Consider the following 72,089-nt stretch of genomic DNA (forward strand, 5'->3'; position numbering starts at 1 on the left):
CCAACTGCGTTCAGTTTTTCTCCTTAGTCACATTCAAAAATGGAGCAAGAAAACACAAGTTTATCAATTGCCCAACACACCATAACCGATTTAAAGGTATAACTCGATTTCAAATATCGACGGCTTTGCAACTAAGGCAAGCTGAATATTTTCGATAATAAATATAGCAAAGTTTCTTGTGAAGTCATTTTATAACAAACTAGGCTAAGAATATCCTCTACCTAGTTGCAAAAGTAATTATGTTCATAACCAGTATCATATTTTTGAAAAGGAAGAGAAGACACCCTGATTGCGGCTCATGGGTCGTTCTGCCATGTTACCACGAGACTCTAGACTATCATTTAAAACATAATAATGGTAATGTTTATGTAATAGTTCGGCTAGCAAGAGTAAAAGAAGAATTAGAGTTTCGAAATATAATGAATTTTTCAGAAAATTTTAAATCACGCCTCTTGTACGTAAAATCTAATCTCTTTTGATATATTAAATATTTATGTATTATTTTAAACAATATTAGTTGATATAAATTGAGTATACTTGTGATACATGTTGAAATTAGTTCAATTTCTTGATTTAGTTAACTTCTTATAACACAAAACTTTTTTGTTATTGAGAACAATTTTTAAACCATTTGATCTTGCAGAGAGATTTTTAAAAGGATAAAGGACATACATGTTGACAACCACACTTATGACAATATCAATGGGTAGATAATGATATTAGGTGTTCTTTGTGATAATCAAGTTTTATGTAAAGTCATCTACCTCTACTACTTCTCCAACCGCATTCAGTTTTTCTCCTTAGTCACATTCGAAGATGGAACAAGAAAACACAAGTTTATCAATTGTCCAACACACCATAACTAACTTGAAGGTATTACCCGGTTTCAAATATAGACGGCTTTGCTACCAGGGCAAGCTAAATATTTTCGATAATAAATAAAACGAAGTTTATTGTGAAGTCATTTTACAACAAACTAGGCCTCGAAATATCGTCTATTTAGTTGCAGAAGTAATTATGTTCATAACCCGTATCATATTTCTAAAAAAGAAGATAAGACCCATCCTGATTGTGGCCCATGAATCATTCTTTCATGTTACCACGAAACTCTAGACTAATATTTGAAACATAATAATGGTAATGTCTATGTAATAGTTCAGTTTGCAGGAGTAAAAGAAAAATTAGGTCTCCGAAATATCATGAGTTTTTCAGAAAATTTTAAATCAAGCCTCTTGTACGTAAAATCTAATCTCTTTTGATATACTAAATATTTATGTATTATTTTAGAATATATTATTTTTAATAAATTGAACATACTTGTGATACATCTTGAAATTATTTCAATTTGTTGGTTTAATTAACTTCTTACAACAGTAAACTTTTTATTATTGAGAACCATTTCATCTTACAAAGAGATTTTTAAAGTGATATATGACATACATGTTGATAACCACACTCATGTTAATATCAATGAGAAGACAATGATATTATGTGTTCTTTGTGACAATGAAGTTGTAGGTAAAGTCATCGGCACATTCACAGTACAATTTTGTTTAAGCCGTCATCTACCTCCGCTACTTCTCTGACCGTGTTTCATTTTTCTCCTTAGTCACATTCCAAAATGGAGCAAGAAAATACAAGTTTACCAATTGTCCAACACACCATAATCGATTTGAAGACATTACCCAGTTTCAAATATGGACGGCTTTGACCCACATTAATTGCGACTTACGGGTTGTTCTTCCATGTTACCATAAGACTCTAGACTATCATTTAAAATATAATAATGGTAATGTCTATGTAATAGTTCGGCTTGCAAGAGTAAGAGAATAATTAGGTCTCCGAAATATCATGAGCTTTTCAGAAAATTTTAAATCACGCCTGTTGTATGTAAAATCTAATCTCTTTTGATATACTAAATATTTATGTATTATTTTAGACAATATTAATTGATATAAATTGAACATACTTGTGATATATCTTGATATTATTTCAATTTGTTGATTTAATTAACTTCTTACAACAGTAAATTTTTTATTATTCAGAACCATTTCATCTTACAGAGAGATTTTTAAAGAGATAAAAGACATAAATGTTGATAACCACACTCATGTCAATATCAATGAGAAGACAATGATATTATGTGTTTTTTGTAACAATGAAGTTGTAGGTAAAGTCATCGGCACATTCACAGTACAATTTCGTTAAAGCCGTCATCTACCTTCGCTACTTCTCCGACCGTGTTTCATTTTCCTCCTTAGTCACATTCCAAAATGGAGCAAGAAAATACAAGTTTACCAATTGTCTAACACAGCATAACCGATTTGAAAGTATTAGCCGGTTTCAAATATGGACGGCTTTGCTACCAGAGCATGCTGAATATTTTCGATAATAAATCAAGTGAAATTTCTTGTGAAGTCATTTTACAACAAACTAGGCTCGGAATATCGTTTATTTAGTTACAAAAGCAATTATGTACATAACACGTATCATATTTCTGAAAAGGAAGATGAGATCCTCCCTGATTGCGACTCATGGGTTGTTCTTCCATGTTACCACGAGACTTTAGACTATTATTTAAAACATAATAATGGTAATGTCTATGTAATAGTACAGTTTGCAAGAGTAAAAGAAGAATTAGGTCTCCGAAATATCATGAACTTTTCAGAAAATATTAAATAAAACCTCTTGTACGTAAAATCTAATCTCTTTTGATATACTAAATATTTATGTATTATTTTAGACAATATTAGTTGATATAAATTGAGCATACTTGTGATACATGTTGAAATTAGTTCAATTTTTTTATTTAATTAACTTTTTATAACAGTAAACTTTTTTGTTATTGAGAACCATTTCATCTTGCAGAGAGATTTTTAAAGTGATAAATGACATACATGTTGACAACCACACCATGACAATATCAATGGGGAGACAATAATATTATGTGTGCTTTATGACAATGAAGTTGTAGGTAAAGTCATCGGCACATCCACAGTAGAATTTCGTTTAGGCCGTCATCTACGTCCGTTACTTCTGCGTTCGCATTCTGTTTTCCTCCTTAGTCACATTCAAAAATAGAGCAAAAAAATACAAGTTTACCAATTGTCCAACACAACATAACCGATTTGAATGTATTACCCAGTTTGAAAATATAGACGACTTTCTACCAGGGCAAGCTGAATATTTTTTATAATAAATCAAGTGAAGTTTCTTGTGAAGTCATTTTACAACAAACTAGGTTCGGAATATCGTCTATTTAGTTGCAAAACCAATTATATTCATAACACGTATCATATTTCTGAAAAGGAAGAGAAGATTCTCCCTGATTGCGGCCCATTGGTCGTTCTTCTATGTTACCACGAGACTTTAGACTAACATTTAAAACATAATAATGGTAATGTCTATGTAATAGTTCGGTTTGCAAGAGTAAAAGAAGAATTAGGTCTCCGAAATATCATGAACTTTTCAGAAAATTTTAAATAAAACATCTTGTACGTAAAATCTAATCTCTTTTGATATACTAAATATTTGTGTATTATTTTAGACAATATGAGTTGATATAAATTGAGCATACTTGTGGTACATTTTGAAATTAGTTCAATTTCTTAATTTAATTAACTTCTTATAACAATAAAAAAATTTGTTATTGAGAACCATTTCATTTTGCAGAGGTTTTTAAAGGAAAAAATGACATACATGTTGACAACCGCACTCATGGCAATATCAATGGGGAGACAATGATATTATGTGTTTTTTGTAACAGTGAAGTTGTAGGTAAAATCATCGGCACATCCATAGTAGAATTTCATTTAGGACGTCATCTACCTCCGTTACTTCTGCGTCCGCGTTCCGTTTTTCTCCTTATTCACATTCAAAAATAGAGCAAGAAAACACAAGTTTACCAATTGTCCAACACAGCATAACCGATTTGAAGGAATTACCCGGTTTCAAATATGAACGGCTTTGCTACCAGGGCTAGCAGAATATTTTTCATAATAAATCAAGTGAAGATTGTTGTGAAGTCATTTTAAACAAATTAGGCTCGAAATATCGTTTATTTAGTTACAAAAGCAATTATGTGCATAACCCGTGTCATATTTATGAAAAGGGAGAGGAGACCCACCCTGATTGCGGCCCATGGGTCATTCTTTCATGTTACCACGAGACTTTAGACTATCATTTAAAACATAATAATGGTAATGTCTATGTACTAGTTTGGCTTATGGGAGTAAAAGATGAATTTGGTCTCCGAAATATCATGAGTTTTCAGAAAATTTTAAATCGCGTCTCTTGTACGTAAAATCTAATATATATATACTAAATATTTATGTATTATTTTAGACAATATTAGTTGATATAAATTTAGCATACTTGTGATACATGTTGAAATTAGTTCAATTTCTTGATTTAATTAACTTCTTATAACAGTAAACTTTTTGTTATTAAGAACCATTTCATCTTGCATAAAGATTTTTAAAGAGATAAATGACATACATGTTGGCAACCACACTCATGGCAATATCAATGAAAAGACAATGATATTATGTGTGTTTTATGACAATGAAGTTGTAGGTAAAGTAATCGGCACATCCATAGCAGAGTTTTGTTCAGGCCGTCATTTACCTTTACTACTTCTCCTACCGCGTTCTGTTTTTGTCATTAGTCACATTCGAAAATGGAGCAAGAAAACACAAGTTTACCAATTGTCCAACACACCATAATCGATTTGAATGTATTACCCGATTTCAAATATGGACGGCTTTGCTACCAGGGCAAGCTGAATATTTTTTATAATAAATCAAGTGAAGTTTCTTGTGAAGTCATTTTACAACAAACTAGGTTCAGAATATCGTCTATTTAGTTGTAAAAGCAATTATGTTCATAACCCGTATCATATTTCTGAAAAGCAAGAGGAGACCCACCTTGATTGTGGCTTACGAGTTGTTATTCCATGTTACCATAAGACTCTAAAATATCATTTAAAATATAATAATGGTAATGTCTTTGTACTAGTTCGGCTTGCAGGAGTAAGAGAAGAATTAGGTCTCCGAAATATCATGAGTTTTCAGAAAATTTTAAATCACACCTATTGTATGTAAAATCTAATCTCTTTTGATATACTAAATATTTATGTATTATTTTAGACAATATTAGTTGATATAAATTGAGCATACTTGTGATACATGTTGAAATTAGTTCAATTTCTTTATTTAATTAAATTTTTATAACAGTAAATTTTTTTGTTATTGAGAACCATTTCATCTTGCATAGAGATTTTTAAAGAGATAAATGACATACATGTTGACAACCACACTCACAGCAATATCAATGGAAAGACAATGATATTATGTGTGTTTTGTGACAATGAAGTTGTAGGTAAAGTAATCGGCACATCCATAGTAGAGTTTCGTTCAGGCCATCATCTACCTTTACTACTTCTCCGACCGCGTTCTGTTTTTCTCCTTAGTCACATTCCAAAATAGAGCAAGAAAACACAAGTTTACCAATTGTCCAACACACCATAATCAATTTGAAGGTATTACACGGTTTCAAATATGGACTGCTTTGCTACCAGGGCAAACTGAATATTTTTTATAATAAATCAAGTGAAATTTCTTGTGAAGTCATTTTACAACAAACTAGGTTCAGAATATCGTATATTTAGTTGTAAAAGCAATTATGTTCATAACCCGTATCATATTTCTGAAAAAGAAGATGAGACCCACCTTGATTGCGGCCTACGGGTTGGTCTTCCATGTTACCATAAGACTCTAGAATATCATTTAAAATATAATAATGGTAATGTCTTTGTACTAGTTCGGCTTGCAGGAGTAAGAGAAGAATTAGGTCTCCGAAATATCACGAGTTTTTAGAAAATTTTAAATCACGCCTCTTGTATGTAAAATCTAATCTCTTTTGATATACTAAATATTTATGTATTATTTTAGACAATATTAGTTGATATAAATTGAGCATACTTGTGATACATGTTAAAATTAGTTAAATTTCTTTATTTAATTAACTTTTTATAACAATAAACTTTTTTGTTATTGAGAACTATTTCATCTTGCATAGAGATTTTTAATGAGATAAATGACATATATGTTGACAACCACACTCATGGCAATATAAATGGGGAGACAATGATATTATGTGTGCTTTGTGACAATGAAGTTGTAGGTAAAGTCATCAGCACATCCATAGACATTTCCGGTGATCGAAATGATGATTGGAAGGTTGTTGCAAAATTTTTGAGAAGTCTTCTTATTCCTAAATTTATAGCATTTGGCTCCAAATTCGACTCTGAAATTGCAAATTTGATTGATGTTTTAAAGAGTGACCACGTAACTGATGATGAAGTGGTTGAGCATATCGCTCTTTGGTTAGCCCCACGGTGGTTGATACGACCTATGACAATGCGAGACGATAACGCTGTGGTGAGAAATTTAGTTGGGTGTGTGTGAATCGTCCCGTCTCGAGGAGACGGTCCGAGGTGGAAAAAGTAAAGTCGGGAACACAAAGGTAGTTGTGAGATACTTAGACTCTACCCTACATGGTATCTCATTTGGAAAAAAGTGTTAGCCTCGACTTAGTGAAACTGTTCACTTTAAATAGCCTCTCTTCGTTCTGACATCTCGCGTTGTCAGAACTTTCAGAGGAGTTCACATAGAAGCAGTCATGCTTCTATAGGGAGCGGTGACACTCGTATACTTGAGATGTGGGGTCCGCATAGGATATGGTAACATCCGCATAGAAAGCGGTGATTAAATCGCACCCGTTTTGTACAACCGGTTAGCAGAGGTGACCGTAAGCCGATCTTGAGCCGGGTTTTAGCCCATCCCGACTCAAGTCCTCAGGCCGAAATGCTGTGATCTAGGACTAGGACCATATTTTATTCATGTATACAACTATTTTGATTTTCTTTTGATTTTACCGCATCAAAATTGTATCAAACTAATATATTTCTTTTGTTGTTTAAAACTTGCAAAAAATCTTATGTTCTTTATTATAAGAATATTTATATTTATCACAATAGTATTTATATATGAAGTCTAAATACTCAAATATGGTATAATCTAATTATCATTTTTGTTGAATATTTATTTTCTAAGCAATGGTTAGACCACCGTTTTCTATTAGAAACCAAAATAACTAATATTGTTATCTAAAACAGGTATCAATCACTTAGCTAGTATTAAATCTATTTAGTTAGAAAAACAACATAACCGTTGTAAAACATACACACAAAATACACAAATCAACAAAACATAACATAAAATATGACAGGAGTCTAGCAAATTTCAGTCAACAAAATCATCATCTTCACTTCAAGCGATATTAGACATTGGACTAAAGGGGTTGCCAGACCCAAAATTCTCCTGTACAATCTCCAAAAAATGATTCTTGGACGCTTCCCCTTCTGACATTAACACCATGACCTTCGTGGACAGATCCATGTTGTCCTCCTCCACTGTCGGAGCTGATCAGATATATCTTTAACATGATAAGGAAGAATGAGATTCAAACTTAAATGAGAATATCATTATGAAAACTTTGCTGAATAATTATGAACAAATTAAAATTAAAAGATTTTATTGAACAAGCAAATATTTAAATCCGGCATATAAGATAATTATCATTTTTATGAATGATTATAAAAAATAAAATTAAAAGTTTTATTGAACGAGCAAATATAGATTTTCCAAGTTTGTATATTAATAATCGCGCAAGGCGCCAATACTCGAAATCAATCATCAACCAATTCCATAAAATTGAGATTGAAATAAAAGCAACGGCTTACGAAACGGGCCAACAAGGTCTGTTAGAACGTCGGAATTGGAAGATTCCTCTCAAGTCGCAACAAACGGCCTTCTGACATTTTCTCCAGATTTAACAGACCGGACGACTCCAGGCTCCAGCTGTCCGGCACCTTTCCCTAGTACGGACTACAGACAAAACGTAACGAGGGTGAACCAAATAAAAGTTTAAAAACCTGACCTCAATTACATTTTGCCTCTCTAACGAGTGCCAATTTAAATTGTCAATGGATCCGACGGTCCGACCTGATCAATTATAGTTAGCAGAGCTAATTGCTGTTAGATCAGAGCATTGATCCTGGTTGGTTAGTTTACAAGGTGCTTGGGTCAAAATACCAAACTTGCTAGGGTTTTAGTTCAAAACTACATTCCCCATTCTACCCCCTTCCATCCTACGGCGGTGCAGCTTGCTCTTTGCTACCCCTTCGATCCATCTCTTCTCCCTTTCCACCAGAAGGGAAAGAGAGAAAAACCCTATCACGAATCTCAAAATGTCGCAAACTCAGGAGCTCTCTCCTCGCTCGGAAGAGAACACGTCGCCGGGAGCGAGCGGTGGCGCCGTGCAGAATCCTTCAACTTCGCTTTACGTCGGAGACCTGGAGGAGAGCGTGACGGACTCGCAGCTGTTTGAGGTCTTCTGCGAGGTGGGCCAGGTCGTGTCAGTGCGAGTCTGTCGTGATGTCAGCAGTCGCAAGTCTCTCGGATATGCCTACGTCAACTTCAATGAAGCTTCCGATGGTGAGTTTTTATTCCATCTTTCTCCCATCCAATGTGTTTCTCTTAATGTTTTTAAATTTCAGATTGGTCTTTTGAAAAAAAAAATAGAAGCTTTTATTTGATGTTTTATGCTTGATTCAGAGCTGGTCAGGTCAAAGATTGATATGTAGGCGTATTTTAATAGTATCTAATGACACAGCCAAGTGTAAATCAGTCTGAAGCAGTGGAGCTATCTGCTACTTGTTATTTATTCGAAGTACCAAGTGTAATGCCTAATCTGGAAAAAGTAAGTGAATGTGCAACATTTACTCATGCTTCATGAACAGATTTGGAACCAGGGAAGTTATTAATACGCATAAAAGCAAAATGATTGATATTTTTTTTAGATTAAGCCATAAAATTTTAATGTCATTTATCCGTGGAGCTTCCATCTTGATTTTCAGCTTATCCGCTCATGGTTTTGGTATAACTCATGATATTACATTGCAGAACCATGACTGATATTGGAAAAATCATTATTTTTTCTTAAAATATATATTGAATGCTGGTAAGTCCTTAATTTTTTTTACAAGTAAGATTAAACTAGGGCCGGCTGATAAGGTTCTGCTTCCTCTATTGTTCTGTAGTCATTTGCTCACCATTTATAAACAATTCCCAGAATTTGTAGTTCGGTAGTTCCTTTGTGCTAACACCATTTGCTTCTGACAGCTGCTAAAGCACTGGAGGCTCTCAACTTTACTCCCATAAATGGAAAGCCAATTCGAGTGATGCACTCTAACCGAGATCCCTCCTCCCGTCAGATCAATGAGGCCAACTTATTCGTTAAGGTATATTCTCCCTTATTTCCCTTTCGGTTTTAAGTTTTCTCTGCAAATTACTCCAATCTTTACTGTATATGCTAGCGGAACCCAGCTTATCTCATGTTCACAATTAAGATATATACTGCTGTTGGGACTATTAAAAAAATGACTCGATCATCAGAACCAAGGTTGGGTCGAGCAGAATTGACTGAACTAAACACTATTTTTGAGTCAATGCTGTTGTTCCTGACAAGTTTATGCAAAATTATAATCCAACATATAAAATTCGTTTTGCATAATGTTGTTTGCAGTGGGCTCTCGATAAAAAGTTGGATATGTACAGTTAGGTCTCAATGCCATAAAGACTAGATTTTTTGTACTGTACCAGCTTAAATAGCTCACTGGTTGGGTGCTAGTGCATATTGCTACAAAAACTTTGATTGTCGTTTCAACCATGGCAAAATGATGGATTTATACAGGCATGGGATGTTCTTTCTGAATAGTGCTTTTGCTCATTACTCTGTACCCTTGAATAAACTAGAATCAATTTTAAATAGACTTCACGTGCTTGTGCAACTCATAACTGACTAATTATTTTCTTTTTAGAATCTGGACAAGTCAGTTACCAACTTATTATTGTACAAGACCTTTTCTCCATATGGGCACATTCTCTCCTGCAAGGTTGCTACTGATTTGACTGCCCAATCAAAAGGTTATGGTTTTGTTCAGTTCGACTCTGTTGAATCAGCCAAGAATGCCATAAAGAGCCTAAACGGGACCGCCTTAGACGGGAAGAGAATCTTTGTCGGGCCCTTCGTTGCTAAGGAGGATCGAGAAAGCACCTCAAATCCTTCAGGCAGCAACAAATTTAACAATGTGTTTGTGAAGAACCTCTCAGAACCAACCACTGAAAATGATCTGATTGACATTTTTGGTAAATTTGGCAAAATCACAAGTGCAATTGTGATGAGAGAAGGTGATGGTAAATCAAAGTGTTTTGGATTTGTGAATTTTGAGAACCCTGATGATGCTGCGACCGCAGTAGAGGATTTGAACAGGAAAATATTTGATGGGAAGGAATGGTTTGTGGGAAAAGCGATGAAAAAATCAGAGAGGGAGAGGGAGAGGGAGATGAAGAGATCTGAGAGGGGCATGCCTGAGGGCAATGCGACCTACATAAATCAGAATCAAAATCACAGAAGCAACCATAACCAGTTGAACAATAATCTGTATTTGAAGAATTTGGAAGAGAATGTTACCGATGATGACTTGAAGGAGCTCTTTTCAGCTTTTGGTACTGTCATGTCTGCCAAGGTCGTTTTTTTGTCCCTGCTTGATAACTTGATTCATTTCTGTAAATGAACTTAAGATTATTAGTTCAATTCATTCCTTTAACATTTATGAAGCCTATTTATCTGCCAGGTTATGCGGGAACCAAATGGCCATAGCAGAGGAGTTGGATTTGTTGCTTTTGAATCTCAGAATAATGCCTCTAGAGCAGTAAGATCAATTTTCTTTCCAATGTAGTAGCTTTAAACTTTTTTTCCTCAAGTAGAGTTATGGGCATCACACTTCAAATTGGCTTTTTCTTTCTTGCTTGTAGCTTGGGGAGATGAATGGCAAGCTCATTAGGAACAGACCACTGTATGTTGCTTTTGCACAGAGAAAGGAAGACAGGAGAGCAAGGCTTCAGGTTACCTTTGTGTTTTCTCAAAAAGTGTTTGTTTTGGCTTAATTATCTGGTGGAATAAGCCTGTTTTATTCAGCTTATAGTTTTACTTTCATAAAAGAAATCATGTCATATGCCCACATTTAATGTGCTTCTCAGGATCAGTATGCAATGATGCCTCAAATGCCAATGGCTCCCCACCCAGTTGGCCCACGGATGCCAATGTACCCTCACAATATGGGGCAGCCAATGTTCTTTGCCCCCCCACCCCCATTTATTCCTCCGCAGGTAAACCTGGTATATTGCTATTATTTACTATTGTTTTTGTTCTTATCACTGCAATACTCTTCGTTGGTTCGTGATAATCTTATTGTTATTTATGAATTATCACTTGTGTTGTACTTAAAAGCCAGTGAATCACATCATCTCAATAAACTATCAGGACCAGCTGTCGTAGTCACTGTTTATTACTGTCACAGTGACAAGTAATTATTCTCATTGTCTACTGATATCGAAGAATTAATTTAACACAATATTTAGCTTTACAACTTGCAAATCAACATAAATAAATAAAATGGCGGAACAAATAATATCTCTTACCAGCGAACAAGTTCATATTGGTTAAGTGTTGAGCTGGTATATCGAACAACAAGTTCATGTGTGTATAATATCACAATATCGAGTAGAACTAGGGTGTTCTTAAGTTCATCGAGTTCCTTTGTGAACTTAACTCTAAAACATATTGGATTGGCTTCAAACGACAAATTCAAACCATTCAACCGATTTATCTTACGAGTGATGCCTCTACATGTGAAAATTTAAATTTTAGAATTAATTTAATATAAAGTCAAAGTGGTCAAAATTATAAGGTTTATAAATTAATTTTAATGCATTCATTTTTTGAACAATTTTTTACCACTTGACTTGTACAGAATTATTTCAAAAATTTTAAATTTTTGCATGTTGACGCATCACTTGTAAGGTAGATCGGTTTCAATGGTTTGGATTCGTCATTTGAAGCCAATTCGACAAGTGAGGCTTGGTGAAACTTAAGAACACCCTAGTTCTACTCCTCAATATCAGAGACCCTGCACTGTTTCCTGTGGTCTATTCATAAAATAATGTGTTTTTCTCTATTGGGGTCCCTTATTGTACCTATAACTGAGGATCTTTTTGGTTCTTGGAATTAACTTTACTACCTGCAGATTTACTAATTATGCGTATCAAACATTTGGTTTTTTTTTTGTATAAAGGCTGGATATGGCTTTCAGCAGCCTATTGTGCCAGGGATGAGAGGAGGTCCAATGCCTCCTTTCATGCCTATGGTCCCACAAGGCCAGAGAGGACCACGCGCCAGGCGCGTTCCACATAAAGCGGGACACCAATGGGGGCCACTCCCCATAGCGTCTTCAGCTCCTAACCAGGTTTGCTCTCCCTCTTTCCCTTTAGTTTCAGTGGTCACAGATTTTGGTAAAGCAGCAAAAAATTAGGGCATACATTAAAAGGTTTTAGCTTTTATAGTTTGCCCAAAGAGCAAATTTAACATAGCTACAATAGGTAGCAGAAAAATCTGGAAATAATTCGTAATATGTGCTGCTGAGCACTTCAGTTCAATAAGCTAGTAATAAGAACTGCTTATGTAGATGGTTGGAGGTGGCGCCAACGGGAATATGCAAGGTAGCCTTGCATCAGCACTAGCCAAGTCTACACCCGACCAGCAAAGAATTATACTTGGGGAGAGGCTCTTTCCACTGGTGGCTGAGCTGGAGCATGAGATGGCGGCGAAGATTACTGGGATGCTTCTGGAGATGGATAGAGATGAAATACTGCACCTTCTCGAGTCCCCAGATGAGCTCAAATTAAAGGTTGAAGAGGCTGTGAGGGTTTTACGCTCTGTTGTCCACTCTCACATGCCTTCTGATCAGTTCAACTCTCTTTCTCTTGACGAGCACTCTGATCGGCTGGCCTCTCTTTCTCTCAGTGAAGGGGTTGTTTAAGCTTGTCTTTTTTCTTTGCCAGTTTACTATGACTTGGCTGGTAGGTTTTGCAGTTTAGTGAGTTTTTTCTTTCTCCTGACCTTTTGCTTAATAATGGAGATCCTTGGTGGCTTAGGAGTTATTTTGCAGTGAAGGTCGCCATTGTTTGGTTTTTTTGTGGTGATGGATCGGTCTTTTTGTCTCTTTGGTTCTGCAAAATTTTGGTTGTTTGCGAGAAAGGCTTTAAATTTGAAGGCTTATATCTGTCTTTTGTGGTTATGGTTTGCATATTATGAAAGAATGATTAGCTTTATTTTATCTCTGCGGAATGTCATTTTTAATGGATTAACATCAGACTTTATTGCCACTTACTGGTACTATGACCGAGTGTGGTTTGCCCACTGGTAGCAACGACTGAATGGCTCTCGACCAGTTGACTTGTGCGAACTGTATGGCTTGAAATATTCGGAAGTATCAGTTCCAGATGTTGCGATCACCCTTCTGAGTTTAGATTGTTTCCGTTTTTCTAAGAGTTTAAAAAATCCCTAGTTTAGGATTATTTTTGCGGAGTAAATTTTTGAAGAATTCTGAAGTAGTATTCCAGTATTGTCTTGGGCCTCATAATAAAGAAAATAATAAGATAAGGTTTCAAAATAAAAAGTTCAAGAGTACCTTTAAACATGGTAAATGTTACAAGGATGTGAGTGTGGGCTCTGGATCCGCGTGGGAAAGATATAAAGTAGGCCTTATTGGATCCGTGAAATAAATTGAAGGAGAATAATCTCTTCTGGAGAAATTTCTTCTATGTTTGCTTATCCAATTATTCACGTTACAAGTGAACTATATGTAGGGGTGTATACGGAGCGGATTTGGAGCAGATAATGCTAATATCATATTCATCTTCGCGAGCGGATACGAATAGTAAATAGATATTAAAATTTAAAATAAAATCCACCTTAAACGAAATACATCCGAGCGAATAATATATGAATACGGATACAAAACGAATAATTGTCAGATAATTGAGTTATACACTTTAAGATACAAAAGAGTGTCTTGTTGTTGTCTTAAAACAATGACTAAAATCAATTTAACAGAAACTAAAAGCATACTACTACATTCATGGGCTAAAGTCTTGAATGGAAAAAAAATGGAGAGTGAAGAAATGAAAGTAAAAATAAAAGAATATAGCGCTATTATAGCACCATCACTAGTGAAAAACAGATTAAATTGGAAACAAGGCCATATTATCCCACAACCAAGACTGAAATAAATATGGAATAATTATATAACAACTTCTATTCGAAGCAATAAAGCCGGAGCCGGTTTGGAGCAATTTCGGATCCGAATAATTGCGGATACAGATACGGATATTCACTTTCATGAAATTATCTGTATCTATATCTGCCATTATTTCACCGTATGGAAAAAATATCCATATTCGTATCCGTTTAATCCGAATTTAAATACTCTCTGAATACGGAGCGAATTATCTGTATCCATTTGCACCCCTAACTATATGCAAGTATAAACTCTATATAAATTTGAATTTCTTATATGATATGCATTCTTAAAACGAAAATAATGGGGGTGCAATACTGTTGATGAACGGCTTTGGGACGAAATTTCTATAACAATTGTTAGCAGATTTCTATACTGAACCTATTGAACTAAATTTCTCAAACTTCACATAAAATTTTATGAGTGAGTCTATGGTACTATGCATATTACGATTTGACACCGTGCTACGACTCTATATTTGAGTTTTCAAATCCCAACGGTTGATCCGAACCGTTCATCTTGTTCTCCATATTAATATGTGTTTGGAGACCAAATTTTATATTTTTTGAAATTGATTGAAAATCACTGTTTTTTGATGGTCCAGAAATTTTCAGATCAAGTGATTTTCTAAATATCTAAAAAAATAGTAAAAAAATTTCAAAAAATGTAAAATTTGGTCTTCAAACACATATTAATATGGAGAACAAGATGAACGGTTCGGATCGACCGTTAGGATTTGAAAACTCGAATATAAAGCCGTAGCACGGTGCCAAATCGTAATATGCATAGTTCCATAGACTCACTCAAATTTTATTGTCCCTTGTAAAATTAAAAGGGCAACCTTCTCTCCAGTTTTCTTGCATTCGGTTCAAGACTCGCCACATGTGCTGGTCCAAGACCCCTCCTATTGCCTACGGGCTTTTTAAGGCAAAAGAAAAATATTTTCGTAGGCTTTTTAGGTAACAATGTAACACCAGCCCGCCCGCAACACGAATGGCCACGTTATTGTCACAACAAAAAACTCGTGCTTATGGAACAGCGACAGAATTGAAAAGGGAAAGTGGGTGTGCGCATGTGAGACACTGGCTGTAAGAATCGGATCCAAACTTAAAAAGGGTTGTGCAAAGAAGGGGTCATGCGGCACATCAGCACATGGCGGAGTGCAAGGCGCTCCATCATTTTCTACTTTTTGTAGCTAGGGTTCGAATGGATTGAGAGTCATGTGGAGTTGCAGCCTTGCAGGGAGCATTTGTGATGTGTGCAAGCTAACTCGCTGAGAAGAACTTGAAAAGTAGACAACCGGGAAAAGGAAACGAAATCAATGATTCTTTACCTATAGCCCTTAAATTAAATCCCTAAATTAAGGGGTCGAAGTTGAAATTTTCTTCATATACTTGATATTTTTCTTCTTCAAGGTTGGCTAGTAGCCTAGTACAATAACTATGTACAAATTTATCATGAAAATATAAGTTAACAGTATCTGCAAGAGTTGGGATATTTTTTGTTTAGAAAAAACAGGCTACAGCTATACGCCTATAGCTAATGCTATATCATCGATACAATTAATTAATAGCTCTGAGCGCAATAGCTCACCACTTTGTTATAAAAGTATTTTTATGGTCAAGTTTTGTAATCTTTAAGATTTGGTTGCATGTTAAAAATTATTATTTATACTCTCTGTGTGAGTGATTATAAATTCGAAATCTAAAGGAATATTATGCTTTGTAAATATTTAATAATTAAATAGCTTGATCTTCAAACTTTACTAAAAAAAAAAAATTGCCTTTGCAACATAAAAATCTCAACAGAGATTCTTTTAATCAAAATGCTCCAACGTAAAGGAAAAGTTGGTCTAAAACTTGACTCTAAGTTGAAACTTATTAAAATATAAAGAAATCATCGTTTTATTTTGAGCTCCAACACTTATTCTACATGTTTCTCTTCTCTAAATTAAGTCGTTGCGCTGTTAATTTTATTTTTTGGTTATCGATGTTGAACAATATCCATTCGTTTCTCTTATAATCTCTCTTTCCAGCTACTCCATCAAATGTGTTTCATTGGATTGCATTCTTTTTAGTCGATAATTAGTTGGAACTTCTGATTTTAATTAATTAGCAAATTAATTGTAGATTTCATTTTCAAATTTTGCCTTTCAATTCTTTTTTTCATATTATGTCTTTTGTAGCAGAAAGATTGTCAATTTTGTATGAGAGAACAAAAATTGTACAGATGTATTAGGACTTTGGAGTTAGTAAAGGTGAGTGAGTCTATGGTACTATGCATATTACGATTTGGCCCGTAATACGGCTCAATATTCGACTTTTCAAAATCCTAACAGTGGATCCGAACCGTTCATCTTGTTCTCCATATTAATATGTGTTTGGAGGCCAAATTTTACATTTTTTGAAATTATTTTACTATTTTTTTAGATTTATTGAAAATCACTGTTTTTGGATGGTCCAGAATTTTTAGATCAAGTGATTTTCTAAATATCTAAAAAAATAGTAAAACAATTTCAAAAAAATGTAAAATTTGGTCTCCAAACACATTAATATGGAGAACAAGATGAACGGTTTGGATCGACTATTAGGATTTTGAAAACTTGAATATTGAGCCATAGCACGGACCAACCCGTGATATGCATAGTACCATAGACTCACTCGGTAAAGGTCGCTATTTAGAAGGAAAAATAAAAAATGAACAGGAACTTGTATGAATTGAAAGCACCAATATATCGGTACAAGTTTTTATTTTTATATATTTTTATATTTGTTTTATAAAAGTGAATCAAAGTCTACTGATTTCATTTCCAGAAACCAAAAGTATTTGTTACTACAAGCAACGTGGTGCCAAACAACTGGTACACAATTGCCAATGTACATCTCATAAGCAGATACTACACCTAACAAATTCTATAATACATCATAAATGTGCCAGATTTTGAACCTGAGACGTTCAATCAGAAAAAAAAAATTTCTTTCTAATAAAACTAAGATTTGTAATTTAATCTGTTTAATAGAAATCTGACAACCATGCAGCCCCTGCTAGGATTTTCAAGCAACAAATAAAAGAAATAAATCTGACAACCACAAAAACCAGAAATTACAATAACAGGTGCATTCATTTTGTATGACAGTTTATGCCGATCTGGACTCTAATTTCTAGAGATAAAACAATTAAATATTGCTTTATTGTTTACAAGAAAATATTTTGTTTTAGTTAATTAGCAAAGCATGTAATGTTTGCTTATCCGGAAATAATAATTTGTATCGGTTTATCCTCGACAATAATCATTTTTTGTTCTCACGGATAGTGTTAAATTCTTCTAGGGATGATTGTATATCGAACTTTAGTATATTGAAATTGATTTGAAGAAGTTTGATTCTCATCTCTCATGTTTAAATAAAAATACAACTTTTAATTAATAGTTTGTCAATATACTAATTATTTTTTGAGTAAACGTTGAATATTAAGCCATTCAACTATTTAATATCTACAAAAAATTCATCCAACTAAGTTTCCAACCTGCGAATCAATATACTAATTATTGATCACGTACAATAGCAAATCCCTAACTAATGCATGAAAACTATATTAAAAATAATAATATTAATAAGTTCAATCAGCGGGCTTGACAATATCAGTTTCTTGCTTATTTTTGTTATTTTTAGTATATTAATAGATAGTAAAAAAAATTCTAAAAATGAAAATTATTTTGCCTTCAAATATATTTTCATATAGAGATCATATTAAGCAGTTCAGATCAACTGTTCAAACTTTGAAAATAAAAATATAAATTCATAGTACACACCGATGTGTACTATACACCGTAGCCCCATTTTATTTAACCGACAAATACCATACTTTCTAAACAGAAAAGTATATCTAGCTTGGTTTTGTTTTTCTTTTGAGAAACTTATCAAGAGTCGATTAAAATAAATATTAGATCCAGCTTAGTTAGTTAAGGTAAAAATCACTACGAAAGATCACAAAGTTTCAAAATTTAACATTTAAAAAAAAAAAAAATTTGGAAACTTCATGTCGATGGAGAATCTCAACGAAAAAAGATGCGGACGCGCAAAACAAAATAACAAGGTCCCACAATTTAGGTGTTATTTCAGGAGAAAAATGCTAATCAAAGCAGCAACTAAAATTTCAAAGCAATAGCAAAATCAGGACATGATGTTGCCTTTCATGACGTAACGATATAAGCTTTTCAATGTTAATTTGTAATAAATCCAGTATTAGTTGACCAATCACCTCTTTACCGACATAATCCAAGTACTTCTAAAGCAAGTTTATGGAATATATAATAGGTTAATTAATGCACATTTCATTAGAAAATAGACATAAATAATAATTATGGCAGAATCAATTGACTAGTCTCTGCCACAAATTAAATTATTCTTATTAGACCTGCATGCTAATATAATAATATTTTTAGAGATGCCTATTAATTTGTTTTCCTTAATTTCCCTTAAGTTTTTATGGGGTAAAGATTTTAACAGACTAGTTTTGGCTTTATGAAGCGCACAGACTCTAGAATCAACAGAGAGTTACATTTGGTTCTTGAGCTGCATGAAGCCAAAACTGCTCTGTTGAAATCTTTACCCTTTTTATGAGTCCTACAATCTGCTCATGATTTATTAATATTCAGAGCAAGTCTGATAGTATACCTTAAGACGGCTTGTGGCTCATTATCCATATATTTTCCATAATTGGTCACTACACAGAGATGGAATTTATGAAAATTAGAAATTTTAAAGGGAATAAAAGTGCCACTAACAGATTATTTAATTAGTATATTAATTATTAAATAATAGTGCAATACGGCCAAAAGTTGGTTTCAAAGAAGGATCTTTGAGTACCTCATTAAGATCATCATAGCCTAATATAAGACCAGATATAATTTCTATAAATATATCTGGGCCCACCAGGACCTACACATACATTTCACCTATCATTTAAGCATTCCTCTAATGATTCAACAGGAGAACCTGTCTTGTCTAATCTAAAATAATTTGGCCCCAAATATTTCAAGGGAACTAATTGTCAATCGAAGGGTTTGATTGGTTGTTTGTTGGGGTCATTTTGAGAGCAAAATAAAAGGAGTTAATTCAAAAAAAAAAAAAAATACAAATACCAACAATAGCATATGTGCAACATAAAGTACAACACTACTGTGGATTATGTCACTGATAGGTGCATAAATTGGAGCTTAATCTGTCATATTGCTTGAAAGGCGAACTAATAAGACAATAAACTAAAGTTATTCTGCTTACAGACGACAAACTTGTAAAAATAAGAGCAAACTTACAAAATAAAAGAAAGCTGTGGGTTTGGCTTAATTAAGGTATCAACGCCATCTTACATTTTTTTGAGCCTAGTTAAATTAAATTAAAAAGAGAGAAGAATTCTTCTTGTGATAGAGGGGGGTTCCATCTCAGGAATAACAATTATTGTACATTCTTGTTGTGTTAATGGGTTGGAATTAGATGGGAATTTCTAGAGCCATATAGAATCAGGGTCGGATCCGTCCGGCCTGTCAAAGAATCCGATTCGATCAGGCATAAAATATTGTTGTCTTGATTTTAAATTTTGAAATGAAAAATTAGCTTACAAGTTGCTCATAACAAAATTAAAATGAAAAAAAAAATTAAAATCTAATGTTAATTATGTCACAAATAAATTTTTCGATGTTGTAATTCGATCCAAAATGACATGAATTCCCCCCATAATCATTTGACCCACATGCAAATCTCTTGTTCATTTTTACGGACACCAAATGTGGGGTCTGGGATCATCTCATCGCAAAGTAGGAAATAAATCTGCTGCGATGCAAAGAAATTGTAGGGATTTTGTTATTTCAAATTTAATATTTCTTTTGTTTTGAGATATGTGCATGAAAGATAATTTTTATTAAAATTCGTGCATTAGAAAAATGAAAAGTTAAATTTGAAATAACAAAAACTTACAATTTCTTGGAATTGCAACAGATTTATTTTCCGCACAATAATGCAAGTCACTGTTTCATAGCTCAGAGGAGTCTGAATCATTACCTCATTGTTTTGAGTTTGAATCCGAATCATTTAATCATAATCGAGGCCAATTCACCCCAACCCATAATGCACAGTGTCCCTTTAAGATCTGTGCCAATATATAACAAATGGACCATATTCAAACTCATCGTATTATCGTAAACGATGAGGTACCTTAGAGCTTTAGAGCACTGAGGAGCCAGATCATTTGCATTACCATTACCTCATCATCTGAGTCTATATCCGAACCGTCCGATCAAAGTCGAGGCTAAATGAATCTGAATATGTAATGCAAGGGTCCTTTTATAATCCGTGCCAATATATAACAAGAGGAGGGTTCAAATGCCTTCATTTACCCTCAAATGCCTTCATTTTTTGTGCCTTGACAATGCCTCCATTTTTAAAAACTTTAATAATTCAAAATTTAAAACTTAAAAGTCAAAATAAAACCGTTGAATATGATCTACATCATTTTATTTATGCACGTGCAAAAAATTATAACATGTCAATTTTATTTTAATTGTCATCAAAAACTTGTAAAAAACGCACTAATGTGGATGATTTATAGACGTTGATTTTTGAACTTATTAATTCACATAAAAACAAAATTGGAATGTAATGATTTTTATGAGCACATAGAGAAAATAATATAGATCACATCTAACGATTTTATTTTGACTTTTAAGTTTTAAATTTTGAGTTATTAAAATTTTAAAAAATAAAAACATAACAGAAATACAATGAAGCGGTGTTCTAAATAGCGCGCTATAGCGTTTTTGGAGACCAAACACTATGCTATGGCATTAAAACACGCTATTTGCGCTACAGACGCTATAGCGGTAATAGCGGTCCGCTATAGCGTATAGCGTGTAGCGCAAATAGCGTGCGCTATGCAACATTTGTTGTTTTTTTTTCAATTTATATGAGCTTTAAAATAAATAAATGGTGAAGATATTGTTTAATTTTGATGAATATTACATTATATCAAATTCAGGTCCGCTATAATAATTTTTTCATTTTGCTCTTGGTTTTTTTTTAACTGATGATAAATCAAATAAATAATTGTTAAATTATGGAAATTTTAGGAACTAACAAGAATTTCTTCAAGGATCATCTGTTTATTTTACTAGAAGTATGATTTTTTTTTTCTTTTCAATTTCTAGGTTATTTTGAAATTTAAATAGAAAAAAGATAAACTATGTTATGATGTTGAAGATATTTTAAATAGAAAAAGATCGATAGTTTATGATATTAGTATTACTATAGATATTTTAAGTCGCAATTTGAACTTTGTATTGGTTCAATATGAATATTATAATTTTTTAATCAATTTGATATTATTTATTGTTCTATGAGACTAAATAATGTTGATATTTAGTACAAATATATAATATAATTTTTATAAAAATAAAAAATGCTATTTGGAATAGCTTTCGCTAGAGCGTCGCTATTTGCTATAGCTTTTTTTGGAGGCTCCCCACTATAACGCGATAAACACTATTTAGAACCTTGCAAAGAAGAGAGACATTTAAAACCTCCTCGCATAACAATGAACCGGATTCAAACTCATCATAAACGATGAGGTATCTTAGCCTAGGTGGTACGAATCCAGGCAATGTCATTCATATTGATATAACACTGGCAGACTGCCGAAATTGCTAGCATTGGTAAGCTTTTCTCAGAAAAAAAATAGCATTGGTAAGCTGATGTGATGTTACAAATGCCAGAATAAAGACGAAAAAGAAAAAGAAAAAGAAAAAGTAGCGTGCCAGGGACCTGGAGCTGGTAATAGTAATTTACCGATTAAGCTGGTCTTGGTCAATGGCAGACACCAAAATACAAAAACAAGGCATCTTTACTCTGTTTGACGCCGGTCAATATTTTTATAGCATTAACGCCATGACTACGTGCTTCGTTTGCATTGTACTGCCAGAGCAGCCTGAACTGGTTTTTATGGGATTCAGTGCAAGGATGAAATGAAAGCAATGATATTTTGTCGTTATTCAGTTTATTGCAGAAGCAAACAAAAAATAAGAAGTCCGATTTAATGCAGATCAATTTTGGTGTAACTTTGAAACATGAAAACACTCTCTTAGGTTACTTTCACCGTTTCGACGCTTTGATGATTGTATATTAATGGGAAATTTGATGGTAACTTCCATACCGTTTATATAACATTCACAATCTTAAGTCAGTATCGATTGCAGTGTTTAATTTCGAACGACAAAGTATTTAATATCTACAAATGGTATCTGGTATCGTACATCAGAAACCGCAGTAATCTTGCACGTCCGTGTACGGAATAATTAAAAAAAAAAGGGAAAAAGAAAATGGTTCGCTTACACATGCTGCTCCTATATTATTTATCACAAGAATAATTGAAACTTCTAATAAGAGATGCGCATATTTTTCAGAAATAGATATTGAATAATCAATTGTCGACAAATTCTTCTTCTTAATTTATATACATTATTTGCATATATATTTGGCATTAATTTAGAAAACATCATTAAAGCTAGACATAATATCATGGAATATACAAATATAGTTCCATTCCAGTTCTTTTAGATTTTTTGAAAGCTACAATACTGGCACACTAAATTAAATATTTTATCATACTTTTCACTCTATTTGTTCAGTAAAAGTAATAGAATAGTAGAATTAGGAAATGCTTATATTTTATGCTATTTAATATTTGTAAATTGTACAAATTTGATGTGGTGTCACTTTAAAACAAGCATTTTTAAAAATAGTGTGTTTTAGCATTCAGTGTAATTTTATTTGTTAGAAAAAAATTAAAAAATAACAATTACAAAAAAAAGTCAATTATACATTATTTTTTTTCCGCAAATGATATTATTATTGTTATTTATCTGAACCATTATCTAAAGACACAAATATATGTCATTTATTATTCTCAATGTTAAAATAATTATCTTTTAAAAATTAACAAAGGTACAAGAGGAGTTTTAAAAATCACAATTATTGAATTATATAAGAAAGAACTATTAAATCTAGTACAAACGGTAATTTATCTCACCTCTTTAGGATAAAAATACATGCTCAATTTTCTTGAAAAGGTAAAAAAAAAATGAACTTAAAATATCAAAGTTATTTAAAAGTAAAAAAATAAATTCATCGGATAAACACAACTGTGTAAATTATGTTACCTAATAAATAGCAAACATTGGCCAAAGAATTTGATGACGGGGGACCGATGGTGTAACAGAGCGGGGTCTCGAAAGCAGTTTCCAGCGAAGCCACGTGAGCGAAGGGAGGTGGGTCCCGCTTCCTGTCGGCTTTCTCTTTTCCGGCCATTTTCCTTTTGTGTGTGGCCTTGGCGGTGAAGTAATTCATGTGGTCTATAACTCCACGATTCCACGTGTGTTCTTTAGGGATTTCACTTGCTTTCCTCTGTTTTGCCAGGAAAGCGGATCCATGTGCACCAACTTCACATGGTCATAACGTGGAGTGTGTCTAAAAAGGAGATACGGATAGAACCAAAAGCAATTGGGTTTTGAGCTTACTAAAAAGAAAGAGGAAAGTTAGCACAGGAGATCGTTCTTCCCAGCGTGGCGGCATCGGTTGTGACTTGTGAGCTGTGGTTAACTAGCAGTTGACATGGATGGAATGGATGGATTGAGATCAAAAGCTAAACCAAATAATTGTTATGTAATTGCTCTGCATACTGCATTCCCCTCCATTACTATTAACCACCACTTTGGTTTTTTCTTCTGTGGCAGTGTCCCAGCGACTATCCGTGCTGCTTTGCAAGGATAATACAAGTATGGGCATAAGACTCTCGTGCAAAAAGGGTGCCTTACTGCCTTCATTATTTATTATTCTTTTTCTTTTTTTGGATAATACCTTCATCATTCCTCTGCATTCTATTGGTAGGTTTAGTTTAGGTTCCACTTTGGCTTTCTTTCCGACGTATATTTGTTTCCACATTGGTAGGTTTGCTCGTATGGGTGTCAATGGCACGGTACGTATTGGTTATAGCCATTTTCATATCCATACAATTGAAAATTAATTTTACTCACAACTTATCTTTACTTATTAATACTAGTTACTCATATTCCAGATTTTTTTTTATTAATATCTATGATTAAATAGAAAAATACAGAAATTTTTATGAAATTCACAAAATTTCCAAACCGTGAAAAATTATGGCTTGCTTAATATATATATTTTTTTTAGTGAAGAAGTGTCATCATATATAATACTGCATCAACTGTGATACGTAAGTGATATAAAATTGCTTTGTCACTTGAGTGCATGAGCCTTCATTATTATAAAAGACATGTTAATTATTGTTCATAACAAATTTATACGATAATTGTCTAGTCAAAGAAGACTCGATAGGTGTGTTCATATAATTTGAATTCTGTATCTTATTCACACTAACGCACTTATCGCAACAACATTTGACGGATTCAAATTCAAAGCATAAGTGTCAATGTCTTTCATTTTTTTTTCCCCTTCTCTTATCTGATATTTACACATCCATATGTAGGCAGTATTTTTATATTATACACGCTTTTTTTTTAAAAAGAAGAAGAAGTAATATTCGACTTTCTATGAGAAGATGAAAATTCCTTTATTATTGACTTCCATGTAGTGGTGAAAACGGAGCGGATACGGAACAAATAATAGTAAAATTATATTTATATATATTTTTTAAAAATTTCAGATACAGATACGGATTGGATATCAGCCGGATGCATATGCAAATATGGATTGAATAAGATATTTATTAAAATAATATAAAAATACTAAATTTTATAATATTTATCTAATTATAATGGTGAATAACATAATTTTTTTATAATATATATTAAGAGGAGGGATCCAATTACATCATTTTTTGATGACACCGAATTACACTCTCCATTTATGAAGTTTTCAAAGTTCAAATAGTCAATCCAAACCGTTCAACATGATGGATATATTAAAATGTGATTGCATATCAAATTTTACATTTTTTTCGAATTTTTTACTATTTATTAAGTATTTAACGAAATAGCTATATTCAGACCATTGAATTTTTGTACCCATCTTAATAAATATTAAAAAAAAATTCAAAAAAAAATATAAAATTTGATATGCAAGTACATTTTAATATATCTATCATGTTGAACAGTTTGGATTGACTATTTGAACTTTAAAAATGTAGAGTGTAATCCGGTGTCACCAAAAAAAGATGTAATTGGATCCCTCCTCATATAATAATATATATGATATATACTTATTATCATATATTTATTATTCAGATATGAATAATTGAAATGTAAAATCATATCACTATCCATACTCACATAAATATTCAAATATCAGATATCCACGTCTAATTTTTTGAATACGGATCAAATAAGATATTATTCATATCATTTTCCCCCTCCTTTCCATGATAACGATTTGATTAGTAAAGAGGAAATGCAGTATAATAAATACAAATGGGGAAGTTTCTAATTCCTGTTCAAAACATCCAGCTGTACAGGATATACGTCACATCGGTCTAATTAATACTTGAGATTTGTCCATTTATTTATAATATCTAGAAGCGTACGTGCTATTTATTCAAAGTTTCAATTTTTGAGGGGAGTAGAGCTGCAGAGGAGCCTGAGGAGGTCATCCGTTCAAGGAAAAATATATATATACATGAGGAGGGATCGGATAACACTCTTTTTTTTGTGATATCGAATAACATCGTGCATTTTCAAAGTTTTCAAAGTCCAAACAGTCGATCCAAACCGTTCAACTTGATGGATATGTTAAAATGTGCTTGCAGATCAAATTTTACATTTTTCTGAATTTTTTTACTATTTATTAAGTATTTAACAAAATCGCTATATTCAGACCGTTGAATTTTTGTACCCATCTTAATAAATAGTAAAAAAAATCAGAAAAATGTAAAATTTGATCTGCAAGCACATTTTAACATATCCATCAAGTTGAACGATTTGAATCGACTGCTTGAACTTTGAAAATACACGATGTCATCTGATGTCACCAAAAAAGGGTGTCATCCGATCCCTCCTCTCTCTCTCTATATATATATAAATTCAGATTTGATCTCCATGACTCCAGCAGATAAACAATTTTCAATAAATATTTTGTTATCTAATATTCAGAGAATTCATTCCAACATATTTAAATTCAACAGGAGGAATTTGTTAATCAAGCATTTAATTTATCTCTCCTTTTATATTAAGTGTTTAGATGTCCTGATCTGCTAATGGCTGTTATTTAATTCATTGAATTTTAAACGGTTAAGATTAAAAAATTATGCAATTGTGATTTTACGTGATAATGTATTGACATTTATTGTGTTGAATTATGTATTTAGTTCTTTGAACACTCGCTATATTATCTTTCTCCTTACAATATTTTTATATGAATCATTGAATATTGCCATAAAAACAATTAATTGATAATATACTTTTTTTTTATGTTACTGAGTACAACAAAATAAAAAAGTAATTAATATGTTTGCTTTCGAAATATTGACTATCTTTGTATTTGAGGAAGAGATAATTAAAGATAAGATAATTTATTTTGTTGTTGAATATATAAAGAGAAATTATAGAAAAAATATTGTTAAAGATGAAAATATTTGTCTGATTTGCTGATATTTTTTGTATTTTCTGTTTGAATTTTGATCCCGTAGCAGAGCACAAACAAGATACTAATATCACAATTTATATAACATCTTCTGCATCCATCCATAATCTATCAATCTACGTTGCCAATTGAAAAAAAGCCGAAATTTTTATAAATATCCAAATCAAATAACAAATTACGGAATTTACCCTGTTTTGCAATGAAATTCGAAAAATACCCAATCCGGTTATCCAATAACCGGATTTGATACAAATGTCCGGTTACCCACTCCCCGGACTCAAAAAAACAAATCCGGTTAATGGTTAACCGGATTTGTGAATTTTGCCTCTCTTTTTTTCTTTTTTTGAAAACAGAATTTTTTGTATTTTTTGTATTAAAATATTAGAAATGTTGAATATATTTCTTTGAAAATAGATGGAATACAATATAATTTGATTTATTAGAAAGACTGCAACAAATAACCCGGATCAATATTTTTCAGATCGGATTTTTCGCGGCTGTAAGAAAAATTAATATATTTCTTTATGTGTTATTGGAAAAAAATAAAAATAATTAGATTCTGAGTTATTGATCTCGGTTCAAAAGTCACTTCTAGGTAATTCAGAAAATATTGTGACATTTCTAGTACATTTAATTTATAAAAAGTTGTATCTATTTTGATAATTCTTTTTGAAAAACAATAATTAAATAAATTAAAGTTTTTGATTTTTTTCAAAAATAGATACAACTTTTTATAAATTAAATGTACTAGAAGGATCACAATATTTTCTGGATTACCTAGAAGCAGTGTTTTAAAATGCGGTCGCATGGGCCGCATATGCGTATGCGGTCGGCAGCCGCGCTTAGAACGGCCATGCAGTCATCCCATGCGGTTTTGAGCATGCGGCCGCATATGCGGTCCGAATATGCGACCATGCGGAAAAAAAAATGCATATGCGGATTAAAAATGCGGCCATGTGGTCCGAATATGCGGCCATGCAGTCCTCCCATACGGATCAGCAGCCACCGTTGGATCAGCAATTTTCAAAGTGGCTTAATAAATAGTAAAAAAATTCAGAAAAATGTAAAATTTGGTCTCCAAGCACATATTAATATGGAGAACAAGATGAACGGTTCGGATCGACGTTTTGGATTTTTAAATTTTAAATTTGGACCGTATGCATACGAATGCACATTAGTCACACACACACTGTCTCTCTCTCTCTCTATATATATATATATATACGTGAATTTTTATTTTAAAATCCGCATATGCGGTATGCAGTGGCCTTCCGCATGCATGAACAAAACCGCATTTTAAAACACTGCCTAGAAGTGACTTTTGAACCGGGATCAATAACTCATAATCTAATTATTTTTATTTTTTTCCAATAACACATAAAAAAATATATTAATTTTTCTTATAGCCACGAAAAATCCGATCTGAAAAATATTGATCCGGGTTATTTGTTGCAGTCTTTCTAATAAATCAAATTATATTGTATTCCATCTATTTTCAAAGAAATATATTCAACATTTCTAATATTTTAATACAAAAAATAAAAAAAATAAAAAATTCTGTTTTCAAAAAAAAAAAAAAGGCAAAATTCACAAATCCGGTTAACCATTAACCGGATTTGTTTTTTTGAGTCCGGGGAGTGGGTAACCGAACATTTGTATCAAATCCGGTTATTGGATAACCGGATTGGGTATTTTTCGAATTTCATTTCAAAACAGGGTAGATTCCGTAATTTGTTATTTGATTTGGATATTTATAAAAATTTCGGGAAAAAAAGTAACAAAAAAAAAATAGATACGAAATCCAGTAACAAGTAATTTAATGTTGCGTTTTCCTATTAATGATTTAATAAAATTATTAGAACTTCGCAAATAGAATGAACTAATTCACTTGAATGCAACAAATTCTCTCTCCGTATTTAACTCAACATAACTAATTACAAAGATCGATCTAGATTTATAATAAAAAAAAAAAAAACTTTTTGTTTCTTATATACGCCGACCTCAAGCAATGCAATTAATACACACATTATTAAAACAATTTGAATCTCCAAACTTGCTATCTCGTTATATATTCTATCAAAATATAATACTCATCAATGAAATAAATTTATAGAAAAGTTTGTTTACCTTCCGTAGTTCAGAAATCACAATTAAATTTATAAAGATTATTCAAAATTATAAAAAAAATATAATAAATCAGGTGAATATACCAGTTAAATTGTCGATCTGATTCAAAAATCTTATCAATTATTTTCTGTTTTTTTCTTTCTCCTTATTTTTTGTTAGCAGATGAAAGCGAGAGACTTATTAATATTTTGGAATGTTACGCAAATTATTTAAAATGCATTGAAGCCATATTAGGCATGTCATTTTTGTGCACTCTTTCGTATCTCTTTTCCCTTTTGTTATAATGCTTCCTTTTATACACTAATTTCAAAAAAATCAATCAAGAAAATGTTAAAGCTACTAATTGGAAAGATTAAAGAGACTACTTTCGCTCTCTTTTGAAATTGGGATAGAAGATAGAAGAGACTAAGGCCATATTTCAGAAATAACAATAAAAAAGGAGAGGGTTGAGAAAAAAAAAAGAGAGGATATTTTAAAGAAGGGAAAAATTGAAATGATATTACTTATTTCTAAAACAAAAATGAAGCCAACTTATTCGGGTGATTTCTATTTCGTACTTTTACACTCTGATTTGAAAATGAAAATTTTGAGTTTTTGAAGGATAAAAATCATACATTCAATCTTCCTTTTTTTCCTTCTATATTTTTTGCCAATAATTTGCTAAGAATACCTTCGAAAAGAATACACGATACAATTGAATCCAATGATTATTTTTCCAATAAGTATTATGTTTCATGTACACCCTCGAGAAATAGAAGGAAAAAAAAAAGTTGCAAGAACTTTCTCAAATTCTTATTTTTTATTATCGATATTGCGCTAATCAATTGTATATATTTTTTTTTAATTTTAAGGTCATGGACCAATTCACCGAACAAACATTTCACGCACGCGTGTATCTGAGTCCGCATCGTCTGCATTAACTCAAAAGAGCATCTTTTGAGTTGATGCATCTTGACCGTCTGATTTTAATTGGAGCCAATCTAGTCATAGCCTATAATTCAGGGTTCCTTCAATATTAGTGCGGATCTAGCCAGCACGAATCTTAATGCGAATTGAATGGTCGAGATGCATAAACTCAAAGTATTCTTTTTTGAGTTAATGCAGAGGATACGAGTTCCTGGTATAGAGCAAGTAACGCATTGATTTGCTCCATTTCCTTATTCTTTCGGGTGAGAATCTGCTGCTCTCTTTTAAAAAAAGCATGGATCTGCTTTTTGTCATCCGGACGTTTAAATTTTTTAAATGATTCATATTTTGAAGGAAAGAAAAAGAACAACAGATTTCATCTTCAAATCTGAATTGTTAAAAAATATTTAAACGGTTATGATGTAAACAAATATGTTTATACTTTGAGTGAGTCTATGGTACTATGCATATTACGATTTGGCACCGTGCTACGGCTCTATATTCAAGTTTTCAAATCCTAACAGTCGATCCGAACCGTTCATCTTGTTCTCCATATTAATATGTGTTTGGAGACTAAATTTTACATTTTTTGAAATTTGTTTACTATTTTTTTAGATTTATTGAAAATCACTGTTTTTGGATGGTCCAGAATTTTCAGATCAAGTGATTTTCTAAATATCTAAAAAAATAGTAAAAAAATTTCAAAAAATGTAAAATTTGGTCTCCAAACACATATTAATATGGAGAACAAGATGAACAGTTCGGATCGACCGTTAGGATTAGAAAACTCGAATATAGAACCGTAACACGGTAACAACCTGTGATATGCATAGTATCATAGACTCACCCTTATACTTTTATAAGAGAAAAGCAACATATTTTATTCCCCCTCAGTCTACCTAGTACTCTAGGAGCACATTCTAAGTCTCACTGCTAAATTTTCATTGATTCTTTATAAATATCACATATCTTGTCATTTGATATGCGCATGAAATCATACTCTTTTTCTCAGGAAATAAATCTGTTGCAATGCAAAGAAATTGCAGGATCTGTTATTCCAAATTTAACATTTTATTTGTTTTAAAATTTGTTCTATTGAAATTCGTACATTCCAAATAATAAAAAATTAGAACAAATTTATTTCCTTTTTCTCATGTTTTTTTTTTCCTGCATTTCTTGTGTCAGATTCATCTTTCGAGACTTACATCATCCTCTGAAATATAGACCCCACCAATGTGTAATTAATTCATATTAAAAGAAAATACATTCATTATTCCCTGTAACATACGAGTCCAAGATTAATATATTTTTATGACAGATCGAATATATATGCGTCCTCTTTATAAACAGGATAATAGACATAAAAATGAACTTGCTTAGTTCGACACTTTTCTTCAAGTACATGCCACATTTGATCTTCCAAAAAGAAAAGTTTGTGCTGGTTTCCTGAAAAATTTAAAACACTTTTTTTCTCTCGTTGCTTTCGGCCTAAGTTAAGCACTACTGGGATTAAGAATAATACTACAAGTCGCTGATAGGTAGAAAGGAGACAATTTAAAAATCTATGAAGCGGTTTTCAGATGATTAATGTCAATAGACCTGATAATCAACAAACTTAGAAAAGAATTATCAACAACCACCTCTATAGAGATCTACAACGTAAAATTGGTACCATTTCATGTCATATGAGTGAGACTTACGGTAAAATAAATTTAGTCATAAATGGGTGATACTTACCAGCCGTTGGATTTAACCTATAGATTGAATTCTTTTACGAAACTAACTTTAGAGTGAGGCTATGGTACTTTGCAATGCGAGGATCGTTCCGTGCATTCGATTTATATCTCTATTTTTAAAGTTCGAATAGTTGATCAGAACCGCTCAACATTATTATCATATGAAAATATATTTGGAGACCAAATTTTATATTTTTTTAAATTTTCTTTACTATTTTTTGAGACAATTAGAAAATCACTTGATCTAAAAATTCTGAACCATATGAAAGTAGTAATTTTCTATCTACAAAAAAAAAAATAGTAAAAAAAGTTCCAAAAAATATAATTGGTCTCCAAGTAAGTATACTTTATATAATAATAATATTGGGTGATTCGGATCAGCTATTTGAACTTTGAAGACGGAAATATAAATTCAATTACGGAACGATCCGCGCATTGCAAAGTACCATAGCCTCACTCCTAATTTTACATAGTAAGATTTGTTTAATATATTTTTTTATTATTGATAGTAAAAGTTATTAATTTTAAAAAAATTGAACCTTCCAATTATTTTCTAAAAAGACATAAATGTAAAATATCTAAAAGCAATTTTTTTAGATACAACTTGTTCAATCATCTATTTTTTTATTTATCTTATGTTATTGTAATATTTAAATATTTATAAAGAAATAATTAATATAATTACATGTTAAGTAATTTCGAGTAAAATACGCCTGAGTCAATACGGATTGATTTTACGAAAACAAAATTAAACAACATAATTACATTCATATATATAATCGTCATATATAAATAAAAAAAACCCAAAAAAATTTCCTTCTAGTTCATAAAATAGTTCGTGATGTCTTGTCAAAATGTCTGCAGTATAAGCTGAAACATTCGTTTGTGTCTTTGTGATGATTTGGGAGATGAAACGAGAGCCAAATTATTTGGAGCATTCTTTCGCGAAAGAAGCTTATAATTATTGTTCCCCTCAGAAATATCTAATCTGCAAAACCTAATTCGTTATTTGAATTAATTAAAGAAGCTCAAGAGCATGTTCATTTGTTCACATCCGTTCTCTTTCTTCTCCAACAGTTTAATTAGATGTTTTAATACTGCAGTGTGCCCACTTTATTTTTGCATGTGATGAGGGACCAAGAGAGCAAATGGCTTGCTCTAGCTAGCTAGGAGCATGGCCGTTGGGTTGGAGTTTGATTCTTTTGTAGGCCAAGTATGGCAAGTATGGTAGTAGTGTGTGGTGTGGTGGGACGTGACGCGGGGTGATAAATAGTAACATATCGATACATATTTTTGTCTTACAATTAGAGGCGTAGTTAGGATTTTTATAAGAGATAGGTAAAAATTTGTATTGAAATGTCCAGTGAGTTGCAGACTGTCGTGAATTAATCAATTTAGATTGTGGATTGTCTAAAAATAGACAACAACCAGATTATACATAAACATATACAAGATTTTCTAAACTCAGAGATAACAGTTGCCTATCTTTGATTCAATGTGACTCCGCCATGGCTTACAATATAAATTTTATTTATTTATTTACAATTTGTGCGTCAAATCAAAATTAGGGTCTGTTGCATGAAAAACTGAGTCCCACGGTCACCTAATTCGTGGCAAATCACGTGTTGAACGAAATATTAAAAGAAAAATTAACCTCCAAGGGAATTTAAATTTATTAGATTTATAAATTGATATTAGAGATAAAGTGCATATACTAGATAATGGCATGCTCATCATGTATCCTATTGTCAAAGGGAGCAAATGATTATATATTACCCTTTTTTATTTTGTGCTTAAAAATAGATGCCTAATTATTAGTCAAGCAACTAATAAGTAATCATACTCGGTCATACCGTCTTATTCAAATTATTAAATTTTGTACGGAAGATAAATGTTGAGAAATATATGAAGCTCGGAAAAATAAATGCACCCTCAAGCAGAAATGACGGCCGTAAGTTCTAATCCTTGTAATTCTATTAAAAATTTACAGAAAAACAAATATATTGGCAACTATTTTATCTAAACACTCGTATTGATCTATAATTTAAATATATTGACAATCTTATTGATAAAATATCAACTAATATAAAATTACCGAAAATTAATATATATATATATATATAAAGCGACTATTTTACTTCACGCTCATATTTTGTGATTTTAAAAGTTCAAAATGTCGATCCGAACCGCTCAACATGATCTCCATATTGAAATGTGCTTAGAGACCAAATTTTTTTTACTGTTCACCCGGATTTTCAGATTTTCAAAGTGGCTTAATAAATAGTAAAAAAATTCTAAAAAATATAAAATTTAGTTTCCAAGCTTATTTTAATATAGATTAAATATCTAACGGTTTGGATCGGCTATTTGAACTTTGAAAATGAAGATATTGCGTAAAGTAAAAACGTGTTTTACTTCGCAACTCACCGTAGCCTTACTCTTATATATATATATATATATATATATATATATATATATATATATAGAGGTAGTCTACGGTGAGTTGCGAAGTAAAACGCGTTTCTACTTCACGCTGTATTTTTATTTTGAAAGTCTAAATTACCGATCCGAACCGTTAGATATTTAATACATATTGAAATGTGCTTGGAGACCAAATTTTACATTTTTTGGAATTTTTTTACTATTTATTAAGCATTTTTTAAAATTGTTGTTTTGCTGTGAACAGTAAAAAACAATAAAATTTTCTGGATCATCAGATCAGCGACTTTCAAAATTGCTTAATAAATAGTAAAAAAATTTCAAAAATGTAAAATTTGGTCTCCAAGCACATTTCAATATGAAGAACAAGATGAACGGTTCGGATCGACGTTTTGAATTTTAAAATCGCAAAATATGAGCGTGAAGTAAAATAGTCGCTTTACTTCGCAACTCACCGTAGCCTAGCTCTATATATATATATATATATATATATATATATATATATATATATAGATATATATAGATATGTTGTGTCAAATTTGTTACAAGTTACTTGATCATTGATCAAAATGTCAATAAATGACCATCACAATTACTTCAAATTATAACATTTGAGACATAATATAATTAAATATTAAGAAACTATTATTTTCAAATTTTAAATTTAATAATAATTTTGCTCATTGTAAAATATTTAATTTGAGATAACACATGCAAACTTGCCTTGTAAAATTTCTAGTACGGTTCCTCTCAACGACCGGAGTCCAAATTTGCGACATGTGTGTGGTAGATGGATGCATCTCGGATAATAAAACAGAAAAAAGAACTGAGTTTGTCTACTTGATATTTATTTGTTTGTATGACTATGAAAGAAGTTTGATGGAAGGAAGTGTCACGTGCTGGACCATCTGTCACGCCATAACAAATTAACAATTTCCCAAATTTCAACACTTGGAGAGGAGAGGAGAGCTCAGAGATGCTTTGCTTGCTTCCTTGGTACTGGTAGAGACTAGAGAGACCCACGACCATTCCAGCTGTATAAAAAAGAACTGTCACTGGCACAGCTACGACTTCTCCTTTATTTGTAGGCTGTCCCATGCCAAAAACAAAACAAAAATTAATTATAAACAACCGACTTAATTAATTTCCACTGCCATCCAAGTTACATGGACCCAGAAAAGAAGAATCGAACCTTTTTTTTCTTTTTCTATGTATTTTTCGAGTTTAATTGCGTTAAATGTTAATAATAAAATCGTCTAAAAAGCATCGAACTTTATAAATGCGGTCGTAGTTGTAAAACACAGGGACACTTGAGCTCCAATCCTCTGCAAATTTTTTTTAATCTAAAACTACGATTGAAGTTTCAAGATCGCCCCTTAAAAATGTTTTTAATTTTCGAAACTATTTGCTTCAAATTTTTGTTGTCTAATTTGACCCATTAGGCTTAGAAGTTGATTCTTTGCTATAATATACAACGATACATATTGTAACTTTTTTTTTTGTTGACACTTCAGTTGGCCTAAGGTGGAATCTATCCATCCATCCATCCATCCATCCATCCATTTATATATTGCAATTCTCGTCAAAAATATTTTTCCAATCGTTTTATTTTCTCAGAACTACACACTATTTGTGTTGATTTATTGATAAGCAAAATATTTTCTACGATTTATTTGATACTGGTTGAGTGATATATGTATAAAAATTGAAACCCTTCCATTTTTAAATTTTAAAACGCAAAAAAATCTATATTTTCTGGTTGTCTGACATTAATTGGATAACACGAAAAATGCAATTGCACAGGCGGCATCTTACTTCTTTCTGAGTATGCAGATTATAAAATTTGTTGCTTGGTATTTGATAAAATGATCCTTGAAAGGGAATATTTATGAAGCCCACCCTTTCTAATTTTTTCTGAATCTGAAACCAAAGGTGCATAGCATTAATATTTTAGTTGCCTCATTCTGATTTAAAATTTTAATTATATTATAATTGCAGTCCAATATCGATCGAAATGCCTTGAAAAAACGCATTTCATATATTTTAGTTGCTTGTGATCCAATATATATTATTGTCTAATCTCGGTTAAAAACACATTTTATATTCTTTCCCATAAATAAACGATGATACAACAACGCATAGATTCCACCTTACCACCTCAGTCGATCACTTCTGGGACCAAATATATTTGGATGATTTTCTAAAATCCGGTGATAGACGACGGGTAAATTCTGACGCGCCTTAATTATTTTAGTCAAAGGAAGAAAGGTAGATGCTACCTAAAGAACAGAGGAAGTTGGTGAAGTGGGTTTATATCTCCTATTTTTTATATCCAACAAATCTATTTTTTTTTTATGTGGGAAATCTGCTTAGGTAAAATAGATCATTTGATGGTGAAATGTCTGTGCAGTAATGTTTAAGGCTTCCAAAATAAAACAAGCCCCTCATTCTGTTACAGCAAATAACGTGGCAATTGCATGCGCAACCGGATGAACGGCCTCCAACTAAATTCTTGCTACAGAGTATTGATTCACATCTCCTACTAAGGATATTGATTTAACAGAGAGTGTTTAAACTTTACACAACAATTAAATAGAATGAGACAAAGGATATGTGTACTGTTTAGTCATGCACTCATGTTTGATTCTAATCAGATATTTTGGTGAATATATAATTATAATAAAAATATTTATCGAAAAACTATAATTATAATAATATTTGTCCGGAAGTTTTCTCATTAAAAATCATTATAATGTAGACTCACTCTTTTATTATTTAATGGCATTATATGCGTTGCAGAACAAAATTGTTTAGTATTAAATACGATATGAGGAGGAATCTTTTTATGTCAGATACATAGGGGTGCACAAAAAACTTATGACCCAAAATTCAGTTTGGAATCAATTCAGATTCAACTTGTTAATAATTCGAATTGAAACTAACCTGAGTTTACTGACTCGGTTGATTTAAGAGTCGAATTCAAATAACAAAAACTCGGTTCAAAATTAACTCGGTTGGATTCACTCCAAACCCTAATTCATATATTCCTAATTTTTGTGTCCTCAAAACTTATACCTGATGAAATTAGAACATATTTTTGCTCTTTCAAGATGATGTGAATGCTGTTATATATGACTTATACTTGCCAACGATGTTATAAAATTTCCAGAGTTCTCTACAAATAGTTTTAAAAATTAGAAATATTTATCACTGTCAATATTTTATTTGTCAGTCTCATTTGACTAGTACTTGGTTTTTTTTTTAGCAATATCCAACAGATGAGAAGTAGAAAAAACAACTTTGTATTGTTTTATTAGAATATTTTTTGATAATTCTGTTTGGTAATTTGATAAATTGTGTAATGTTTTGTTAGACTTTGTAATAATTGGTAATTTGGTAAACTATGTATTATTTCTTTTGTTTTCTTAATTTATTAGACTTTGTTATGTTTTGTTATATTTTATATGTTTGGTAATTTTTAATTATGTACTAATTTGGTATTTTTGTAATATTTAATTATGTATTTGTCATTGTCTCATTATGTACTATTTTTAATTGTGTATTATTTTGATAAACAATGTACTATTTTTTTTGTCAGAATTAAATTAGATTGTCCCACTATGTACTATATTATGAGTCACGAGTCGACTCGCTTCGACTCGAGTTACTCACGAGTTGATTCCAAATTGAGATTTTTTACTCGAAACTGAATTAGCAACTCGGACTCAACTCGACTCATGAGTTTGTGAGTTGAATCCAACTTACCCTCAACTCGGATCATAAGCAGCCCTACTGCTACATCATATTTTAGGAAATAAATATGTTGTTAGGAATAACAGGAACATGTTATTTCCATTCGAATCGTTGAGTTTCACGCAAGAAAAAAAAAATCAAATTTGAACGGTTGGAATTAGAATAACATAAACATATTATTCCTTTGAAATAACAAGAATCTGCTATTCTCATCCCAAAACAGATTTATTTGGAATAACAACAGATTTATTTCCCATATTTATGCTTTTAGGTATAGTTCAATTTGCATGTTTTGTTTGTCTTGGTTTCATTAAAGATCTATATTTTGTGGATCCATCGATTTTTCATTATTTAAAAATCATAATGAAATTACATCAAAATAGAATGAAACATATAAGGCTTATAATGCATATATATTCGATTATTTGAATCACAGGATTCCTCAGTAACTATTATTTATTATAACGGTGTAGGAAAAAACTTAGTCTTATTGTAATCTAGTTCAGCAGCTTAGATATTAATATTTTTTGTGAGATTAAATGTTGAATATTTAATACCACTACTTTGAAATTAATTAATTTTTTTTTAACCTTGTCTCATGTTAAAAACAATTATAATTATCCTAATCAGTGCATTTATTGACTATATCTTTTAGCTATTTTTTTTCTTCTATATTTTGTGTTTTTATTGCAAATTAGGCACTCTGAATTTATTACTATTGTGCTAATTAAGTACGTAATCAGACTACAAATACTATAGCGAAAATAAAATATACTGTTGGGACATGGAACCTTTTAACAGTGATGCTCGTGATTGCAATAATTATGATGGTTTTGACAATGTAAAAAAGAGTGCTTGAAATGAAACAGCGATAGTTGGAAGTGTACTTAAAATCGAGATTGAAAAAACGGATGTTAGAAGAGCAACGGAAGAGTGCTATTTTGAATAGTTTTTAATGTGTGTTGGCAATGAAAAATTAAATAGTTCAGAGATTATTATTCTTTCTCTCACCTTTTTAAAAATAATTAAATAATGTCTTTAACGACAGCTTTAACTATCCGTTATATGAGATTACATGTTTAAAATTCAAATAGAAAAATAACCTTACATTCAAAATAACATGAATAACACTATCGTATTATCTGTAGCACAGTGATGTGTCATGCTACTCCTTTAAAAAATTATTGGATATGTCTATGGCGAATCTAAACTGTCGAAACCGATTTACTTCACGAGTGATGTATTTACATACAAAAATTATAAATTTTAAAAATAAATATTTACAAGTTAATTTTAATACATTCATTTTTCATTAATTTTTTACCGCTTGACTTTATACTAAATAAAGTAAATTAATTTCAACCGTTTGAATTCATCTTTTAAAATCTATTCAATAGATTTATAAAAATATAGTACGACATATCACTATTGTACAGGTAATGCACCAACCTTTCTCGAATAACATTATTATTTAAAATTATGTGAGTATAAAGATCTGTCAAACGATACTTAAAAATATTAGTTGAGGCTCATCATACATTAGATTTGTGATTATGATTATCGCCTACTAGGCAAAATGGTGGGATTCGGATCCAGATTTTACCGTTGCTAGTTGGTACCGTCAGATTTCATTTCACCAAAGAAGATAATATTTACATTACCGTGATCCGTGGGTAAAATTTTCCAGAAGGAAAACAAATAAACAATTTGTACTGGTACTGCTGAATTATTTTGTGGGGGTGGTCATGTACTGAAGCTCTGAAACCAATGAATAGAATGAATCGGTATTCACTGGGGACCGTGTCTGACTCAGCAAGCCTAACCTGGGCCTAGTTCAACCATGGTTCGTTTTCCACGGCTACACATACACTGGTACGGCAGGAAATAATACAACGGTATTTGGAAATATTGGACGGTCCGGATCCATTTCAGATGAATCGGATTAAATTATCCTGTTTTATAAATCATTAATTTTACATCAAACACAGCTAACTATGTTTTAAGGTCATATATTATTTGCTCAAGTAAAAGCACATTTGGGAGCCTGACTTCCAAATTTTTCATCAAAAAAAAGTATAATCTACTTACTGTATCTTTAGACTCTTGTTTGATTATTGAAAGCTTGTAGGAGGTCAACAAAATTAGTTCAGAGAAACAGATAAATAATTAAAAACGAAGATGAGGAATAATTGTTGAAAGTCCCGAGTCGGCGAGTCCAAGTCCCAGTATTCATAAATTATGGATATAGAATCTAACACTTGATCAAAATCGAAAGAAAATAAAAAAGAGAGAATCCAAAGCTTGTCATTTTTCTTTTCAATCATGAGTAATTATTTTTTAACAGAGGTAAAACAAGAGTCTCGTCTCGTCTCGTTTATTTCGCCAAAATCTGCAGGAGACACTGACAGTATCTCACACGAGGAGGCCCGAACAAAAATACCCACGCATTACCAACTAATTCTAAATCAGAGAAAAAGAAAGCGAGAAAAAGTAAAAGTTGGCAGAGATTAGTTAATAATAAATGACGATTAATGTATAATTCATGGAAGATGCCATGTCGCTGTACCCAGGTACAGTAATAATAAACAGAGTACTCTTAGTAGCAGCACCTCCTCAAAAAAAAAAAGTAGCAGCACCTCCTCGTTTTCACCAACTCTCTCTCTCTCTCTCTCTTTGCTATTTCTTCTCTTGTAAGCCCATCATTTCCTCTCTTTTCCTCTTTCTCTCTCATTGAAACGATAAAATATTAAGAAAAGGAGTCCGTTTTTTCCCCAGGGAGGAAGAGTAACCACCTCCACCTCCATCCACCAACACTGCCACCATCACCATCTCTCAATCTCTATCTCTTTCTCTCCCTGCAACCTCCATTTGGTATGCTGGAGCTTGAAGTGAAACCCAAGAAACCATAATTAATAGCTGTTGCTGCAGTTCCAGCCATCTCTTTCTCACCCCTTTTTATCATCCTTGTCTCTCTTTCTCTGATCTAACTATTGATTCCACTGCTCTGGGTTTGGGATTTGGGGTATTTTCCCAAGTAAATTGGTGCCTACTGGGGCTTACAATTGTGAAGTGTCTCATTTAGTGAAAGAAGAAAAATGACGATGGAGAATGGGGAGGATTGTTGTGTAAAAGTAGCTGTGCATATTAGACCTCTAGTTCCCGATGAGAAATTACAAGGATGTAAAGATTGTGTTTGTGTTCCCCCGGGACAACCACAGGTTTTGTCTCTCTCTTTTGCTCCTTTTTTTTTTCCTCTTGCTTTGATTAAGCTTCTTCTTCAATATTCGTTTAATTTTTTCCTTGTTTGGATGATCTGTTGTTTAATGATTTGGGTGAAGGAAAGTTTTCTTTTTATTGTATATTGTTTTCTGGGGTACTTGATTTGGGCAAATTCAAGTCAATTGTGATGGCATTTCAATATTGCATGTTGTTGCTAAGGTGTGGACTGTGGATATTGTGCAATTTTTGTGCCAGAAATTTGCATGAGCAAAAGAGAGTGGAAGCGAGAGGCTCTTTTGTTTTCTTTTTTTTTTTCTTCTTACCGGTTGGTAATAAACTCAATTTTAGTTAAATCTGTGTGCTTATGTTAAATATTCTTTAGTTCACTCACTCTGATTATAAACATTTTTAATTTAAATTATAATTTTGTTCTGATTCAGAGATTATATTTTGTACCTACACCCACTTTTGTGTGGTCTTTTTTGGGGCAAAGCTATTTCAATTCCTTGGGAAATAAGGCCACATGACACCATTTTGTTGTAATGCAATCATTTTTACCATGTACTTTACTGATATTGTTTATTTATCTGAGCAACTTCTCCTTCCTGTATATTTCTATGAAATTTAAACAAATTGGGAGCGCCTTCTTACTGATTCTACGAGAAAAGTTGAATACATTTTTTTTGTTCAGTTAATTATACCTTTTCTCTTTTGAAATCAACCTTCCTTCCCTGCATTCTGTTCATATCTCACAACGTTTCTTTTTTGAGAATATTGAGAAAATGGAATTTCTATAAAATATTGTAGAAATATAATTTATCTACTGAGCTTCCTTGTGCAATTTAAGTAAAATCTGTGTGCTTCTAAGAAACACTCTGTCACAAGGACTCACATGAGCCACATTAGTCAATAGATTTGGCCACTCGATTAGGAATCGTTTAGATATCTTTATCTTAATCTTTAATTAATTCCATTCACTACCTTCCAATCTGCCAACTATTTCTCCACTATCCTGCTTCCTTTCATTTGCAACTTGTGTTCAATCAGCTTAATTTGCTAATTGCAGCAACTTAATTTCCCAATAATCTAGTTGCTATTATTTAATCTCCATGCCATTTATTGATTTTGGGTTGCAAAGTGATGTTATGATAGCATCAATTGATAATAGAATGATAAGTTACCACATGAAAACATGCTGTTGCCTCCTTACCCACCCTCATGGCATTATTGCTCCCCTTCTTGTGTATCTTTTATGCATTACTTAAAAGTACTGATATGATCACATATGGTCAGAGTGGTTCCAACCAATAACCGGGTATAAGCATTTGGTTTCAATTAGCTATAGGGCCACTAAGCTGCTCAGGCCGAGGACTTGCATTATGAAATTTTTTTTTTTCAAAAAAAAAAAAAATGCTCTTTGTGCAAAAATATTCTTATGTTATTGATAAACAGAAATGATGCTTATTATTTTAGATACAATGTGCAGGTACAAATTGGTACACACTCTTTCACATTTGATCATGTGTATGGCAGCGCTGGTACACCATCCTCTGCCATGTTTGACGAATGTGTGGCCCCTCTTGTTGATGGTTTGTTTCAAGGGTACAATGCTACTGTTCTTGCATATGGTCAGGTAAACTATAAGCACTAGATTTTCTAATTCGACTTGACTTGGGCTGTTAAATTGAGACCCGACATTCAACCAAATGTTAAAAAAAAAAAATACTGATTTGTCCAAGGAGGAGAAATCATTGCCTGATGCATTCATGAATTTTTTTACCCGTTTGTCTGATATGCATTTTCCTGATTTAGTTTTTCTGAACTTGTCCTTTTTGAGCCTTAAATGAGAAAATATTATTCTTGGTAAAAACTCTGCAGACTGGATCAGGGAAAACATATACAATGGGAACTGCATGCCGAGAGGGGTCTCATGTTGGGCTGATCCAGCAGGTAATGAATGCCTTGTTCAACAAGATTGACAAGTTGAAGCACCAAGTTGATTTCCAATTACGAGTCTCATTCATTGAGGTACCAACTTAAAGGGTTTTGTTCTGTTACTGTGATCATTCTATATTTTGCATATATCAGTAAAACATCCCTATAATTCTATTTTCTGTTTTGTGAAGATTTTGAAAGAAGAGGTGAGAGACTTGCTGGATCCAGCACTAGCAGTAGGAAAAATAGAGAATGGAAATGGGAACATGGCTAAGGTTGCAAATGTCCCTGGTAAGCCTCCAGTTCAGATCCGCGAGGCATCTAATGGGGTAATAACTCTTTCTGGGTCAACTGAGATCCATGTTGCATGTCAAAAGGAGATGGCGACTTGCTTGGACCAAGGTTCGTTTAATCGTGCAACTGGAAGTACAAACATGAACAATCAATCGAGGTTACTGCCTTCATTTTCTTAATTTCAATTAAGGTAACAGACAACGTTTCTTTCTATCCTCCTGATTTTTGTATACTCTTTTACTCTTTTGTTGGGACCTGGATAGTCGTTCGCATGCAATCTTCACTATCACATTGGAGCAGATGCGCAAGATGGATCCAATAGTAAGTTGTGAGGGAATTGGACTGGAGGAATTAAATGAGGATTACCTTTGTGCGAAGCTCCACTTGGTGGATCTTGCCGGCTCTGAACGTGCTAAGCGAACCGGATCTGACGGCCTCCGCTTCAAAGAAGGTAAATTCCTGTTTCTTCTTTCTTCCTATGTTTCTTGTTGGATGAATTAGACAAATTGCCCCTGATATATCTGCATTTCCATTCTTGGTCCCTGAAATTTAAATTTTCCATTTTGATCCCTAAGCCAACTTTGTACCATTTTGTTGTGTATGTGGTAATTTTTCATTTAAAAAGATGGTCCGAGATTTTAATTCATGATTAAATGCAATTATTGATTTAGTCATTTCTACATTAATAAAGAAATATCATTCAGTGATAGATCTTGTTATATTTGTAAAAAATGGTCAGACTGAAATTATAAACACGAGAACAATAAGGGATCAAAATGGGGAGGTCACAATTAATTTGTGTAAAGAACTGGTGATACTTAAAAAATCTTTCATGTTATTAGCTCTTTTAACCCCTTTTGTGGGGATGATGCTGACAATACAATGCTTTGCATGCATTCAGGGGTTCACATTAACAAAGGACTCCTGGCACTTGGAAATGTTATAAGTGCACTAGGAGATGAGAAAAAGAGGAAAGAAGGAGCTCATGTTCCTTATCGGGATAGCAAACTCACTCGGCTTTTGCAGGTTTCATTAGGAAATTATTTCATTCAAGAGTTCACATTCCTTTTTTTATTTATTCAATAGTAATTCAAATATTATCTTATTGCAGGACTCGCTTGGAGGAAATAGCAGGACTGTCATGATAGGTAAGATAAGATACTTTTTGTAAATAATTAATTTAGTACTGTCATGTCAAACGTACCTGATCTCTTGTTCTTCTTTTCTTTTGTTGTGAAACAGCGTGTATCAGCCCAGCAGACATTAATGCAGAGGAGACACTGAACACATTAAAATATGCCAATCGTGCTCGCAATATTCAAAATAAGCCTGTTGTAAGTACTCACTCATTAGCATATAAAAAGTCATCAGTTTTGATATTAGTTTTTGACTGTCTATATTATGTAATTTCTGATGTTATTGTTTTGTTTTTTATCTTGAATTTTCACAGGTGAATAGAAATCCAATCTCTGATGAGATGCACAGGATGAGACAGCAAATTGACAACTTACAAGCAGAGCTACTTTCGGCTCGAGGAGGAACCCGACATGATGAAATTCAAGTAAGGAAAATTTCACATAGTCGTTGAGCCCACTGCATCTATCCATTTATGTACAAAATTTTATACCTAGCTGGTGGCAGTGGGTTTTTAGCTATACTACACAAACTTATGTGGTAATTCAAGCAAGCAGAACTTAGCCAGTTTTAAAAGTTCTTCAGCTGTAATGAATATTCATTCATCAATGAGTTTTTCTACACGAGTGATTAGATATATGTTTTTCATTTTCTTGATAAATGACCTTCACAATTAATGCACTCCTTTTCATACAAGTTTAAATATCAGATAAAAATTCCTACCTTTTCCTTTGTTTATGTGTAGGTGCTCAAGGAAAAAATATCATGGCTAGAGGCAACAAATGATGAATTATGCAGGGAACTATATGCACATCGCAACCGGTCAGGCCAGGTTGAAACAGAGATTCAGGTGCACCCTTTATTCTCACTGTCAAATTATTCCTTGGCTGCCTTGTAGTTTTGTTATCATCATATTTTCCATAAGAAGTAACCTTTTCCAAAGAAAAAGCAATGTGGTAATCAATTTTATTCCTCCATTCTTATAGAAAAATGGGACCTGCTTACCAAAAGCAGAAGGGCTCAAAAGGAGCCTATCAAGCACAGAATTGCTGGATGTTCAAATGGCTGACCCTCTAAGAGGTATTTCCTTCAATTCATTTTTTCATTTTTCAGGATTCTATGTATAACCATTATTTAATTGTTTTCCTATAATACATCATAGTGTTCTGTTTTTTGTTTTGTTTTTTCTTTCTTCAAAAGCACATCATAGAGTTAAACCTCCAAATCTCTTGTAAAAAAGGCCCATGGGATTGCCAACAATAAGGTTGATTTTGTAAAAACTTGTTAGTTCATTAGGCCTCCAATTAACAAATACTAAAAAGGGCTTGTCTAAATAAATACATAGAAGCTTTCATACATTTAATGTTTTTGTTAGCACTTCTTTAATTGGCTGAGTTTTTGGCATCTTCCTAAGCTTCACCAGAAAGTGGTAATAACAAGGAGATAGAAGAAGAGGTGGCAAAAGAGTGGGAGCACACTATGTTGCAAGATTCACTGGGCAAGGAGTTAAGTGAGCTAAATCGCCAACTCGAACAAAAAGAGGTATTGTTCTTTGTTTCCTGAAAAGCAAGCTTATATTTATTAAAACAAAGGACGCTAAATAAAAATCCTTTTAAAACTTGACAGTCTGAGATGAAAATGTATGGAGGAATCGAAACGCTTGCACTCAAACAACATTTCGGGAAGAAACTCATGGAACTTGAAGAGGAAAAAAGAGCTGTTCAGGTTAGTTTCAGCTCAAACATTTTATACTCATTTTCGGAAATTCTTCTCCTTGTTTCCTTTTTCCTTTGTCTTGTATCTAATTCTAAGAAGCTAAAACATTTCAGCAAGAAAGAGATAGGTTGTTGGCTGAAGTGGAGAGTCTTAATGCAGATGGTCCAGCAAACAAGTTGCGGGATATCCAGTTGCAGAAACTCAAGTCCCTTGAATCACAGGTGTCTCCATAGATCAAAATAGCTGATCTTCTTACTATAATAAAAAGTTTCTCAAATTGACCTGAGGTGTTACTTCTACCAGATTCAAGATCTGAAAAAGAAACAGGAAAACCAAGTACAACTTTTGAAGGAGAAACAAAAAAGTGACGAGGCAGCCAAGAAATTACAAGAGGAGATTCAATTTATGAAGCAACAAAAGGTTCAATTGCAGCATAAAATTAAGCAAGAGGCTGAACAGTTCCGTCAGTGGAAGGCTTGTCGTGAAAAGGAACTTCTACAGGTAACCTATTTCCAAACAAAAGAAGGAAAAAAAGATTGATTAATAAATTGAAATGGAAATTTGATCATCCTTGGTTTGTATTTTTAAACAGTTAAGGAAAGAAGGAAGGAGAAATGAATATGAGCGCCATAAGCTTCAGGCACTGAACCAGCGACAAAAACTGGTAAGAGCTACCGGCTTCTACCTTACATTTATTCTTGAGGCTCACTGAATTTGAATTCAAAGACTAATGAGGAACTGCAAAAATATATATATCATAACTCTTACAGGTGCTCCATAGGAAAACCGAGGAGGCAGCCATGGCGACCAAGAAACTAAAAGAGCTTCTAGAGGCCCGGAAATCATCTGCTAGAGAAAATTCAGGTTCCTGTCTTCTAATTTATTTATTTACTCTTGATCAAATAGATACAAGGAAAGTCTAAACTCTAAAGACATCTTTTCACATAAGCAGGCATGTCTAATGGCAGCTCTCCAACAAGCCTGGTAATTTGCTCATTCTTTTTGCTTGATATTTTTCTTATTGCTTTTTTGATCTCACCAGAGATCCTTGTCGACTTTAATACCAGCATGTATTTATAGTTGCAGTAATTGTTGTTGTTAAATTTCAGATGAGCGAGAAAGCTTTGCAAAGATGGCTGGACCAGGAGCTTGAAGTAATGGTGCATGTCCATGAAGTCCGAAATGAATATGAGAAGCAAAGCCAATTGTCAGTATTTTACATTTTTCTTAATTATATAAGTAATTTTGCAGCGAATCGAACTATTATCTTCCCTAACAGTGAAAATAATTTCTAATTGGTAATCTATTAGTATTATCCTTTATGATGAAAATAAATTTTAAATCATGGGCACACATGGTAATTTATCCAGCTTCATATAAAAATAAAGAGGTGCTGAGTAAAATACACCTCTATTATTCCTTTCTCTTTGTTCTAGTTTTTCTTTTTAAAAAAATATAGAGAAAAAGAAGAAGAAAAGCCGCAGAAAAGTACAAGCACATCTATGTCATTTTTTTCTATTCAATTTTACCCAACTGATTACAATTTTTTTTTTGTATACATGCTAAGAGAGGACCCGCTTTAGTAGGATTTCTGTTTTACTTACAGTTTCACTTCTACATGTTTCCTGCTTTAGCTTTTTTTTTCCTGACTATTTGCTTTATGTTCTCTTGGGGGTTGGATAGACGTGCTGCACTTGCTGAGGAGCTAGCAGTCTTAAAGCAGGAGGATGCAATTTCAGGTGCTGTTAGTCCGGGAAGGGGCAAGAATGGAAGTTCTAGGTAAATATCTGTTTAAAATTTTGCTTAGTTCATGACACGAGAAATAAATTTTAAATTACCAAATTATCCAAATCTTTCTCTTTGGTTAATCTATTGTGCTAATCGTCATGTCATATGCTTTTGTGATGTGATATCACTTATGATTTGTGATCAATCTTGTATAGGGTGTCCAACATGTCACCAAATGCAAGAATGGCGAGGATAGCATCTCTGGAGAGTATGGTGAGCATTTCATCAAATACACTGGTAGCAATGGCCTCTCAGTTGTCAGAGGCTGAGGAGAGGGAGCGCACCTTCTCTGGTCGCAGTCGCTGGAACCAACTGAGGTCCATGGCTGAGGCTAAAAACCTTCTCCAGTATGCGTTCAATATTGCGGCTGATTCCAGGTTAGTTTCCTTACCTTGATCTTTCTTTAACTTCAGTATATTATAATCATACAAACATGAACCGCGGGCTTGGTGCAGTGGCATGGGCCCTCGTCTCTCTTCCAAGAGGACGCAGGCTCAATTCTCGAGAACAGTATCTAAAAGATGCTAGGGTGTACCAGGGCCCTTTATTCAAAAAAAATAAAATAAATAATCATACAAACGTGCTGTGTCTTATTTTGCTTGTGGGAATAGATGCCAGATAGCAGATAAGGACACAGAGATAAAGGAACTCAAGGAACAACTGAATGAGCTTGTGGGAATTCTGAGGCACAGCGAAGGAAGGAGGAAAGAGATGGAAAAATACATAAAACAGAGGGAGCAAACCTTTGCAGCAGCACTTGCCACACCCCCTCCTTCTCCTGTAAGTTTCTATTTCTGGAAAGTTTCACATTATTTTAAGAAAAATACCCCAAGATAAGTAACTTAGCAGCTCGGTTTACTGTGTAAATTTCAGGGCAATGTAAATGGTTCAGTCAAGCACTCTGCTGACGAAAGTGGTACACCACTATCTCCAGTTGCGGTACCTGCACAGAAACAGCTCAAGTACTCAGCAGGAATTGCAAATAGCCCGAGCAACAAGAATCACACATTTAACAACCAGACTCTCAAGGTTTCCTTTGTTTACAATCCTTGCATCCTTTGTGTTTATTTTGTATCAAGTTGTAACAAATAGTTTTTTTGCCCTTTTTTAATAACAAAAATCAGATGGTACCCATTGCGCAATTGCCAGTTGGAAAGAAGCTAGCGATGGCCGGCCAATCTGGAAAATTATGGAGATGGAAAAGAAGCCACCACCAATGGTTGTTACAATTCAAATGGAAATGGCAAAAACCCTGGAAGCTCTCTGAAGTCATTCGCCACAGCGATGAAACAATCATGCGGTCCCGTCCTAGACCTCACTCTTTCCACAAGGTCGTATGAAGGAAGGGAATGCTTCCAAACCCCTGACTTTTTTTTTTCTTTTCAATTTTTGTTAACTCGGCCTTGATAATTGGGCTCTGTAAATGTTTATAATAGTGTAATGCGCTTTAGGTGTAAATTTTAAGCATCTACAGCTAAACATGCATATAGAGAAGAGAGCACAAGGCAACATTCTTTTGTGCATGAGCATGTTGAATTCAGATATTACATCTCACCAAGGAAAATACTAAACTGGTTTCGCCTCTGGCAAATGAACTCCCAGACGGATATCTGACGTGTGGAGGCAGTGCTATATATGTTTTGCCTATTTTATTTCTTACATTGTTTTTTTATAAATATTGTAAGGAGGTTGATTGACATTTGTTTGGTTTGCTAGGGTTTGCTTGCAATAATATATGTTTCATTTGTTGATGCCCTGAATGTGCAGATTTTTTGTTTGTGTAATTGTAATTGTATTGACAGCCTTACTGACTATCAAAATTAAAATCAGCGTTGCTATAGGTCTCTTCATTTGTCGATTTTGTTTTTGCTAGTCTAATATAGCTAGTTCGTTTATGCTCAAATTTGTTGCAAACAAATACAATTACCACGATTTTCTCTCTGTTTTTTTTTTTTCCTGTTCATCAGAGCATGCAAAATGTTTGCCACACAAGTCATATTCGTCATAAGACAATCTGTTTCTGTAGAAACTTTAGTTTGAAAACTCGAAATTTGCAGTTCAATATATTTTCTCAAATCTCCATTTGTGATATTTAAATCATATCTGAGGTTGAACATAAAATATATTTTCTTAATTGTGATTTTATTTTGCTAATGACCATTTATTATTGATTAATCTTTGTGATGCGTTTTTTCAGTTCTTTTTTTTTTAATTAATGAGGCGCTCTCTCTGTTATATATCTGTTTTTGGATCCGAGAGAACAATTAAGCCTAAAAGGCGTTATCTCTAGGCCATCTTAACCTTTTATTGATTTCTCATGCTCTGATGAGTCTCTTTGACCTTTTGTGTATATATATTTGCGCAACCCCTTCTATTTTCGCTCTACGTTGACAGAATTAAAAAGATAGAAGGAATATAAAACCTTTCTTTGATTTACTCCCACAGAAAGTATTTTTAGTTTATTCTCCATTTTCACTTATTCCAATTAATCAAATTCTGATCGACTTTTGAATATTGCGGAGTTATTGTCAGTTATTTCCATGACGTATTTAAAGAACAACAATGATATATTATTTTGGTTGAAGTTTCATCTTGCACGATGAAAGAGAATATGTTTAAAGACAGTGTCTCGTGTACAATCCGAATATTAACCTTTTAATTTAATTTATTTTATTTTGATTTATTTCTTTCAAGTATCCGATTTATTTTGAAAATTTATCCCAACATATTCTACAATCTTGTCACCTAATTAATCTGATTTGTCATTTTCGAAGTTGATATATCATTTTTGTCACAATCAATTTACTTTCGCCTCTCTTCCATCAATGGATCAATTTTACATTCAAATAATCTCTTTTCAATTCTTGATTAGCATCACTTTCTTTTTGTCTCGAAAAATATAACCTTTTTTCCTTTCACGTGTCGTTTTTTACCTTTTTTATGAATATATCCAATGTTTTGAAGGAGACGTGAGGAGATAGAACGTAATGCGAAAGGAAATGGAGAGATCGAGATGGATGGAGCCGATTTTTTCATTCATAATATCAAAACCGAAATATGTTGAAATGTTACAAATAATAAGGACGGAGGCAAAAATGCAATCTAATATACCCGAAATTTTTATTAATATCCAAATTTTTTTTTTTTTCAAATTATACCCACTTTTAAGCGGAATTTCTGAAAAATGCCCAAACCGGTGAGAATCATACCGGTTTTATAATTTTTTTGCGGTGAGATTATCACCGGTTTTGTGTGTGTGTGTTTTTTTTACAAAACAGAATTACTTTTAATTTTTTTATTTTTTATTGAAATATTAAAAATGTTTAATATATTTCTTTAAAATAGATGAAATACAATATAATTTGATTTATTAGAAATACTACGACAAATAACTCGGATCGATATTTTTCAGGCCGGTTTTTTCGCGGCGGTAAGAAAAATTAATATTTTTTTGTGTTATTGGAAAAAAAAATAAAAATACTTGGATTCTGAGTTATTGACCCTGGTTCAAAAGCCACTTCTAAGTAAATAAATAAAATATTGTCATCCTTATAGTACATTTAATTTATAAAAAGTTGCATCTTTTTTTGAAAAAAGAAACTTTAAATTATTTAATGATTGTAATTCAAAAAAAATTTCAAAATAGATACAACTTTTTATAAATTAAATGTACTAGAAAGATCACAATATTTTCTATATTACCTAGAAGTGACTTTTAAACCGCAATCAATAACTCAAATTCAAAGCATATTTATTTTTTTCCAATAGCACATAAAAAAATATATTAATATTTATTACAGCCACGAAAAATCCAGCCTAAAAAAATGTTGATCCGAGTTATTTGTCGCAATCTTTCTAATAAATCAAATTATATTGTATTCCATCTATTTTCAAAGAAATATATTAAACATTTATAATATTTCAATAGAAAAATAAATAAATTAAAAAAATTCATGTTTTGTAAAAAAAAAAAAAAAACCCCGGTGAGAATCTCACTGGAAAGAAATTATAGAACCAGTGAGATTCTCACCGGTTTGGGTATTTTTCGAAATTCTGCTGAAAAGCGCATAGAATTTGAATTTTTTTGGATATTAATAAAAATTTCGGCTTACCTTAATGATATTTATGATTATAGATTCTCTAATTTTAATTTCAATGTTGTTTTGATTTATTTTTTTATTTAAATGGTATTAATACAAATTTCCGTTCAGATTGATTTTTTTTTTTTTAGGGTTTTTGTTGTTGAAATTTGAATGCTCAAACACTGAGCTCCGAGTGGAAACTACGGTGTATTGAAAGTAATAGGCATTTGGTTCTCTTTAATATTTATTTTTTTGGATATGTACACCGGAATTTTCGTGTACGCTTCGTTGAATCTAAATAATGAATAACGTGTTTGTGCGTCATATCGTTGTCGCGTGCAGCATGCTTGCGCACCAACTCCAAATATTTTATGTTTACAATCGTTCAGGTTGATTAGAAATTAATTTTGTAGTAGTCTCGTTTCTTCCTTAAAAAAAAATTAATGATAAATTTTTTTATTTAAAAAAATAATACTAATTTGGTTGGTGAACTTATTTACACAAAAATGATCTCGAATTATGGAAAGATAAGGTAGTCCTTAAACTTAGTTTTTTCTAAAGAAGTTTAATACATAACTTATTTTTCTAAGTTTGATGACTGATTTTGTTTTTTTTTTTTTTAAATGATTGGTAGAGACTAATAAGGGACGACTGATTTTGTGAAAATAAAAAAAAATTAACTTTGTGTTTTTTTAATAATTTAAGGATCAGTTTGAATTTTTATGGAAAATACAATAGTTAATTTTGGTTAAACTTGTCCGTAAAGCGAATGCCTGACACTTGTCAGGTGCTCGTGCGAATTAATGTGCACTAATTTTGATGTGGCGAAGAAGATGAACTTTGTATGAATTTAAATTTGTACATAATTCATTATTGTTGACGCATTAAAACTTTAAATATTGTTCGTAATTATCTTGAATTTTAATTATTTTTTTACACTAAATTTTTTCAACGCCTTTTAAATTTAAGTGCATGAATTTCAATACACATGAAAGAATAACTCTTTACCAAATGTCAATGCATCCAAAAAAAATCAACCGTGTACAATTTCAGTATGTTTGGAAATTTGGATGTATCAAGAATAGAGACTATTTCAGAGCAGAAGCTATTTGGAATAATAATGTGCATTTAGACAATATATTTATTACTCGGAGTAGTTAGAATAGTTGTTATTTTTTATTTTTTGTAAATGTTAGAATAACTACTATTCAAAAGTTGTGAAGAGAGGAAAAATATTTTCTTCTCATACTTTTGCCAATACAGTTCCGAAATGACAAAATTGACACCACTTATGCTATTTCCACATCGTGACAATTTGTTTGAGACCCCACTTATCTATTTTTCCTCTTAATTAGCATCTTGTTAACACTATTTTTTCTCAATTATATCTAGTCACTATTCCAAATATTTTTACTAATCCAAATAACACTAATTTCATACTTTTATGAAAATCACTATTTTTTCACTTTTTTCATTTACTAGTCTCAAATTTTACTATTCTAACTATTTTAACTTTCATTCAAACATACCTAAATTTGAATTTGTACGTAATCCATTCTTTTCTCTGTATTAAAATTCATATACGTGAATGATACAAGGTAAATCAATATTACACGATTGCTCAAGCGAGTATTGGATAATTTTTGTTTAAAAAAAGTTTCTAGACTACTATCAGTAATCATTTTATAAAAAAGTTCAAAAACAATACATAAGTAGAGGTGCTATTGAGTCAGGTATTGTCTAGATACCTATCTATCTGTAGATATTTCGAGTCTAGTATTTTGATTCCGAGTAGATAGATATCTATAGTTTGTTTGTGAATTATCATATTCGGTTCAGATCCGAAACAGATCCAGATCAAGAGCGGATATATGTCACAACTCATAAGTATTTGAGATATAACCTTTGCATTTAAATATAATTATAATTTTTTAAACATCCAAACATAATATATCATTATAGTATAAATTAAAATATGCTTCAAAACAGGTGAGATGATTTTAGAAAATAAAATATTGGAGATAATAATTTTATTTTATAATTCCAAAAATTCATAAATAAAATATTAATATCAATTTGATTCAATTGGTGAAAAGAGCAATAATTTATAGATAAAAGGTGAACGTGACAGTTGATTTCAAAAATTTAGGTGAAAAAAAAACAAAAAATTTCATTCATAAAATAAAAAAATACTACAAATAATTGTCTTTTCATAATTGTTAATATATATTTTTATATTAAATAATTTACAAAGAAATGATATTATCGTTTTATAGGGTATTTATATGGGTATCGGGCCGGGTTCAATTATGAGTCGAATAATTAAATCAAATCCATATCCTATCTATTATCGTATCGGTTTCGATTCGGATCCAAATCAGATATTAAATTATTAATTTTATAACTGTACCCATAATTTAACCAATTATATTTTTCTAAATCACACATTATCCAAATTAAACGGATCCGAATAAGTTCTCATTCAAATCCAATTCAGTTCCTAATTGAATCCAGATAATCGGATAAAAGTAACACCTCTATACATAGCAATTAAACTATCATGATGGTTGCTGCCCGAAATTTTTAAATGTACTAAACTCCAAAAAAATAAACCAAATAACCACGTTTTCTGAAAAATTCGAATTTTGACACGGCTACATCCCTAGATGCCCCCCCTTTTTTTTTTCCTTCTCCTGCGACGGCAGCTCAATTGAAATCGACCGAAAATGTTTGACAAATTGAAAAGGAAAAAGAAAATTGAGTGAAGCGAAATGTTTGACCAATTTTCATTTTCATTTGCACAGAGAGAAGGAAAAGGGAAAAAAAAAAAAGGGGCTGCATCTAGGAGATGCAGACCCCATTAATGGTCCACATTCTCTAGATGCGGTCTCCAGAAAAGGGGTCTGCATCTAGGGGATGCGGTCAGGGTATTTTTCGAATTTTCAAGATTTCATGGTTATTTGATTTTTTTTTTTTTTTTGGAATATGATATTTTTAAAAATTTCGGGGTTGGTGCATTTTTAAGTGGGGCACAGTTATTTCTTTATTCCTTTTTTTATTTTAAATATTTGAATATAGAGAGGAATGAGTCGGGAGTGCGTATCCTCTGAGATATCTCAACTTTTGCGTGACTGACGTGTCCAGTGCCTATTCGGGGATGATGTAGGGGTCAGTATTATGTGTGCTTTGAGATTTGTGTAGAACGTATTTAAACGGTTGGAATTTTCCACAAAGTCACGCAAAGTTTGAGATATCTCAGAGGATACGAATTCATGAGTCGGATGATTATCGCTAAGAGACTCACTTTCAAGTATTTCGTACATCTTAAACTACGTATTCGATTATATCGGAATGGACGCTCAATTATATACATTAGAATACACATTATTTTGAACAAAAATGTGTACTTGCCTATTTTAGTTTAAAACAACTGTCATGCATTCTTAAACAAAGTCAAAATAGACTTTGACAACATTATCAACTATCTTGAAACTCAGATTTATCATGCGATCTCTCGAAAATACATCCTATACATCATTATCTAAATTAAAATGAATATATTTGTTTGAAATGAAATGAATACTCGTTTAAATTGAATTGAACGTTCATTTGAACCGAAAATTATTTTTATTCAATTTTCTGAAAAGTTAATCAGAAACACATAAAACATTTTTGCTAATTGAAGGTTTTATAGATAACTATGATATACATAAAAAGGAATGATCGCTATAATTTTGCTCTTCGGAAAATATAGTTGTATTTTGTTCTAAAAAAACTTATAAATCACTGGAAAACGGTAGCTTCATCATCCTTTATAATCTTAATAATCAGAAAACTTTGATCAAGAAAAATGTTATGCGGGTAGAAAATGAGTATACGATGCACACTAACAAGTAATAAATCATTAATTAATTAATAAAGGCATTTTTGTTTGCATAAAAATGGAGTCGTCTGTCCCTATTTGGTTGAAACCAATTATTGATCATCATTATATATTATGATCAAAGTTAAAAAAATTTAAATGCATTTTAAAAACTGTAAACAAATTAAGAGTAGAACTAGAGTGTTCAAAAAATTTACCTCACTAGTGACTTATATAAATGCAAAAAAAAAAAAAATTGTCAATTTAATGTTGTATATAATCATGTGGTCAAAAAATGAATGCATTAAAATTATAAAATCTTTTAATTTTAATTTTTTGACTTTACATTAAATTAATTCTAAAATATATATATATATTATTTTTTTTGTATGTAGACACATCACTTATAAAGTAGATCAGTTTCAACAATTCGAATCCAATAGAATTAAGTTCATAAAAGTAGCTCGGTGAACTCATAAACACCCCAGTTTTGCTCACAAATTAATATATAAAAGTCACAAAATCATTGTTTGAACTATTTTGAAATGAACATTCACATATAGCAAAATTATTATATACTTCATTAGCTTTTTTTTTCGAAAATTTAATTAGAAAGTTCGTAGAAGATATTTAAAAGAAGAAAACACTGAAAGTAACTAAAATATATGGTCACTGTGGTTTTGTTCCCAAGGAAATAAAAAGACTATTCAGCGAATTCCGAGAAAATCATTGGAACACGCTGTCTGCTGTCATCATTTTTACAACAATATCGTTATAATTACACGGCGATTAACCTTAACCATGCATTAATTAACAAAAAGAACGGTGTACTGTAGGATAGGCAATGATCCATTGGTGCTCTCTTCTCGAAAAGAATCATCATTATCCCCACGAAATCAAACAGGAATTGCGGTGCAAATGCCCCCACCGAATGCATGCAACGACCACAGGACAAAAACCCATTCGCCTTCCCCTCTTTTAAAAGTTAAGCTCTTTGACTAGTCTGAATCAAATCATGGAAACTTAATTATCTATTTTTAATTTTAATTAATTACTTGTAGATGTTATTGATATTCAGTCGAGTCGTAATTGTAACGCGTTCCGTTTCTAATTTGGGCCACAAATCAGTCTGGGAAGCCGCCGACGCGTACCCTAGCCGAGAAGGAATAAGGACCCCACCTGTCGGTGCCTGATATAATTTGAATTAATTTTCCTGGATTTTGGTCAAAGTGGACTTTCAACATTGACCCAAACATGTTGGAGTTTTCGAATATTGTTTTACGACTTTTAGTTTCATATCGCGAAAAAATACTCAGAAAATATATTTTTAATAATGTTTAATATGTTTGGTAATAAGAAAAACGGACTATATTAGGAAAGGTATTTTTTTGTGCTTTCCTTTCTTCTTCTCTTTTTCGTGATTTTAAGTTTTTATTGAAACTGCAGAGAAATATTCTTCCGAAATGATTTTTAATAGTAAAATTTTATTTGACAACAACGAAATAATAGAGTCATTTCTAAATTCTAATAATGCTAATGAAAATGAGATAAATTTTACACTAAACAACTTACATAAGACTATCAAAAATCTGAGCTGGATCATTTTGAAATATTTAGGAGCCAAAGTATCTAATTGTTTGATGGGAATTAATTAAATAGGTGGAAAATTTTGTAAGAGAAATAGAGGTGAGCACTCGAGCATGATCATAAGCTTGAGATAGAATTTTATACCGGCAAATAACACCTTGTTTGGATGGAGAGTAGAGGAAGGGGAGGTGATGAATAGAAGAGAATAGAATGAAATAGAAAAGAAAATTAACATATATAATCTTTTCGTTTTTTGATGATTAATGAAGACAAATAAATTTAACTTTCATTTTCATTTTATTTCTTGTTTAGTTGATTAAAATTTAGAAGGTTAATGAGAAATTTAGTAGTTGTTATAGGATTGTGATAAAAAATTTATATAATAATTATATATGTAAGATATAGTATTTGACATTTGTACTGTTTTTATTAGAAATATTTGCAACAAAATTTATTTTCATCTATTATACCTCAAATTGAGAGAGAAACTGATTCTATTGATTACAATGATACAAGATTAAACCTTTCAAATTCTATATCCTTCACCTCCTACATAATTTTATCAACCAAATATAATTTGACGAAACTTTTTTTTTATTTTCATTATCTTCCTCAACTTTCCATCCAAACAAGATGTAAGAGAAAAATGTTGAATTCTTAATTTAATTTTAAACCGGTGAATAAGAATAAAGTCCACACGTTAACACTTCACTCTATTTTAAGTTAAAGATGTCTTCGTTATTGAAGTCACCGGTACTCAAAATTATATGAGGAAAATGTTGGATTCTTAATTTAATTATTCCAAAGGAATAAATAACCTAATTTTAAAATAATGTTATGATCTAACCTAATCTTTAATACATTTAATATGATGTGGGATTTCGAAGTATAGTGAAGAAAATCCGAAATTTTTATAAATATCCAAAATTAATAATAAATTACAGATTATAACATTTTTTTAAGAAATATCGAAAAGTACCCAACCCAGTGCTCCAATAACCGGATATAGCTATCCTTTCCGGTGCCCCACATCCCGGACCGTTTGAAATAGCCCGATTAACGGGTAACCGGAAATTTCATTTGAATCCGGTTATTGGTTAACCGGTTATAACAAAAAATTTCAAATAATATTCCAAATAATTATTCTAATAATTTTCCAAATAAATATTTCAAATATATTACAAATAATATTCCAAATAATTTTCCAAACAATCTTAAACAATATTTCAAATAATTCTAAATAATATTCCAAATAATTATAAATAATCTAATCAATATTCTAAACTATTCTAATCAACATTAAACTATTTTAATATTCTCTAAATAAAAAATAAAAAAACCTGATACTAGCTCCTCTTTCTCTGCCTTTTCCTCCTCTTCTCTTGTTCTCACAGCCAAGAAGCCTTATCTCTTTTTTTTTTTTTGACCCGTTGCCTTCTCCTAACCCATAACGCCAAATTCCATCTTAAAACAAAACTCACGCGCCCACCTGCAACTACGGGTGCTGCCACGCGTCCACGCCCCAGTAGATGCCCCCCACGCGGAAAAAAAAAACTTTCCGATTACCCAATAACCGAATCAGAAAACCGGTTACCCACTAACCGAACCATTAAACCGGTTACCCAATAACTAGAAAAACATATTATTTCCGGTTACCCACTAATCGGACAATTTGAATGGATCCGGGTACTCAGTGATCGGAAATTTGTCCAAAATCTGATTATTGGGTAACCGGAAGGGGCACAAATCAAAATCTATTCAAAATATGGGCAGATTTGGTAATTTAATATATTTTTTGGACATTTATAAAAATTTCGGGAAGAAAATGATGAATAATATATGTATTGGTAATACGATCACTGTCCTAGTTATTGATAATAAGATCACTAATCTCTTCTCTTGAAAAATAAAATTTATTTTTATTGAACATCTTTTGAGATAATTTTTTTTTATTAATTGCATCATAACATTTATATCTTTTATAGTTGATGTAGTATTGAAATTTTTTTTCTGAACAAAATAAACGCAACCAGAAACTCTTAAGTGATCGATATTATTTTTTCTTTGGTGAAGAAGTTTTAATAGACTTCGATTTTATAATATAACGCTGGAAAGTCCATATATTAAATATATGATCATGAGTATTGCATCCAACTAATATTATCTTGGAACATTCATCTGAAATAAAAGTGCCCCGGTCATTTTTAATAAGTATCTATTTTTCTTTCGGATTTGGGTATATTAAGTTGTTTAGTGTAAAATTTCTTTTTTTTTTAAAAAAAAAATATGAGAGAAATCATTATTTACAGGTTTCTTACAATTATTTGATCTAAATATTAAAAAAATTGTTTTCAGTTGATTCTCTACTAAGCTAACAAGTTTTTGGAAACATAAAAAAACTTCATGTTTTGATTTAAGTAAATGTAGTCAAGTAACACAAGAGTTTTTTTTTTCAATAAATATAATAAAATATTAAAATTCATTATACGAACGGTCCCCATATATCATAACGTGTTAATTCAAAATATGCTTCACTTTTATTAATTGACAAAGAAAAAATAAGTCTAGTTTGTTTTGTTAATTTGCATATATTACAATTAACACAATTATATAAATTTTTTTTAAAAATGAACTCAAAATCTTATCAGAAGGATGTTCGGATCTCTAGTGCCATAAGTTGATTTCACTTGATTTTTTGGTTGGACATAATTTTTTGTTTATAATTCAAAACAGAGAGTCCGTTGTTATAAAACCCCTCGCCAATCATCATCACAGTTGTTTGGTCCTTAAATATAACACATTTTTTTGAAAAAAAAAAAAAAAAACATTACAATTGTATTCTTGTATAATTTTACTTATTGAAAATGGTACATTACAATTCAAAAACAACCTTAAATGTAACATATGTTTTGAAAAAAAAAGTACATCACAACTGAATTGTCACACCCCGGAACAGGGGGTCGCGCAGTTTTGTTTTAAAATGCGATTTTGTTCATGCATGCGGATTTATATTTATATTATTATATTTTTATGTGGGTGGGCCTGATTCTATTAGTATGCGGGGGGTGGCAGGGGGGCGGCAGCCCCCTGCGAGCGTTGTCTGAGGTTACAAAGCACCGCTCAATAGAGCACGGAAAATTTTATTTTGGAGAAGTCAAATGGTATGAAAATCCTTTAACCGACGGCCCAGATTAGTCAAATTATCATATGATTTGATTTAAAACAAGTTTGGTTCAAAACCGATTTAATTTGACTAAGTTATACCCTAAAACAGCATTTTTCAGAACCCATTGCGGCCCGCAATAGGGCTGTTGCGGCCCGCAACACTTCCCAAAATTTCCAGCCTTTGAAATTTGCCTCTGTCTCCATTCATTGCGGCCCGCAACAAATTCCAAAATTCCCAGCCTCTGCACAGCACTTCTGCCTCCATTCATTGCGGCCCGCAATGACCTGGTTGGCTTTTTAAGCTGCGAATTTTTCTCTGTCTACTCTCATTGCGGCCCGCAATAGGGTTATTGCGACCCGCAATAAGGGTACTGTTTTTCATTCCTTTGCCCATTTTCGTGAAATTTCACCCCGTTTTCAAACCCGATCAAATCCCCGTATAATTATACAATTATTCCCCATTCACTAGAAATTTTAATGACATTTAACATGCAATTTCAAGATTTAAGTCATAATAACCATTTAAAACATACCGTTAGGTTTTATAACATAATACGGTTCGATAATAACCTATACATCAAAATAACCGACTACGGGTTCAACTACACATTCAAAATGGCATAAAGGGTTTGGCATAACCTATTAGCTCGGCCTAAACTCACGCGTCGAGCCCGAGTCCCACTTCACTCGCGTTTACCTGCACATTTCAATTCAAAGGGAAAAATTCCCCGAGGGAAGGGGGTGAGAAAACCTGTCATCCGTTTTCTCAGTGCGGAATTTAAAGGGCTACTGGATTTGTGAGAAATCCATCACCAGAACTAAATACACTAGCAATAGGGCATCTATTTATTTATTCACCAATAATAATAAATGCACATGTACCGGGAATAGATTCAAACGGATTTCAATTCACATAAAATCAACATCAATCAACGAATTTCCAGAAAGATTTGGTTTCACAGATATAATATATATAAGTCTGGTTATGAGGTACAGATATCAACTATCGGTCACCTCCGGCTTAACAGTTCTATTTTCTGGTTTCAAGTCATACAATCTCATCAATTCATCACTTAAAATATACACGGGCATATTCCGCGAATATGCAACAGAATATCACTTTTCTCAAAAAGAAATCACTAACACTTTCACTGCGTCACTGAACCACTGAACCACAGTTCTACCTAAAATTACACTGCACTTCCCTTACCCAACCGGTACTGGGTTCACTAGGGCCATTCTCCAGATGCGCATAAGGGTCCTGGATGAAAGTCTAGTAGCTAGCTAGACTTTCCACTATGATACACTGTTCACTTCACACAATCAATCCAAGTCATACTGTGGTTCCACTCACTTATTCAAAACGACAGATCAACAATCGATAAACCGTACCAACATGAGAATCATAACAGTTATACAATTCAATTTCACTAATATCACAATTAATGCAATGCGGCAACAAATGCTTTCAATCAGAGATTCAACATGCTATGCACAGTTTATTTAAATCAAGCAATCAACATAAATATAATAATATGCACCGTTATTTAGTTCTACGAATAAACCCCAAAACAGATCCCGTGAACCCCCGCACCTGGTTATGTAGGGCACGTAGAGGGTCCGCGATCTCGTGACTCGGTAAGCTCGTCAATCCCGCTAGCCGTGCTCGTTAGGATCTATCCATAGGTCAATTTATTAAATTCCGGCACTTTTACAATTTAAACCCTAATCAATTTTTGGGAAAATTCGTAATTTGGAAATTTGGTTGCACTTTGGAACACGAAATCAATCAATTTACACTTTAGAAACAACAAAGGCACGGAATAATCAATTTGGTACGATTCTACGGGTTTTCACCGAAACCATAAAAACAAGGAATCACGAAATTTGGGAAAATCCGTAAATTGGAAATTTGGTGGCACTTTGGAACACGGAATCAGTCAATTTACACTATAGAAACAACAAAGGCACGGAATAATAAGTTTGGTACGATTCTACGGGTTTTCACCGAAACCCTAAAAACAAGGAATCACGAAATGAGAGAGAAATAGAAAGGGGAATTACCGATGGAACGGATGGATGTACGAGATTTGAGCTCCTCTTCCTAAATCTCCGTTTTCGTGAAATACGGTCACCGGGGGGGTTTAGATCTCTCTCTCACTCTCTCGTTCTCTGTCTCTCTTGGCGGAAGCAAAGGAAAAGGGAGGGGGCGCAGGAAAAGAAAGGAAGGAGGGGAAGAGAGAAGAATGACAAGGGGCCCCCACTTGTAAGTGGTCTTTTTGCAAAATAAACCCTCCACTTGTTCGATATTGTTTAAATGATTTATATAACACCTATTGTTCCTCTTTCTTAACACAATTAATCGTATAATTATTGTTCACCATCCACGTCACTAATTTCATATATACGTATATATATATATAATTCGATTTAACCACTTATTATTTTAATTAAATCTGAATTTTAAAAGTTCACAGTGTTACATGAATTCTTATATAATTTTACTTATTGAAAAAAATACATTACAATTGAATTCTTATACCAATGACGTGTACCTTTGTTCCATTAGCAACTAAAATATACATGTCATGTTGTGACATTTTTAGGGTTTCAAAAAAATTCTTATTGCATATCATATGATTAGTAGTGCATGTGTCAATGATTAATTGATTATTTGGTAAAATCTTAATTGAATTTAAAGCAGTACCACATAAAATTGCTGTTATGTTCGGAAAGCATCACGAAGAGTTGCTGCATCAAATCCGTGCCCTCCCGACTTGAGTGAATTCAGATCCAATAAAGTAATCTAATTTTTGAATTTTAAATTGGGACTGTTCGATTCGAATCAGTGACAATTCATTCCGAAGTGGAGCGCACACATTCTGAGCGACAGATTCAAATTCCGAAGTAATCTCGAGTGACATATTTGAATCGGATGGTCTCCATCCAAAATCCAAAAATTGAGTTACTTAGTGGATCCAGACCCGACTTGATTTCGGCTTGGTCCGAGGTTTTCTCCTGTATCTAATGGAAGGGCTGCGTACAATCTCTCTCTCATGTATGTTAATTTTTTCGCAATTGTTGCACCTCTCACCACCTCCTACTTGCTTCTTCTTGCCCTTTTGGAAGTTAAGGGTCTGTTCGGCGAAAGTAATTTTTTTACTGTTCACGTGAAAAAATCAGTTCAAAAATTCATTCCTATTCCCATTTCCTTAAGGCCCGCAAGAGAGTTTTGAGATCTTATTATTGGACTGTGCGTGAGCATTCATGACACTCAATTTCTATTAATGGAACTTGTCATCTAATTACAACCTAATTTCAAATTACTACACTTGACAAAATCTTTTTTCTTGATCATGATATATGACGAATTCTGAAATTATTACTATTTTCAATATATAGACTAAAACTAATAATATTTATATTAGTGATTGACTAAAATGAAAAACTTATTAACATAACACAAAGGTGTATAATGTTTTATAGTTTGTTCTCGATACATGTTACATGTAGTGCGGGATTTTATTTGAAGAGAAGAGAGGAAAAGTAGAACAACTCCTTTTGAAGTGCATGTTGGATTTTTAGAAAATCTGATTGCATGGATTTGATTGCTATGAACTCATACACTTTGGTGTATTTAGTTTGAATTTCTAATTTAACATAATTAATTTTGAAAGGATCGATTAAAATAATTTAAAATAAATGATTTTGAATATCATAAAATTTATTTATAAACCTTTTCTTCTGACTACTTGATTTTATTATAATTCAATTTTGCTATTATGTTCGTTAAAAAAACTTGAAACTTGTGTACTCTGGCACATCTGGAATATGATCAAAGCTGGGGGCGCTATGAGTAAACGGGTGTGGGTTACGAAATTCACTTGTGTACTTGGCACATCTGGAAACAGAGGAACGAAATCATCTTTAGAAATCACAGGTTGGAAGCTAGGAGTGTGGCAGAACGAAGTTTGCAGGAGATGAAATTATGGCTCAAATATGGATAGTGCAATAAGCTATACAATAGATAGTTAGATTTACCTGACACTGTAGCCTTGTAATTGGGTTTGTATGCAGTGTGGGATGGATGAATGATGTACTGTTCAATGTTTCTTCCAATAAAATTCAAATGGCAGCTGCTGCCATTATATAAAAAAAAAAACAAAACTTGAAACTTGTTGAGTTAAATAACAAGGTAAATTTTGCTGGAGGTCACCAAATTTTGTTTTTTTGTTACAAATTGCCCACTAAAGTTCGATTTGTCTCAATCAAATCGCTAAACTTTTTATTTGTCTCAATCAAGTTATTTTATAACTTTTTTTGTCTAAAATACTAACGGAATATTTACATTACATTAGTATTTTAAATGAAATATGCTCATTCTATTAGTATTTTGAATGGAATGAGCATATTTCGTTAGTATTTTGAACAAAATGATCATATTTCATTTAGTATTTTGGACAAAAAAGTTATAGAATGACTTAATTAGAAGAAATGAAAAATTAAATAACTTGATTATAACAAATCAATTCGTAACAATGGACAAAGTTTAGTGACATTCAACAAATAATAGCTTAATTGCAGTCCTTGACATGAAATTTACTGAGACATGAATTTTGTTTGATTCAAAAATCATTTCATTAAAATACATACTCCCTTGAGATGATCTCAATATGGATTTTTTTTTGATAAACCATAATTAATTAAATTAATTTTAGCAAAGTAGTATGATTACTTCTTTTTTTCTTACAAAAATTATAAGAACCGAATCCCCAATTCGGTCTTCACATTTTACTTTTTTTTTGGACCGAATTGGAATTTGGTCTCCCTTTATTTTGAAACAGGGGCTGTCCCTGACAGAAATAGGACCGAAACATAATCACATAAATACAGAGTGTTCGAGAAAAGCCGAAACAGAGAAAAATGTAGAGACTGAATTCTCTTCAAAAAGTAAAATTTGGAGATCGAATTGGAGATTCGATCCTTATACTTTTTGTAAAAATAATAATAATTATGCTGATATGCTAAAATTAATTTAATTAATTATAATTTATAAAAAAAATTCCACAATCTGACCAGTAATAATATATGGACCGTTTCCCCTCCGTGCCAAACACCCACTGGTCACCGGTCAATACTCATTAGTCCGTTACGACCAAGGTCTGACCAAAGCTGCCCACGCACTCGCAGTCCCACCGCCCACGCCGAGACCCAAACACAAGCACAAACCCGAATCAGTCCAATCTTGATCTCTCAGTCTATCTTTCCAAATTAAATATGAAAAAAAAAACCCTCTATTAAACCCACCCCTCAAAAACAAAACACAAAACCCATTTAAAAACACTTCCCAAACTGCTGCTCCCTTCTCAACTACATTGAATTCTCACTTCACGTCCGTCAGCTGACGATCAACCCTCCGCGCAGATCTCGTCCCTCCCTCCCTCATCCTCTTCCTCTCGTTCTCTCTCACTCTCTCCGCTAACATCATCTGAAAATGGGCCAGGCCGGTTCAGCTCCCATAACTCGGTTTCCCTCCTTCTCGAACCGCCGGTCAAACTCCAAAGCTCTCCTCGCCTCACCCAACTTTGCCTTGCCTTTACCCTCACCGCCGGGGCAGTCACCACCACCTGCCGTTGACTACACCTCCGAGCTCCCAGACGAGGTTCTGTGCGTTGTATTCCACCTTCTCCCTTCCGGTGACCGCAAGCGCTGCTCGCTGGTTTGCCGCCGTTGGCTCTTTCTAGAAGGTCAGAGCCGCCAGAGACTTGCTCTTAACGCGCAATACTCCTTGTCAGATTCAATCCCTTGTCTCTTCGATCGCTTCTCTTCAGTCTCTAAATTAGCTCTCAAGTGTGACCGTAGGTCTGATAGCATAGGAGATGAGGCGATTGCCTTGATTGCGAGGCGCTGCCCAGGTCTGACACGGTTGAAAATACGGGCGTGTCGTGCTGTTACTGATGTGGGTATAGAGGCGCTAGCGGATTCATGCCCGAACCTGTGCAAACTCTCTGTTGGATCCTGTTCCTTTGGTTCAAAGGGAATTGAGGCGGTGCTCCGAGCCTGCATGAATCTTGAGGAGTTATCTATCAAGCGGCTGAAGGGCTTGTCAGACTCCAATGCATCTCCTCCTATCTCAGCTGAGCTGGTGGCAAAGTCCTTGCGTGCAATTTGTCTTAAAGAGTTGCATAATGGTCAGTGTTTTTCAACTATTATATCAAATTCCCCTAATTTGAAGGTTTTAAAGCTGTTCCGGTGCTCTGGTGACTGGGACCCGCTTCTTGAGGATATATCCGTTAAGGTTCCAGGTATAACTGAGATCCATTTAGAAAAGCTCCAGGTCACTGACAGAGGTCTAATGGCTCTGGCTGCATCCCCCAATTTGGAGGTGCTTCACCTTGTCAAAACCCCAGGATGCACTGATACTGGAATAAGCGCACTAGCGGAGAAATGTAATTTGTTAAGGAAAATACACATAGATGGTTGGAAAACAAACCGAATTGGTGATCAGGGTTTGATCACAATCGCCAAAAGGTGCCCCAAATTGCAAGAATTGGTGTTGATTGGGGTCAACCCAACTGCTCGCAGTCTTGAATTGGTCGCCACCAATTGTGCTAAGCTGGAGAGACTTGCACTGTGCGGCAGTGAGACTTTTGGGGATGCTGAGATATCTTGCATAGCTGCAAAATGTCTGGCCTTAAAGAAGTTATGTATCAAGGGATGTCCCATTTCGGACCTCGGCATGGAGGCACTTGCTGAGGGTTGCCCTAGATTAGTCAAAGTCAAGGTTAAGAAATGCCGTGGCGTGACAGCTGAGTTTGCTGAGTGGTTGAGAATGAGCAGAGGCTCGCTTGCTGTGAATTTTGATGTGTCTGTTCCGACAGATGGAGCTGCAGATGTCAGTGAGATGGTGGAGATTGTGGGAAGTGATGGGGATATGGATGATCGCTCTGTCATTGGGGAGCAACTGGGAATGTCTAATGGTAATACTCTCAATGGCGGGACCCGCACGTCAGCCTGGAAGGTTCGGGTGAGTTTTTTTGCTGGCAGGAATTTCTTTGCTTCAGCTATTAGGAGACTGCATGGATCACAATAAACAGCGCAAGCCACACCCCATTACTTGGTTCGAATGTTTTTTTTTTGGCATTGTAGTTGTCATGCTAGGGCTACTGTCTGAATGTTGATAAAGTAGCTGCCTAAAATTTTATCTGTTTATTAGTTTTGTTAGACATTTTTTATAATATTGATAAGATCATAATGGTCTATTTCAAAGAAGAACCATTATTTGAGAACTAAGTTCCCACACTTTAGTAGTAAAATTTTGCATATTAATGTTTTGTTGCTGTTCCTCGTGTCTTTCGTAAGGCTCTTAAAAATGGGGGGAAAATGATGTTTGGATAGATTAACTAAGTATACCGACACCTCCAAATCAAATTGACAAATATTAAAAATTCGGAAGTGCAGACTGTTAAAATCTGGGCGTAGTTGAAGAATTTATAATAGGCTAACTTTCGTGCCATAGTCGTTGGTATCGTTTTAAAATTTATAATAGGCTTCTAATGTTACTGCAGGAGATCTGAAATCCGGCAGTGCGCATTTATAAAACCAAGTCTGGAATTCAAAACAAATCCTGTTCGATTTTTCAAAGTTATTCTATATTTGCAGCTGTCAATTCTTAAGTTGACTATATGCTGTCCCCAAATTTTCCCTGGAAAATTCTGCTGGGATTTGAATGTCTTCAGAGGTAACCTAGTGTTGTTAAATTGCAAAGATATGAGAAGGTTGGCCATCAGAATTCTCTGACTTGTCAATACACTATTGGCATGGAAATGCATTTTTCAAAATTCAAACCATAAAAAGAAGAAATTCTAAAAAAAATAGATAATTTCTTTATTTTTTCTGAAGGTTAGTATTGAATGTAGAAAACAGAAATTTAGAAAATTACGGAAAAAAATGTGCAACCTTGCTGAGCTGTTGAACTTTCCCGAGATTTTTCTAAATTTTTGTTTGCAAGTGCTTGTTGGAAAATTCTTAGTCAGTCATGTCAGGTGTTCTGATTGGTGCATGAGAAGTGGCACGTTTGGTGGAACTCCTGTCCTAGAAAATCAATTCTATATACCATCCCGTGGATCCGGGCACCTCGTTATAAAAGACAAGTCGTCGGATTTGAAGGGTTCTCAGTATTTTGTAGCTCACATTCTTTGACTTGGAAACTGAGAATAGTAACCTCAAGCCCCCTTTTGGTTCAGGGTTTACTTGAACCCATCCAAGTCGTTACAACGATTAATCTACTGTACATAGTCGTCGTCGTCGTCAAGTTGGATGGCTTCACTTCCATCTTTATTTAAAAAAAAAAAATAACAGTTCAAATTACATATGCTGAGTTTAGAGAAGAAGAAAATGAATGCTTGCTTGAGAGAAGACCAAAACAAGAAATAATAATAATAAAACATTCGGTTGGTCCCAGTACCAACATGCTTGCTTGAGAGAAGAAGAAAAAGGATAAATGTTATGAAGGGTAGTTTCATAACTTGTGTATTTATTATGCCATACTTTGAATGTAGTGTAGGTTATTCCAATCTAAGAGGAAATATTAAAGACGATAAAATATTGAGAGGTAAATATTATTTTTAATGATTGAATGGGTAAACATTCAAGTTGAGAAATTTTGATTAGCTATGTATCCAAATTTTTCATGAAATAATGTACGATATGAATATATCACGACGTAATTTCCTTTCGCGCACGATATATCTCGAACAAGTAGAATTTTGTTTTTTCAATCTTTTAGCAAGGGCCATTAGTCTACTTATATTACCTTAAGGCATATCTTAGTTAGAGGTGCAAATAGATTGGATATTATCCGTCTATATTTGAAAATTACATACAAATATATGATATTTAAATATTTGTGTGGATACGAACATGGCTTTGAATTTTAATTATTCGGATACAAATATTTGATATCCGAATATCCGTGTGGATACGGATATGGTTTTGAATTTTAATTATCCGTGTCCGAATAGTAGATATATACCATATAGTTTGATACATTATGAAAAATTTGTCTATATCTATGGATATCCGATGCATATCCGTTTAATATCCAATCCGTATCCACACCCCTACTCTCAGTTCTCATCTTTGTCCTTTATGTTTGGATGTAGCGAGAATAGCAAGAATAGCGAGAATAGTGCTGTTCCGATCCATCCAAACATACTCAGGAACAGCGAGAATAGCGCTGTTCTCGCTGTTCTCGCTATTCTTACAAAAACATGGAATAGCAAACTTACTTTCTCAAATGTTCAATCGCTGTTCTTGCTATTCTAAATATTCAATCCAAACAACTTTCAAATAGCTTTGAGTTAGCGTTATTCTTAAATAGTAGCTATTCTAGCTATTCTTAACCTACTATTTTCAAGAGTAGCTATTCTAGCTATTCTCTAGTGCATCCAAACGTTATAATTTGTAATTCAAAATTTATTTGGCTCTTCCTTCCCTCTTTTAGTTTGTTATTTTGCCGTTTTCCTTCTTCCTCTTTCTTCTACCTCTATACAGTAATGCTCCTATTACAAATTTTAACAGGTCCATCTTATTTCTTTCCTCCTCCATTGACCTGCTTTATCCCTTTCCAATAGTTGTTCAAGGTAAAAAAAGAAAAAGAAAAAAAGTTGGCATCACAGAAGAGGACCATTTCAACTGTCGTCAGTTTATCCAATCAAGCACACAGATAATTCATAAACGAATAACTTTCAACGGCTAGAGTTCATAGGAACACCACTCGGAGTAAATTCAGTGTTATCAGAACCGGACCGGGCCGGCGGTTTAACCAAAAAAAACCGGACCCGGATGCCTCTCCAATTTGGTTCATTTTAAAGACCGATTGTGTTGTTGAACCGATAAAATCCGGTTTAATAGACCGGTTTTTCAAAAACCAGCTACTCGGTTTTAAAGAAAAAAACGCTTTAAACGGTTCAAAGTTCAATCTTTTACACAGTTATGCATTAAATATGACATAGTACCAAATGAAAGGACTAGTGGACCTGTATTCTTCTAAAAAGTAGGCATGTACTGTACACAAGGTTGTGGCCTAGGTTTAAACTTTATTCATTTCACATATTTTATTTATTTTTATGAAATTTACATATGAAACCTTAAATTTTACACATTCTTAAGTATCAATTATGCGTATAAAATTTTGTGTATATATATTTTTTTGAAACCTAACAATTGTTATTAACTTATTATTATATTATGTATTTTAATTGTCGCTATTTTTTTGTTGAAGTCCTTTTTCATTTTCATTAGGATATAATTTATTGCTATTACAAAATAAAATTCCCAGTACTATTCAAATAAAAATGAAACTTTTGGTTTGCTAAATTATTCCGCCTTAAAAAAAATATTCAGTCATCTCTAATAAAAACTAGTATTTTATATTATTTAAATATTAAGTTTGAAATATATATATACACACACATATATATAATAATTTAGTCTTGTATTATATTATTTGAATGAGGAGGGATCAAGTTACAATATTTTTTGAGTTACAACAAATTACAACAAGTATTTTCTACATTTTGAAAGTCCAAATCGTCGATCCAAACCTTTAGATGTGATCTCTACAATAAAATGTGCTTGGAGACCAAATTTTACATTTTTTGGAATTTGTTTACTATTTATTAAGATGGGTACAATATTCAATGGTCTGAATTTGACTAGTTTTTGTACCCATCTTAATAAATAGTAAAAAAATTCCAAAATATGTAAAATTTGGTCTCCAAGCACATTTTATTGTAGAGATCACATCTAATGGTTTGGATCAACGATTTGGACTTTCAAAATATAAAAAATGCTTGTTGTAACTTGATCCCTCCTCTATTTGAATATATATAAGTTGTATAACAATTCTCATATCTCGTATCTATGTGAATGTTTAAATAAACCAGCAATTGAACCGGTTGACCCACCGGTCCGACCAGTAAACTGTTGACCCGAAGCTTTTCCGAGTTGATGTCCGGTTCGGTTCTGATAACATTGAGTAAATTCATATGATTAAAAATGTGAATCTAAGTTCAGAAACAAATTAAAACAAAAGCACTAGGGGAAACAAGTCTGTTTAATCTAAAATAAAATAAAAAAAGAAGAAGACAACTGTCCTGAAATTTAACGAAGGTGTAAATTAATTCATATAAAGTCACTAACTTAAAAAAAATAAAACTAATTCACGAGTAATATTGGGCCTTAAGTTTGTTCCAACCGAACTTGTGACCACTTTTACAGCCCCATCCATCCAATTTTACACATGGCACAATCATTTCTCTCTCAAACTAACATGGCGAACTGGGCTAGAGGCTGCGAAAGATTTTTTTACAATTTTCAACCTATATCCCTTTTCAGTCCAAAGCGCACGCTTTCTCT

At 32.7% G+C, this 72,089-nt stretch overlaps 4 protein-coding genes across 6 annotated transcripts in view; all 4 read left to right on the forward strand.

Annotated features, from left to right (window-relative positions):
- The first annotated feature begins 8,114 nt into the window (after positions 1 to 8,114).
- Positions 8,115 to 13,333, forward strand: LOC144565474 (polyadenylate-binding protein 2-like). 2 transcript variants are annotated; one of them, XM_078315240.1, is made up of 8 exons: positions 8,115 to 8,558; positions 9,246 to 9,364; positions 9,944 to 10,651; positions 10,760 to 10,837; positions 10,941 to 11,030; positions 11,166 to 11,294; positions 12,260 to 12,430; positions 12,650 to 13,333. In XM_078315240.1, the coding sequence occupies exons 1-8, from the start codon at positions 8,312 to 8,314 to the stop codon at positions 13,001 to 13,003; spliced, it is 1,896 nt and encodes a 631-aa protein (XP_078171366.1). In that variant the 5' UTR covers positions 8,115 to 8,311; the 3' UTR covers positions 13,004 to 13,333. The 2 variants fall into 2 exon arrangements, with proteins under 2 accessions (XP_078171366.1, XP_078171365.1); XM_078315239.1 differs by having other exon boundaries at positions 8,122 to 8,558; positions 11,166 to 11,303.
- A 27,220-nt stretch (positions 13,334 to 40,553) lies between these two features.
- On the forward strand, positions 40,554 to 49,732 carry FRA1 (P-loop containing nucleoside triphosphate hydrolases superfamily protein). 2 transcript variants are annotated; one of them, XM_078315241.1, is made up of 24 exons: positions 40,554 to 41,104; positions 42,592 to 42,738; positions 42,984 to 43,133; positions 43,232 to 43,491; positions 43,598 to 43,785; positions 44,236 to 44,360; positions 44,446 to 44,482; positions 44,577 to 44,668; positions 44,785 to 44,895; positions 45,214 to 45,318; positions 45,455 to 45,548; positions 45,883 to 46,010; positions 46,095 to 46,193; positions 46,298 to 46,405; positions 46,488 to 46,685; positions 46,777 to 46,848; positions 46,955 to 47,048; positions 47,137 to 47,168; positions 47,294 to 47,391; positions 47,868 to 47,963; positions 48,128 to 48,349; positions 48,584 to 48,752; positions 48,846 to 49,001; positions 49,097 to 49,732. In XM_078315241.1, the coding sequence occupies exons 1-24, from the start codon at positions 40,982 to 40,984 to the stop codon at positions 49,310 to 49,312; spliced, it is 3,120 nt and encodes a 1,039-aa protein (XP_078171367.1). In that variant the 5' UTR covers positions 40,554 to 40,981; the 3' UTR covers positions 49,313 to 49,732. The 2 variants fall into 2 exon arrangements, with proteins under 2 accessions (XP_078171367.1, XP_078171368.1); XM_078315242.1 differs by having other exon boundaries at positions 40,844 to 41,104; positions 45,892 to 46,010.
- Positions 49,733 to 66,001: 16,269 nt separating this feature from the next.
- On the forward strand, positions 66,002 to 67,987 carry LOC144565223 (F-box protein At1g47056-like). Its single transcript, XM_078314915.1, has one exon. The coding sequence runs from the start codon at positions 66,163 to 66,165 to the stop codon at positions 67,759 to 67,761; it is 1,599 nt and encodes a 532-aa protein (XP_078171041.1). The 5' UTR covers positions 66,002 to 66,162; the 3' UTR covers positions 67,762 to 67,987.
- A 4,053-nt stretch (positions 67,988 to 72,040) lies between these two features.
- The window catches only part of LOC144565760 (DCL-like protein), a 3,270-nt gene continuing 3,221 nt past the window's right edge, over positions 72,041 to 72,089 (forward strand). Inside the window, exon 1 of the mRNA XM_078315586.1 lies at positions 72,041 to 72,089. This exon is cut by the window's right edge and continues 313 nt beyond it. The gene's annotated coding sequence lies outside the window, so the exon portion shown is untranslated.

The sequence above is a fragment of the Carex rostrata genome, chromosome 14 (genome assembly GCF_964058835.1).
Source record: "Carex rostrata chromosome 14, lpCarRost1.2, whole genome shotgun sequence".
Taxonomy (NCBI): Eukaryota; Viridiplantae; Streptophyta; class Magnoliopsida; order Poales; family Cyperaceae; genus Carex; species Carex rostrata.

What these genes read in the sequence shown, in the direction of transcription:
- FRA1 (XM_078315241.1), top strand. Translation starts at nt 40,982, where the DNA reads ATGACGATGGAGAATGGGGAGGATTGTTGTGTAAAAGTAGCTGTGCAT. An exon ending in AACATGAACAATCAATCGAG is followed by an intron (nt 43,492 to 43,597) that starts GTTACTGCCTTC and finishes GGACCTGGATAG; the next exon opens with TCGTTCGCATGCAATCTTCA. An exon ending in AGGAAAAAAGAGCTGTTCAG is followed by an intron (nt 46,194 to 46,297) that starts GTTAGTTTCAGC and finishes AAAACATTTCAG; the next exon opens with CAAGAAAGAGATAGGTTGTT.
- LOC144565223 (XM_078314915.1), top strand. Translation starts at nt 66,163, where the DNA reads ATGGGCCAGGCCGGTTCAGCTCCCATAACTCGGTTTCCCTCCTTCTCG.
- LOC144565474 (XM_078315239.1), top strand. Translation starts at nt 8,312, where the DNA reads ATGTCGCAAACTCAGGAGCTCTCTCCTCGCTCGGAAGAGAACACGTCG. An exon ending in GTACTGTCATGTCTGCCAAG is followed by an intron (nt 10,652 to 10,759) that starts GTCGTTTTTTTG and finishes TTTATCTGCCAG; the next exon opens with GTTATGCGGGAACCAAATGG. An exon ending in ACAGGAGAGCAAGGCTTCAG is followed by an intron (nt 11,031 to 11,165) that starts GTTACCTTTGTG and finishes TGTGCTTCTCAG; the next exon opens with GATCAGTATGCAATGATGCC.